We start from the raw sequence: 72,089 nt of genomic DNA on the forward strand, positions 1-72,089 counted from the left end.
CACCAATTTATTGGCCATAAAAGGAGTTATATGAGTTGATAGGTTTGATAGCGATAACTTTTATTAGGGTAACCTGTTATATCACGTCGAGAAGTCTCTTTGGCATTGATCCCATTTTTTGAGCAACCCTCTTCGATATTATGGCACTATTACATATTACAATTTAATTTACAAATGTATTTCCATTTTTAATCAAAGGTTTTCCAAAAATCTTTTACCTGTCCTTTATTTTATTTTCATACCCCAGTTACATACTGCGTGTGCCAATAATTTCGTGACCCAAATACTGAACGAAGAATAGTTTCAATTCTTTTCTAATAGTTTTCTAAGTCCATAGTCTAAATATTATAGTTCCTAAGCAAGAAACGTAGCAAAATCCCTTATCATTTCTTTCATAGTCCACATCCTTGTTACTTCCTGTATCCACTAAGAATTTTGCGCCTCACTGTACGAGGCCTCGCATAAAATGAAGTGCTTCAGCCCCGGCGATCTCGATCCGAGGGAAATCAACCAAGCAGAGAGGCCACCTCTTTTCTAGAGAAACATTCGGAATACATTAAACCTAATGAAAAAGTCCGTATGATAGACGTGATATCTCTTACTGTGTGAAACTCGAAGCCAAGCCACCTAAACAGCGCAGAGTGAACGGTCGCTACGAGAAAACGAATCGAAAACCGTGGAAGAATTTGAAATATCCTGCGAGTTGTTTAGCGCGCGCACCGAGAAAATGGAAATTCGGGGGCTATAAATTAGTTTTTGCGGGGAAACAAGCGAACCGTGGTCTCCACCGGCGCCAGACAGCGCAGGGGATCGATATTGTAAAGCAACTCGAGCTACCTACACGTGCATTCGCAATAGGTTCATGTTAATTAAAAAAAAAAAGAAGTCCTTAGAATAGTTCGCCTAAAATACGAAATTAAAGTTTGTCAATCTAGGAAAATTTAGGGGGATCTCTTTGCCACCAAATATGCTACTTCTTTGCTTCAATCTTCCATTTGGCTATTATTCAAATTTAGGAAGGAATCCTTCCGTTTTTTTTTTGATCGATTAATTTTATTTAACTTTGCTAAGCGCTGAAGAATTAATTTTTAACGCATACAATTCTTTTAGTTCATTAAACGTCAATCGTGAGATTCCTAATGTATTTTACATTTATTTTTGAACAAACATACATGACAACCTCGATTGTACATATTTGTTAAAAAATGTTATCGAACGAAAGCGTTTTGTACTTTTAATACAGTTTGAAAACTACCGAACAAGATCCTTCGATATCGGTAAATTAATACCAATGCAGCACGGTATTAATTAACGATCCAGGAAACGAGTGGACGCTGAGCAACAAAAACAAGGCTCCATGGACAATGAAAAAATAAAAGCTAGTTTCCATAAACAAGAACGTTGAATTCTTTTGGGTGCCAGAGGAATGAAAATCAATTTCGGGAATGGCACATTCAATTAACACATTAGCGCACCATGTAGGTCATCCGCGGCAACTAAAGTCCTTTTTGAATATCAATAAAAAAAAAAAAAAAGAGGGATATACTTTTGCATGAAATGTTAAACAAACGGCACGAGAAAATGAAAATATGAATAATTTAATACGGGAAACAGTTGCGCGTAATTAACCTTGCGCAGACACAACCCCGCGGAGAAACAAAATATTATTCTGGAACAATATTGCACCCGCGTGCATTTGCATATTGCGTTTAATTATATGGGTTCTTCGAGTAATACCGCGTGTATGGAGAATAGCTGTTCTACTTGCTCTCATTAAGAATTCATCAGACTATCTGGGAAGTGATAGTGTTACTGGCAAAAAGTGTGTTAGAGAAACGAGTACAGAGATAACTTTTTAAGTTTCTACACTAGAATGCTCAAAATAATTGGATGGTCACATATTGAGATGAAACAACAGGTATGTGAACAAGTATTGCGCATTTCTAGTGCAAGGTGAGTTACACTTTTATTACAAATTAAGACAGAGACCACTGTCAGACTCCTCTCGAAATAATTAGGAGATTGTGTACTCGAAGATAACTAGTATTTTCTAGTATTAGTTACATGCAAAAATGAGACAAGTTTTATCTGTCTGTTCTTATTAATTCAATGAAGAATATACAAAAATGGGCCTTAAAACAGTAATGCCCAAAATAATTATTCAAAAATGATTCTAAAACACTGTCATACCCAAAGATAACTCCTTTCTGTCTGCTCAGAGTTACCCAACAAACAATACACCTCATAAATGACCTCAAAATAAATCGTTCGACCATACCATGAGTCCCAAATTCAACCCAACGAAAATTCGAAAAAAAAAACCGATTACTCCTCATATTCGTCAAAAATTACTCCTTACTCCTCGAAAATTAGATTGCACTTTCACCTCGTGATCTCTCCTAATTATTTCGAGAGTCGCAGTTTGAAGGAGTCAAGAACCAAGCAGCTCCCACGGCACTGAACCGGCGTCGAGGGTCAGAATAATTTGCGCACACGTACCGTCAACGGGAAAGGAACGGAAGGCCCGGCTCGCTCGGGAGTGTACACGTATCTGGCATCGGGTGAATCAGGCCCGCGGAAAAGGCCCGGACCCCGGTCAGTCGACGACTGAACTCGACTTTGCTCGGCTGCGAGCACGGACCCTCGCCGATGTGGGAGTAGGTCATTAGAACGAGGCATTCGCTCGTATTCGCGGCACGACTCGACGCGCCGAGACGATACGGCTCGACACGCGTGGCCCACACCTTTCGGTGAAAAGCTGGCATCAGAATGAGTTTCCAATCGCTTCCTTGGTGGGTGTGGGTATATGGAAATCTTGATCAGAGGCTTTTCAACGCGGTGGAATTTTATTGTCGAGCAGGATCAACGTAGGGGGACTGTAAAGGCTGGAGACACTCGGAGTGACACTTAGAGAGACAGGTTTACTGAGTTGTCTAGTACGGTGGGTGGGGATCTAACATTGGTTCCAACAAAGGTCTAACAATGTTCTTCGATGCACTGGACTTGTATTTTTTTTAAATAGGGAACAACGCTTAGATAATTGGTAACAGGGAAATATTGGATGAAGTCAAATATTTCAAAGGAGCTTTTAGATCAAGGCTATCCTTAGAACGAGTTTCTAATTGCTTCCTAGGTGGGTGTGGATGTGTGGCAACCTTGACAAGCTGTTTTTCAACGTAATGGAATTTTATTATAGAGAAGTATGCACATAGAGGTACTGCGAACGTTAGAAATACAATTATTAAGACACTTATAAAGATACTTGTGATGAGCAACTAAGTCATTGTTTAAATGCAATATATATTATAAAGTATATATGAATTTAGTTAACAAAAGTATGAAGTTTAATTCATTCATTTGATACAATTCATTTAATTCAAAAACTGTCCAATTTCGTCGTCACTATTATAATTAGAATAAACACTATTTTTTTAATATCTCGATGGAGTCCTTTTCCAACGAATAATTCCCTTTAAACGTTGAAGCACATTGCAGATAATTTTTTTTGTTGCTTATTACTCCAATGTTCATGTCTTGGATCGCATTGTTCCAATAAAACCTAAACCTACGACGAGTCTACGTGGTCCATCTCGGTGTTAAGAATCCCCGGCGTAACGCGTCGCGACGAATTGCGATGATCGATGGCTGTATCATCGGCAAATCGAGCGGATCCGCCTCGGCGATTAGAAATTCGCGAGAAATCGGGAGGACAGGGCCAGCCTCCGAGACGTTTTGCAATTTCCTTTTCATAGAGCTCGCGCTGCGCTCAAGAGCAAGGTACTTTCCGCTCAATTTCCGCAGCGTGTCGCGTGAAAGTGCAGCCTCGTGGAACAGAATGACGACGAACTGCTTGACTTTAGTCATCCTGGCGCGAGGAGTGAACGATCTCGCGTCGACGGAGCTGGGGCTGTTAAGCGTTTATGCAAGGCTGACTAATTCGCGGAAAGTTTTCTTTCGAGATCAACATCAGACGGCGTTCGTCAATTGTCAGTTTGTTTTTGCTATTCCGTATGTTTATTGTACGAAAATTGAATAGAGGTACAAGAACAGGTAACACAGGTACACAGTATATTAGAGAATGTATTAGGTTGTCCCAAAAGTTTCTTTCGTGAGTTGCATTCAATTATTTTCTGTGGCAGCGTTTATATTAGGTTGTCCCGAAAGTTTCTTTCGCGAGTTGCACTCAATTATTTTTTGTGGTCGTGTTTACATAAATAGACAATCTAATTACATAGACATTCATGTTGTAACAGTAATCGAGCAAAATGAATCGTGCACGATTCAGTAATACAACATAAAACATAAACTATTGTGCATGTATTACTTATTAATAAAGCGAAAGAAACTTTTCGGACCACCTAGTATAAATAGACAATCTAATTTCTTAGACATTGATGCTGTAACAGTAATGGAGCGAAATGAATTGTACACAATTTTGTAACGTAACATAAAACATAAAATATTGTGTATGAATTAATTATTAATAAAACGAAAGAAACTTTTCGGACAACCTAATATTTTTAATATTGTTATCTCGAAAGAATAAATTTTCCTGGTAAATGTTTACACAGGTAATGTACAGGTCCGCCACCCTCAATTATTTTCACCTTTTTAATATGGACCAGCAAAACATTAATTCGAATATTAAAATAAAGAGAGCTCCCGCGCGAATACGATTATTTAAGCAATATATAAACGTATTCTGTGTTTTTAATTCCATTGGCTGTTCGTGGAAATGCAAGAGAACATTTTATTTTCTCTAAAGGAGTTCTCCCTCGGTGAACAGTATTTGAAATGTACGAATATGAAAACATAGAATGCGGTGAAAGTATTGAAATGTATTACCTACTTTCCGCAAAACACATGCTGAAACAGTCTCCATTCGCCTTCGTGCGTATACTTGTAATATATCCACGACAAGTTTTACCATCCTCGAGAGTCTCGTTAGCAATGATTCTTATTTTCTCCGCAAATGTATCTCATCATTAATCTTCATTATCGAGTACAGTATTCAAGATCGAAATGGAAAAATTTTTAAATTCAAGAATTTAATCAATAACATGATCTTAATAAATATTTCTTACAGAGTCTTGTTATATTAAATGAAAATATAAATACATAATTACTACGTAATTCTACTGAAATATTTGACCAAATGTATTCGGTACATTGCAGACTATTTATGGGTATTTATGTTTGTTAGAAGAACCATTACTTTTATTGTTTCATCCTCAACTATTTATACTAGACGATCAACGATCTAGTCTCGACTCAAGTGTCGGTCTAATGTCGGTGTTGTTAAGTATGTATAAGCTGTATATTCACTCTACATTCATCCTCCTCTATAATATAATTCTAGCACGTTGAAAAACCTCTCGTCAAGGTGGCTGCATATTCACAGCTACCTGGGAAGCATAAGAAACGCGATCCAAGGATAGATATCATCTAAGAGCTGTATAGAAATGTTTAGCCAAGTCCGTTCAAAATTTTCCTATTATCTGTAAGCATTGTTCCGTGTTAAAATATAAATCCGATCCATCGAAGAACCTTCATTCCTAATTGTTACATGCACACCCATCTTATACTAAACAACCCAGTAATAGTATCTCTACAAGTATCTTTAATATTTACAGTCTTCCCACACGTTGCATTCAAGCAACGAGTCTAGCTAAAAAAATGATAAAACAATATATTACAAAACCTCGACTACTTCAATTTTCGTCTCAGGCAAAAATATAAAGCAAAAAGTTGTTCAGATATTAAAGTTACTCCCTGTATATTCTATTTGATGAAATTCTGACTGAAAAGAAATCGCAAGAGTCTTACCAACGAAGCGAATTCGTCGAGCACCACGAAACAGTGCGGCTTCGGACTTTTCCTTTTAACCAGACCGAATGATTCAACCGGATGACCGGTTCGGGAGGTTCGCCACGATGGTACGTCCGCAACCATAAACGCTGCCACTCGGCCAACACCCTCGAGGCAAAGACCGAGCGATCGATTCTGTGCGCGGAAACCTCACTTTCCTCAGCTTCGTGCATCCACTCTTGCATCTCGTCTGCGTCATTTCCGGGCCAGCTAACGCTTTGATTCCGACTCGGAAAATACGAATACCGCATTTTCAGATCTATTTGCTTTTTTCTTCACAACTAGAAAATGATCCAGGGCGGAATCAAAAAAATGACTTGAAAATTCCCTGATGAAATATAAGCCACATTGTGCGCTATCGTTTCGTTCTTCCGTATTTCGCGATATTGGAAACGAGAAGGCTTATTCGATGGATCGTTCGATGTAGTGGAAATGAAAAAATCCCCTCTTTAATCCGCCGCGAAGTCTTCATCGCGAATTACCTAGTTTCCGTCGACAAATCCCTCGTCGCACGACCTACAAACTTAAAACTCTAAAGCTTTCGTGGAAACGGCGGGTTTTCGATCCAGTGAAACGCTCGCGGCGATGCCAATCCCGCAATATCAGGCTCGCTTGTAAATACAGACCGATGACCGATGCGAATTTTCCGATGGCGCGACGCGAAGCTAATAAAATTTATCGATACCGACATCCTTCCGTCATTGTTGCAGAAATTGTGTTAAGAACTCCAGATGTGCAATAAAAAAAAAAAAAAAAAGACGTGTCTTTGATAAATAAATACTTACAAATATGTTTCATCAAGAACGTTTCTTCATTCGAGTATTATGAGTAATTAGTGATGTTCGGTTTTTAAATTTTAGATTACTTTAACAGAATGAACAGAATTGAACAGAAAACATTTAGAATCAATGGAGCCTCTAATACTTATTCAGATCTTCTTCAGTAATTTTAATAATGCTCCCAATAATTCTAACAATTAATCAAAATTGGCAGTAGTTTATTTTCTGTTCAAGATCCAAGATTGTTAAATAGTTGAAGAGTTTGCCTGTGTAAGATATATGTTGTGTACTTATAGTTCGACAGGTAAATATCGCGTGATTGCAAAGATTTTTCATCAAGGAAATGGGGGTGGCTTTTCTCGGGAACGGTCAGGTACCAATCAAAGGCCTTAAAGGCTGCCGCGCTCAGGGCGATGGTAAGAGGAAATGAGTAATTGATTAGGCTATTTCATGGTTCATCTGACCTCGTACCTGGCATTTAAATCGCGGTTTTTTAGCCACAAAAGAACTAACCTTGGGTGTCTTTCAGGAAAATAGAAATGAAAGTATGATGATTTATCGCTGTCTCGATGACTACTTTATTAACAAACATCCTTGATACAGGATATATTATAGTATACGTAGAAATTAATTGAAAGGCACTACCATGATGTAACTATTACTATAAAATTTATTTATGTAAATTTCATAGTGTATGTAACAAGAATGACAATTGTAAAAATTGTAAAACCCCTTCCTCAAAATAAAAACAAGAACGAAATCATTTTCCCTGAATGATCATTATTAAACGTTATCCCTTTATTTCCACAAATATAGTTGAATTAAAGATTGGAAAAGTAGTAAAAGAGTACAAATTATACGAAATAATACAAATTTAATTACTGTAGTTAGTTTTTGCATTAAACTGGGTAGACTAAGCATTTATGGCAGAGGCAATTTGAAGTAATGAAGATATTCCTTAGTAAGGTATGATTCATAATCTGAACATTCAAGAGCGAACAGCTCATAGACACGTATTCCGTCTGAGAATCTTTCCTGTTTAACCGTTACGATAATAAAATAAAATACAAAAGCATGAATTTGCATTCGAGAATTGTAAAAACAATTTTTATGGAAATTTTAAAGTAACTATTAAAAGTAATAAGATAATATATTTGAAATGTTTTAATACACACAATAATTGAATATCATTTCATAACGTATGTACATAATTATTCTTAATTACGTATTTAACTGATGATAATTTCTATACAGAAAAAGAAGTCAAGCAAATAAATTACGTTAAAAGTAAAACGGATGATGTATCAGGGACAAAAATAACATCTCGTCAATGATTTGCTACAGAGTTAACAATTTATTACATAATAGTGTGATAAATATCTAAAAAGATACAATTTTCTTGTTGTGTCGTAATTTTGTACAATATACATCGAAGTATTTTGAGCAATCGTGTATAATACAATGTTTGAACGATCAATAAATTTTTAACGCTCGATTTGAACATCGTATCGCGTAATTCCAGTATGAAAATTTCAATAGAACTCATCATCCTTAGGAAATACGAGCATTTAACACGTTTGTTGTTCCGCTATCAAAATTAGTTTGCAACTATTGACGAGCAAACAATGGAAAATTACAATAAATTTTATACAAATCGAAAATTAAATTACGCAATTATATTTCACTTATTTCAGACTGGAAATTATTCAATGTTATAATAAACAATGAAAAATTTATACAAAATAACAGTCGATTATGCCTATTATTTTATCAAAGCGTGCACCATGCATTAAAGTTCGATTCGTTAACAATCGTAAAAACACGTAAGTGTGCAAGGGCTTTGATTAAAAACGACACTGGTCGTTCGAAAATTCTTTTTCGTTCAATTATGAATCGAGCTCGTAAAAATGATAAAAAGTTGGAAAATAGTTTACTACTTGGATAATGAGTATTGCGTACAGTTATCATCGAGATAAAATTTGAATTACTTTTGCATGAAGTACATTAAACATCTACAAATAAACGTACTACTAATTTGTAATTGTTGAAGATAAATAAAATATCATATATTACATAACGACGGTGCCGTTTTTAAAGTTTCCATTAAAGTACTCCTTGCACAGTGACAAAATTTGTTCGAACAAACGATCAGTGAGTACTTTCAGAAAGTATCGTGTGTAAAAAGTGAAATAGACCATCGAAAAACGTGGAAATGTGATATGTAGATTATACAGAAAAGCGAATGTTCAAAAAACCGTGTTCGACAAACCAAACGGTACGTTATACTAATTGACCAATGTTTTTTTGGCACGTTTCGAATGTGTTCCAGACCATTTTTCTCTTAACTTACGATCTACGTCTATTCTAAAAAAAAAAAAAAGTTTTAACGAGCACTAAATTGTCGATCGTCTAATCACAGTCACGTCGTTAAAAAATTATATAAATTGTTCGAACAACATGGTCGTTAAATTTTGTACAAATACTCGTTCGTTCGCACTTTCGTGGCTCGATAAACATATAAACTCCAAAGTGATACGCTTTCGTGTTTCAATCAAAAACAAAAGAAAAAAAAATTGCGTGACCGTGACTGGCGTCACCACAAAACTTATACGTATTAGATACAGTTTTGTATAGACCAGATCTAATTGCTTAGGTAAAGGCTAGAGGTCAATCTAGGGGCTGATTTACATTTTCAGTTAGCAAACTTCGCACGATGTTCCCTTTATTGGAGTTTAATGAGACGTCGCTGATTAACTGAAATATAAATTAGCCCCGATAAACGTGCGAGTCACTGAGTATCACAAATATTTTTTTTTTTCCTTTCCTGAATTATTAGTATTGACTTAGAGGAGTTTCTCAAAGAGAGTGGCTACATTTAATAGGTAATCGATTTTAAGAGGATAGCTAACAGTTTCACGATTATGAAACTCAGTTACTCCATTCAAGAAAACGTCACACGAACACACATGTATTTTCCCTGTTCTTATTTAAGCGTTAAAAAAAAAAAAGTAAACAAGCGATGAAGTAATGGAAGAGTAATGTAAGGAATAAATATTTCTTCAAACACTTTCTTTTTTACATTTGGATTCAATTTAAGTTCCAAATTGAATCATTATTTTTCCCAATTTTTAATACAGACAGCGCAAATTTTAAACTAGTATACGAACGAACCAATTTTATCTCGCGAACACCAATTATTAAATTACTTGAAAGGCAATAATTATTTTCACCTTATTAAATAAATACTTTCCTGAAACGCACATAGTTAATCAATCGACATGTTTGAAAATACATTACTCTTTGCATTATTCAGTAACAGACTTTTGTGACTTACGTGTATCGTAATAGCGTGCACCTAATAAGGGGATATTCTAGTCTGGCTACAAAAAAAAATTGGGACATTTTATGAATTAATTTTCATTCAAAAATACAGAATAGTTTAAAGATACTGCTGAGCAATCACCAGTTAATCTATATGAGTATAGCTGCACTGTACAATCTAATTTCAACAAAACTTCAGAAGATACATTTAAGTCCTCGAACTCTAAGAAAGTACTCCAATCGATTTTTCCACAATGCTAGACTAGAATACACCCTTAACTTCAACATAGTTTACACAGCTCGTTGAATGCACACCTGTATCGTAAGGCAATATTATTCTTCATATCCTAATGTATGCAACCCTTGGCTTTCCACATATTTGTCATTACCATCATGTTGTAAAATAACACTCACCATTTCTACTATACTATACATGTACATACATACAGTGAATTTAATCTATTTTAAACAGAATCTTAAAAATCATAACAAGTATTACATGTTTGTACATGTAAAACATTTTTTTTGTTAAATATTACAATTCAAAAGTTTTGTTTGCTGATTATAAAGTATTATTTTTAGTCGTATATACTCGAGTATACGTTATGCAAGAAATCTTGCAACTGTTGTTAGAGAGGAAACAGTTTCATACTGATGTATCCTAACTACATACAGGGTGAGTGGTGTGAATATGATTACGTATTACTTGCTACGTAAAAAGAATGTCTTTGATGTAGCTAAATGCTACTAGAAATTCATATTATAGTGATTCAATTACTTGATACAATTTGATTGTTTAAAATATATAAATAAAAATATTGATACTAATGAATTGCAAGGACATCAATAGGAATTATATATTGTATGTTCTTTAAAGTTCGTTATAATTCAATTTGATTAAAAATTTTGTAACACAGATATTATCATGCTGTCACTCAGTATATAAGTATTACAGATATATATGCAGCTCTCAAGTACTACATTATATAATAGGTCAAACAAATTATTATATTACATTTGGCATTAGAATTATGGAGTCTACATAAATCGAGTTATAAAACATATTTAGATGTAAAAAGATATCCTCAAATTTGAATGGCAATAAATTGAGAACCATTTTAAAAATGATTCCTAGAGATTATTCAAATATTAAAATTATTTTAAACTATACTAATTTTCTAATAAACTCTATGCAATATATAATTTATCAATAACAATTATAACTGATACATTTGGTATGAATACTTGGTATCAATTGAAAATTGATACATCAAAATGTGTACAAATTATTTGTGCATAAAATAAAAATTAACATTTTTAAATCTTACTGGTTCTCCTATTCTGTGTGGACATACAAGCATATAGATTGGCCCCAATATCGCACTTACAGAGGAAGTCAAATAAATTATTTGTCAATAATACCTGTTGATCCCATACTATTTATTTAAAATAAAGAATAAGATCTACGCATAAATCATGATATTAAATCCATGGAAATTATATTTTTGCACAACTAACACCTACCAACTATAGGGTATAAAGATATCAAAATAATTTGAACAATTACTTTAATATATTTTGCAACCTATTAATTATCAAATTTATACTCTTAGATGTGAATAAAAACTGGAAGATGTAGTAACATTAGCTGCCTTTAAACTAAAAGAAATCCTATATGCAGAAGTAGATAATGAATTTTTTAATGTTACTTTTCTTTTAAATGTATTATAAAATAAATCAAAATATTGCATATGGAAGAATTACCTTTTGAAATTAAAAGTTAAAAAGCTATTAATATAGTTAATAAAGCAATTTGTCCCCTTTCATAGATATAATAATTATTTCTTCTTTCATTGCTAATAATTTATGCTATCAACTCTTCCATAGTAACACATTAAAACAAGGACGAACTTTCCATATAAATTGTAACTATATACTATTGTATTAATTGTTGATAGCATTATGCACTTCTTTTAAAATATTTGAAAAGAATTTGTGTGAACAAATCAAATGTATTTGCAGAAATAGTAAAACAAAATATTACTAAATGTTCCAATCTTATTTTAACTGTGGATTTTTATGTTGTCCTACAATCTTATTACGTAGCAAATTAAAATGCCCAACAACCTGGGACAATTGAGCTTTGAGAGAATCTGAAAGTTGCTTTTGTAACTGTTGAACCTCCAATATCTCTCGGTGAAGGTTTTCATAATCTTTTGTAACTTGATGAACAGACCGTAATAGACGAAGCACAGAGATCTGTTAAAAGCACAAAACAAACAGCAACTTAAAAATGGAAATTCAATTGTTTATCTTAATGACTGTCAAAAGGATCTACTCCATTAGACTTTTTTTCCATCAATTGACCAGTCAACAGTAGAAAACATGTAAATGATTCCGCTGACTACGATTTTTTATTTCAGAAATCTGACTCTAAAGCACCAAGCATGGAAGAAGTGTAAGTTGCGTTTTATTTCCGAGCATTGTGTCAATCAAAACATACCTCGCTGTCTGGATCTTCAAATTCTTTCTCAAAGGCGTCAATTTGCCACGCGATCATATCTAATTTGCCGTCAGCTTTTTGAACCTGTCGTGACAGAAAATTTACGAAAACACTGAATAAATGTTAGCCAGGGAGTGACAATTAACCATTGAAAATTGACCAATTTCGAAAGTTTCCGTCAACGTGAAACGTGGAAGATATACGAAACGTGCAAGTCGAAAATGATTAAGAATTGCACTTACACTTTGTTCGAGATGTACGATAGCAGATTCCATGGTGGACTGTCAAAAATAACAGATTATTTTATACGAAAAAACGTAACTAACAGGACGCTCGTACACAACCGACGGTTACTTTATCACGCTAGAATCGATATGCGCTCACGGGCACGTTTGAAAAGCGGCGAATAGCGGTTACAACCCTTTATTTACATATCCCAACGCATGGTGGCAGCATCGTCTACATTTTTCAAGCGCAGGCGTGCGTTTTCAATCAGACGGTGTACTTACCTATACTGATACACGATAGGTCCGCCTTTATTTGGAGAATATTGAAAACTAATCATTTTTCAGATATTTTACAACTTTCCATTTCATAAGCCAACTTTTGTTAAGCAGTACATACATGTGTATACACTCTTGTTGCAGTGTACAGATGACGTGATACTCCATATGCATTCAGAATCAGGATCTGAAAAACATCTAAGTTTCGTCTATATAAGACTACCATATGAATTGATATGAATTATGTGATAAGCTGAACCACAGACAAGGTGAGAAATAGATCAGTTACTCATTGTGAATTTCAAACTGAATTACCGATCTCGTAAATAATAATTAGTGGAATTGAAACGCACTCTTCAATGACGGTGACTCGGCGAACCACATTTAACCAAGATACCAAAGTCGATAACCCTACCAATCTAGTTTTCTGTTATCGATGAAAGAAAGCACAATATCATTTGAATAAATAAACTTTCACATGTGAATGGAACATTTAGATGAAAGCTGTCCTGACTAAGAATTTTAATTACAATGAATTTACTAAATCGTATAGAGTTTACTGTCTTCGTTTTCACCTGAAACACCATTGACCGTGTGTATAGATTATGTTTACAAGGGGAGACTAATGACGATGGATCGTCAATTATTTTACGGATAAGTGATGAGACTTATCGAAATAGTGTATCGTACTGCGAGTGTCACGTACCGATTGTAAAGTACGTGCCTTTTATCTGTCGACGGTAATCGCTTCTAATCACTATTGTTTATATTCCATTAATGTTTTCATTTTGAATTCAATCATTATGATGATGTTCTATGCAGTTCTATTTTAAGATATCTATTGGGTTGTATATATCTGTATATATCAGAGTGGATGAAAACAAATAAAATGTGTACATTCCTTAACAGGTGGAAAGGTTGTGGAACAAAATGGTACACATATAATTCAATAAATACACATCAAAATTTAAATATGTTTTTGAATTTTTTTTTAAAAATGAACTTTCCAGACAGCCCAATATCTATTTATCCTGTGCCTCTCTAAAATAAATAACAATCCCTGCAAATTATTTCGAGCCCAATTCTTATTTAATTATAATGTAGCTTTCTGTCAACATATGTAAATATTATCGTCTCATGGACGCCATGATTGTGACGTTCAATTCAAACGAAATTTCACGATGACCGGTAAAGCTACGGATTTCTGTTTATTGTACTTTGAAAACTAAACATGATCAACAGTCGTGTTTTGCTCCAGAACGTTACTGTAAACAATTTCAAAAGCAACTTACACCCTTTGAAAATTCGATATTGGTATGAGAAAATAAATTATGCAAACACATGGACGCATCTGTATAAAAATGCGTCTATGCAATATTTCCAAATAATCTATTCATTATCAATCTTATCAAAAACATGTGTATACTTTGATAACTTTTAGCCCACAATCAGGCATGCTTTTCATTTTATCGTTGTACGTGTACGATAATTTCACATACCTCACGCACCTAGCACAGTATATCATAATAGTATTAATATTGGACTTACCAATCGTAAATCATAATTATGGCAAGTCATACAAAAATTAGGACTTTTGGCCATATGTAATCTTAAATTTGTTACGTTTCCTAACCGACGATACATTTTTATGTAATACAGGCAAATTATAAAGGGACCAGCTCCGAAGGAAAGGAACTGCGTGCATATCGTGCTAACGAGTTTCGGTTCGGCGTGTTTGTATTTTTCCGGTGATCTAGTCTCATAAATTACATATAAAGAGCTATACGGCAGAGAAAGGCACGCAGGAAGAAATCGAACTAGGTCTGCTCTGCCATCTGTTTTCATCTAAAAACACAGAGAAGAGGAACCAGGCTGGCTGTAAAAGTAAAATCTATTTTCATTCGCAATGAATTTGCCAACGGACACGTTTACGATCTAGTACTGCGTTCTGGAATTTCGCGCAGGAATTCGCTTTACTTAGAAACACGTATTTCACAATTTTGTATCGGTTGTGGCACTAATTACTATTTACGTAAACTATTCTCCACAAATAGGAAAGCACTTGTACTTACAACTTTATTTTGCTTAACAACCTATTATAAAACCTTATAATTGTTATGGAAAATGTGAGATCTAACTTAGACTAGATACCTTTATTGTTTCAGGAAACAACGAAGGTGGCTTTAACAATTATTATGAAAAATATTAATTTAAATAGAGAGCAAAGAGCTATAATTCCACTATCAGTATTACTTACAGTCATCATCATTATGGAAAATGTGAGATCTAACTTAGACTAAATACCTTTATTGTTTCAGGAAACAACGAAGGTGGCCTCAACAATTATTATGAAAAATATTAATTTAAATAGAGACCAAAGAGCTATAATTCCACTATCAGTATTACTTACAGTCATCATATCATTATTATGATTGCATGTATCAGCGCACGCGGGAATGCAAGGCTATCGATCATTCGTAACGGATATTTACGTGTAAATAATAGAAGAGAGGCCTAAGCGGTTGATTGGATCTAGTGGTTCGATATATCTCATCAATTATCGAATGAGGGAGGGGGATAATGAATCCCTGAAAGATAAACGAGTGGGACACGGACCACGATCCGAGAGACTAGGAACGAAAGGTCTCTATAAATGGGTGCATGCGTACACATTATATCCAGTCGGTGGGAGGTCAGCCTTTCGGCGACAACGACACGCATCGCGTATACGGGACGTTTTTTCCACTCCTCCTTCCTTTCATTCCCTCCTCCAGCTCTTCCTATCTCCTTGTTATCCCCCAAACTCGTGCAGTGTATTTGTGGTATGTTAGGCCTACGCTCTGGTTACTTTGCACTCGTGTATTTACGACTTCCAAGAGATAATTGGTCCCCTCTAATCGGAACTGGTGTTTACAGGGCGATAAAATTCGTTCGATGAATAGAACGATGTTACATAAAACGGACGAGAATGCGGGATTAGTTGTAACGCCACTACGAGGATTAAAGGATTAAGAGATTTGAGAATTAAAAGAAACGCCGCGTAGGGGAACCTTTGGAGTATATCCGCGGATATTCGATGGAGAAAGGAACATCCTACTGGGAAGAACTGCGTTCCTGCGATTTATTGGTCGAAGAGTAATAGAAAGTTTACGATGAATTATAAGTATCCGCGTGAATGTGTTTTGAAACTTTCTCGACACGATTCTCGATGAAGGATTAATTCCTAACTATCATCAAGTACTATTTTCACACTCACTTCGATCTTTTGTGAACCAAATTGTTGGGAAAGTCCTTGGCAAATACTTTATGTAAATGCGATACAACTTTACACGAAAGTGCAAATTAGTGAGTGAAACGTTAAACGTTTGAAAATGAAACGCCGACTCGATAAATGTCACGATTTAGGAGTGATTAACCGAGAAGTGTTAATTGGTCGTTTAGCGGCCGAACGGTGAAATTAGCGACCTAATAATCACGTGCGATCGAGATGTCGGTGGACGCGTAAACACGCGAGAAGTGCACGTGACAAGCATCGTTCGCATTTCACTGGGAGACGCGAGGGAATGTAAACGCGATACTCATGAGTAGCGATGGGATCAAGTTCAATGGGTACTCGCGAATTCGAGTCAAGTCTAGTAAAGTTTACTAAGTAAACAAGGTTTCGGGGTTGGACTACTACTACTATACAAATCAGTAGCGGACATCAGTGTGGCCAGATAACTTGATATAAACATTCACTTGACTCTACTTGATTTCTTTCAAGCACTTCTTTCTAATACTCTACAATATCAATAAATGATAATATCTTACTTCATAGGTCTGAATATTATTCTTTTTTTAAACAAAAAGCATAGAAAAATCTTTTCGTGACTTGTCATCGTTTGTACCACAACAATCGTGCGCATTAGTAGACGCCGCGAAGCCTTTAGTACCCGCGAGCGTGGACTAAAGCAACAAATGTCCCTCGACAAATACGATTGGACAATTCCACAGGTGGAGGGGCTTATGGCACTTTTCTCGCGCGCGTATAATACTTGTAAGGTGCTTGATCCGATCGCTACTCGTGAGTCAGTCGCTCGTACAGAGCAGGTGCACTTACATCTAAAAGCAATTCCAAGGATTCGATGGAAACACCGAACTGCGTAATTTGAGCCGCGGCTTCCATAAAGTATTCGTTTGTTTAACAAACCGCCGTCGACCATAGAGGCGATAACATTGAACCGATATCCGGTGCGCGGTTTCAGTTTGGCGTGCGGGCAGGACGTGGCTTACCATGCATAAACATTAACATTCGACGCCGTAGACAATTTCGTATTCGTATAAATAAATTGTATATGCGACACGGGGGTTTGCGTTGCTCGAAATGTGGAGTGTGTTGAGAGGATTTCTGGAACAGTTCCTCTTGCTGGGACTGTTCCTGGTGATTTTGTACTGCTTCTTTACCTCGACCTTCGACTTCTGGGAGAGTCGCGGTGTGCCGTTTCGAAAACCGATCCCGTTCTTCGGCAATTTTGCGCCTATGCTGTTGTTTCGAAAATCTCTGCCAGAGGGCATCCAGGAGATGTACGAATGGTTCAAGGACGAAAGGTTCTTTGGAGCGTACCGCGTCAGATCGCCCTTGCTCATCCTGCGGGACCCAGACCTGATCAAGAATATCTGCGTGAAGAATTTCGCCTGCTTCGCGAATCGTGGTATACCGGTAAATTCTCAGGTAATGGATCCGACTGATGAAAATAAAATTAGATTAATAGAATCGAACATATATGAATTAAACGTGAAGTAACTAACATTGCTCAAGAAGAATTAAATCAATGTCTGTCGACGTGAGATAAAAGAGAATGCGGCTGACCAATTTATGTGACAATTTCAATATTATCCAGAGACGTGACGTTTAATGGCAGACTCATTAGGAACAGCTTTCCAGTCGATGACGAAATCCGGGACGCAGCACTTAAGTTAGATAAACATTCCAGCGGGAGTACGTGAGGGAGTACATGTTCGGGTTTTCAAAAAACCTCACTGTCCCTGTCTCTGTTTACATAGGACCCCAGAATGGTATACCATTGTATATCAATGTATTGCATATACCATATATGTGTTAGCACATACAGCAGGTACATGCAGGTGACCATAAATGGTATGCGCGAATGCAACCATAAAATATCCCATATATGCAGATGGCACCTAATACCTACATTGTAAAATCATAAAGAGTGAACATGTAATCTTTATCTTTCATCAGGATCCCCTGTTGGCTCACCTGTTCAACCTGGAAGGGAAGAAATGGAAGAGCCTCAGGTCCAAGCTGACCCCAGCCTTCTCTTCAGGCAAACTGAAGAGGATGTTCTACCTTCTGGCGGAGTGCAGCGAGGAGTTTCAGAAACTAATCGACGCCTCCGCCAAAGGCGATAGCCCGTACGAGGTTCGCGAGTTGGCGACGAAATTTACAATAGACGTCATCGGTAGCTGTGCGTTCGGCATACAAATAAATGCTGTCACCGACGAGGACTCCGAGTTCCACAGGGCAGCGAAGAAGCTCTCGAAACCGAGCTACACGACCACGCTCTGGAGGATGCTCAGAACCGCCATGCCTAGATTGTACAAGCTTTTGGGTGTCCAGGTGATCGATCCAGGGGTGACGACATTCTTCAAGGATGTCGTGTCACAGATGATCAGGCAACGGGAAAAGAGCGACGTCAAGAGGCACGACTTTATGGACTTGTTGATCGAGCTCAAAAATAAGGGCACGCTGGAAGGTGACACGGGGAACGGGCAAATCTGTAATGAAGAAGACGCAGAGGTGGCCGAGGAAATAGGTACAATTTAAAAGAATATAAAAATAAATGTTTAGAAATAACTTAACTATTGTTAAAGCAACAAATATGAAAGTACTGTAACGTAAAAATGTAAATGAATACCATTCATCTCAGTTATGCAAATTCAACAAATTTTTCGGAGTGTCACGATAGCAGATTAGCAAGTTTCGATTCTTATGCAATTGAACATGACACTGCAACTAATTATCAAGCATATCCCTCAGTGTTGAAATTAGCAAGACCTTTACTATCTATGCCTAAACGAAAATTTGGGAAGAAGCGCCAGGAAAATATTAAATTCTTAACATGCGCTGTAATAATCCATCTTTCGCTGTGTTGAATGTTTAAAAAGATATGACAGTCATCTACAATGTCTTAAATAAACCATCTAATCTTACGCTCAAAATGAATGATCGGTATTTTAACATCACGAATTGCCACTTTGTAATTATCAAGTGTTTTCTATAAATCGCTACCAATGGCTTCGAAATATACTGCATCGTACATCAAGTATGGAAACGAACAAACAGCCAAGACAAACGAACATAAACACTTCCACGTTTGGCTTCTGTAATGGCTTGTATCATTGCTGGTCAACTCAATTATGCCAATCGGAGAACATTACGTAATTGATAACTCTCTTCAGTCAATATACGACTTGTTCGTGCTCAGAGTAGCTACAATGTGCAGTCGTAAATGATACAGTTCTGTTACAAATTAATCAAGATAAAATTGACAGTAAGCACTTCATTCATAGCTATCCAAGAACCGCGTGGCCGCGATGGAACCATGCTTTACATTAACGAACCGTTTCGTTAACTTCCCACAAAGAAGGACTGTACGTTTCCCGACTTGAACTCCAAATTCATATTTTTAACATTTGCTTATCTATGAGGTATACGAAAAGGTGTACTGCTAATCTTATACCTGATTTATATCACTTCCTGATGAATGAATCAGAGATTAATAATGAAACAGAAAGTACACAGATTGGAGTACTATAAATCTATAACTACTTCGTTAATTCTGAATGTAAATACTTATTTTAATTCAAATTTCTGAGGCTTATTCGTTGTATAGGCGAACGATAAAGAAAGGAATAACTCCTATTGAATGACTTTATAGCTTATACCTTGGACGATAGAAGAAAAAATAACTCCTATTGAATGACTTTATAGCTTATACCTTGGACGATAGAAGAAAAAATAACTCCTATTGAATGACTTTATCACATAAGCATCGTTATTTATAGAAATGGACGAGAACAGTATTGCCGCGCAAGCGTTTGTTTTCTTCGCCGCTGGTTATGAAACTTCGTCGAACACCATTGCGTTTTGCCTTCACGAGTTAGCGCTGAATGCTGAAATTCAAGAAAAAACAAGACGGGATATTCACGACGCCATCGACAACAGAGACGGCAAACTAACTTACGATGCTGTCCAGGACATGAAGTACCTCGACATGGTGATTGCAGGTAATAGTCAACATAAATTAGATGTACCTCTTATATTTTCTGCCAAGATTCTGTAAACTTCATTTTTCAACATTCGTTCCAGAAACGCTTAGGAAGTATCCACCAGCTTCACTCCTCTCCCGAAGATGCGAGTATCAGTACCAAATACCAAATACTAAGGTCGAGTTACCAGCAGGTATGCGGGTTATCATACCAATTTACGGCCTTCACCATGATCCAGACTATTATCCAAATCCCTCAAGCTTCGATCCTGAGAGATTCACGGAAGAGAACAAAAGAACGAGGCATCCATACACATACCTCCCATTTGGGGAGGGACCTCGAAATTGCATAGGTAATATGCAATGTATTAGGTTGTCCAGAAAGTTCGTACCAATTTTTAAGAAAACTTCAAAGGCACATTTGAATTGTAACATATATTTATTGAATAACATAGGTATTATTTTGTTCCATAAACTTTCCACCTTTTAAGGGATGTACATATACATATGTATATGTTATTTGTTTTCAGCCATTTCGACATATTCAGACCTGCACTACCTATCAAAAATCGGCATGGACTTTCCAGACAACTCAATAGTTTGAATAATAGATAACGAATAAAAATTATTCATTGACATATTTAACAATTATTTTTTATTATTCTAGGAATGCGATTCGCGCTCTTGCAAATCAAGATAGGAATAATTTCGTTTTTAAGAAAACATCGAGTGGAGATCTGCGATAAGACGATTACGCCGTTGAAGTTCAGTAGACGCAGCCTTGTTACTACGAGCGAGAACGGATTCTGGCTCAAGATCATACAGTCTTCTTAAATCTGCAAATTGTATTTTACGGGGCACATTGGGACGCTTCGAAATTTAATTCCGTTTTTTTTTTACGCAACCCTGTATATGTACAAGACGAGAGGACGACTTTAAAAATAAAACCTGAACAATAGGTTTATTGCGTACTTAATACTAGTACGACCAGTGATTAAGCTTCAATATAGACGTTATTTTATTTTGTACTTGTAAAAATAACTTTCAAATATTGTTATATAAATAAAACATTTATATTTTTGTAAACATTTTATATATCTTACAGCAGGACTTACAATGTATTTGATGAAATATACAATGTACAGATAAAAGATATGTGGTACGAACTATTTAATAAATTTGTAGTGTGTAGTTCTAATGTTTCGTGTTAACTTTATTTATACGTCATTCGTGCAAATCAATAAATAATATAAATATGTTATGTGATACACTTTAACCCAGATGCTTTTTACAATTATTACTGCAGCATATTGCGAGCCAAAAAATGATTAATTTAACCGACACCTTCCTTCAATCAAATTATTATAATATCTCAAATGCCGTTATAATAAACATCCTGTACACGCCTATTACCTCGCGCTGCTAACACAAGAATGGTATTCCTAACTGTAAGCATTCCTACGCATTGCATGTATTAAATCACCTCTACTCAAATAAGGATCGACGTTCAAGCTGAACACATTAACAGCTGATCGAACGTCACACGGAAAAAGAGTTAACGTCCAAATCGTGTAGAATGATCCTCGCGTCATTGTCGATTTTTCGTTACATCGTATTGTTGTATTGATTACAAGCTCGCAGACAAGGCATCTGGTGCTTCTGCTTGTGCATTGTCTATTGGTGGCAGCAGCTTCAAGTCCAGTGCACTCTATGTTCATAGAATGATTTGTATGTAGGTATATACTCACTACGTGTACAAACATACGCACGCACGGTAAGGTCGTTTATACGCGACGGCCAATATTAAGATCGAAAATGTCATATCCTTGATTAGGTGACAGTGCTTTTTTGGAAACCGTGTCGTCTCTCTGCTTGGAAATTTTTGTCAGTGAAACATTCCGCTGAAAATAATGCTACGGTGAGCCGTGAATCTGTTTACGTAGAAATGTAACACTTCCGTCTCTTTAAATTGATAACGCGGGTTTTTAAACGATAAATTCTATAGCAATAGTACAATTTCCTTCCATTCACGCAAACAGATATTGCGATTTGTGATCAGTGTAAACACAACTCTTACATGAAGACAGTTTTTACTTCACTTATAACAGTGACAATTTCAAGAACTCGTCACTAATACAGGATTAACTCGTGCCATTTGATATTTATAGGAATTTCAGTTATGCGTTTATTATAATTATTGCTTTATAGTTCTGTTAATTGGATATGTTAGTATTTTTGCATGCACACGTCAAATATAGGTTAGAATGATAGTGTGTCTATGGAAATAAGTTTTCTTCTTTCTTTTTTTTATATTACATTTCTCTGAAGTGACTCTTTTGTATACGTGTATCATAATTCATATCGTAATTTATTAATATATTTATAAGTTCTAATTGTACATAAGCCTTGAATTTGTATTTACATCTGTATGCTTCTGTCATCCTTTAACAAGCTAACTGTTATTTAATTTAATTATAGATGTCACACTCCAATAGAAATACAGGTGCTCAAAGATCTGCGGTGATTGATTATGAACGTCAATTCCAAGAAGATCTGGAACATGCGCAAGCATTGAGTTTGGAAAGTCTTGCCTTGGAAAAATTTAAATTGCAAAAGCAACGTTCTGAATTTAGTAATATCCAACAAACATGTATTCCACACAATGATGTGGACAGAAGAAATAATATAATACATAGCAATGTGTCAGAAGCAGATAGTATACAGCAAGTTGAAACGTAAATGATATTGTTTAAACATTTGTAATATTATTGCATTATTGTTTCATTTATTATGTAATTATTGTGCAAGTAAACTACAGCAGAACTTTTTGATTTATATAAGTTATTGTATAATTCTAAAATATAATAAAAATTCTAAAATATGAAAGTATAGATTTCAGTGTAGAAGTCGACCAAGGCCTGGTACATTTAATACCAATCAATCTAAAAATGCTGTGATATTAGCACCACCACCAGTTCCATCTAGGAGAAATTCTACATCAGCTACAACAAGTCAAGAACAATCTATTGATTTGATCAATTTTACAAGTCCAGTGAAGCAAGATAATCTAACTGGTTACTGTTCACCTCCACCTCCACTACCGTAAGATTTTAATTATAAGATGTTTACAAGAGTATTGTTTATTTAAATTATTAATAAAAAATAATATTGGTTGCATAGCAGGAAATTATTGGTAGAACCAAAATGGGAAACACATCCCTCTCTACTAAAGAAGCAGGCAAGAATATCACGTAGCAGTAGTTCTGCAAGTTATCGCTCTCGAGACTTTCGATATCACTCACTCTCTCCTGGTCCTGGATCTTCCACTGCACCCTGTACACCTGGGACTCCAAAAATTAGTCCTATCATGTCAAGATCCAGTAGTATTAACAGTAATGTACCTGATACAACACCACAAGTAAGAATATGTGTTATTATACTTTTAATAATATTTGTTATTATTTAAATGTGTATATATTTTGTTTTTTATTCAAATAATATTTTTATGAATAAATTTTATTACAGCCTGCATGGAATTCTTGTGATTTAAAAAATTATTTTCTTATGCAGGTATATTGTGTTATAAATGTTTTAATGTGATTATCAGTTTAAACATATTAATTTCATGTTCATTTATACTTCCCTTCCATTAATAGAACTTCAAACTTTACATAAAATATAATAGTATCTTTTTTTTTAATTTTGTTTGTAGATACCTCCGTTACCTATGAATTACAGACCAAGTATTACTCATTCTGGATGTGGTGTTCAAAAGCCAGCATTTGGTACTGATGATGAGCAGCTAAGTGTATTAAAAGTAATAGAGAAAAAGCCAAATAATAATCTTATAGATTTGAGTTCTTTCGATCATATAGAGGATAAAACGAACGTTCGAGTTAGTGTACTCGAAGCATTTGATCCATTACTTGTTAAGACTGATGATCAGGTTGATATCGCACAAAGACAAAAAGATGGTAATGTTACATTGAAAATTTACATAAATATAAAATTTATTGAAGTGTTACCATGCATCTTACGGCAATATGTTATGTTTAAACAGAGGCACAATCACAAATTAATGGATCAATGTATGATCCCTTTGATCCATTTGATTACATGTACAGCACAAATGAAAGCGTTAATTCAGATCCAGTCTATGTTGCTGTAGAAAAGTCGGCTAAATCTCCAGCTGTATCCCCAGCCGCACCACCACCGCTACCTCCTAGAAATTCGTCTGCTTGGAACACCATTGAAAGAAGAAGAACTTCGTTAGATCGAAGAGTAATTACACTAAAAATTTTAATACGAAAGCAAACGAATAATAATTTTAATTCTAATCATATCGATTTTTACAGCAGAAGCGAAAGACACGCTTATATGAAAACGTAACAGTGAGAAAAACTAGATCATCGCTTCACGATTGTGATTTAAAAGCTTTTCACGAAATGATGAAGTCCGTACGAAGTTAGTAAAATAAATAAAATTTAATCTACTATGCTTTGCAACATCTAATCTTTGCGTTAATGCGTATGTACAGGTGATTTTCCATTTAACGATCCTAGTACAAATATTGGACACGTGATCAGTCCAATGATGGAGAATTTATATCCCAATGGCACAAGTATAAAATTGGTTGTACATCCGCAATTAATAGATTCTGATGATAATACTCCGTCCATTTCATTTACTTGTGACGGTAAAATTTTATATATTTACGAAGTGTGTTAAATCATTTTTAATAATGTAATTTATAATATAAATATTTTTTTTTACAGTAAATTGTAGCGTTGAACATGTCATTCTTAATGTTGCTTGTTCCTTAGAAGATGAAGATACAGTAAATATAGAAAAATATTGTTTGAGAGTGTGGGGGTTGGCAGAATATTTTGCACCTAACACGACTTTAGCTCAATACGAATATATACATCAGTGTATTAAATTAGAAAAAGACATTGAATTAGCTATTCAGACTAAAGCACAAATAAAAAGATGTATAGCTCGAACGGTAAGTACTTATTTGTAAGTAAAAATATTTGAATCAACTATCATTTGTGTCACGTATCTAACTTTTTCAATAGCTTCAGGATGATAATCGTGATCAATGTCTTAAATTGGAAGATATTCTTCCAAATGAACCTTTACAACCTATTTCGTACGAAACGCTGCTTATATTGCTAGGTATGAAGTAGGAAAATTCGTATCATTATATTGCCGTACAAAAATTGATAAAATATTAATTGAATAATTGCATATGTTTTTATAAAAATTACAGAGACCGTGGAAAATGAAATGGAACGTGTTGAAACTGCTGCAATACAATTGGCAACTACCGATCATAGTTCTAGTCTCTTACCGCAACTACAACCCCGCGGTGTTGTTCAAGCGGTAAAAGCAGTCTGTGCTTTAATGGGAAACATAGAAACATTTGAAATTACAGAAGCGGTCGATAATTTCGTGAATGCATGTTGTAAGTTCTTACCACAAGTTCACACGACGAATATAGAGTGCAAGAAACCTGAAATTCTGCATGAAGACGGTGACTATTCCGTTGTCACGTTACGAACGAAATTCCCCGACGTGATAACTTCTCATTGTCGCAAGATACGCGATGCGATTCAGGATCTCGTAGAAACTTACTGTCGTGCCTTCAAAGTTGATTTTGAATTGAAGAGCAAGGGAGAATTTCCGTCAAGTAAGAAGAACATTAAATATTGTTTTGTTAAATAATATGTCGTGAGAAAGTTTGACTGATCCATACTTTTATATAATAGATACATTAATTTCATCTGAAGAATTGGACACTGTATTAGTTCGCGTTGGCGCATTACATAGATTGCCAGGATCGTGGAAGCACGATGATTATATTGTAGCAGCTCAAATATTTCATGGAACTAGACCTGTTGGGAATCCAGTTTTATCCGAACCTATGGCCGTCAGTTCCAATTTTTATCCTAGAATTTTATTTAATTCATGGTAATGATTTTGATGCTAACTATTTCGGAGTTATAATCTATTTTGCGGGTCTAAATTATGGTTTATATTAAAGGTTGGAATTTCATGGAATAAGTGTATGTCAGGTTCCAAGGGAAGCTAGATTAGTGTTAGTTTTATACGGCCGCACATTACAACCTACTGAACACGAATCAAATTCATCCGAAGAGAATACTATGCACAAAGAAGAATTAGGTTGGGGATCAATACAATTTTTTGATTGTGAAGGGTAATTAACTATTTCATAGAAACAGGATATACCTTGTAATATGTTTTTTTATATATTTATTTTTCGTCATTGCAGTGTTATGAGTCAAGGAAGTTTCTTCTTATCTCTTTGGCCAGCAATCGCTGACAAAAGATTAGGTCCAGCTCCAGCGCCCGGAATTCATCCTCATGGGGATACACAACCTATTATTGGGTTAGAATTACCTGATTATGGAGGAAGGGTACTATTTCCTACAGAATTAAGAGATTATGATGTTCAATCTCTCGACTTTAATTCATTGGATCAAAATACGCAACAATTATTGATAGACATCACACAACAGCATACATTTTCAAGGTATCTTTACATAACCTCAAATAATCAGAATGTCTTTAAATACATGATTAATATTTATTTTTTCTATCGATAGACCACTTATCGAAGAAAGAGAAATTTTATGGGAGAAACGTCATTATCTACATGACAGGCCTGAAGCGTTGCCTAAAGTTCTTTTAGCTGCCCATAGTTGGGATTGGGCATGCTTGCCTGATCTCCATGCATCCCTTAGAGTTTGGAGTCCTTTGCCTCCGGTTCAAGCGTTACAATTACTATTACCTTGGTAATTATCTCTTAAGAATCTTTACATACATGTTAATAACCTCAATAATCATAGATATTTTATAGCTTTCCGGACATGAAAGTTAGAGAAATGGCAGTTGGTTGGATTCGGGAGCTGAGTAACGATGAACTTGTAGATTATTTACCGCAATTATTGCAAGCATTGAAACACGAAACGTACGAATCGTCTCCTCTTTCGAGATTTTTATTGGAAAGAGCGTTACTTTCATCGCGGGTGGCTCATCACATTTACTGGTTGTTAACGCAAACATTACCTGGACAGAGTCCTCAGGTACAAATGAAACGATAGTTATGAATAATATAATTTAAAAGCCGAGTAATTGTTTTAATGTATGTTTATTTTTCAGAATTTTGCTGAAGTTACGCCAGAAGATGACAAAAATATTAGCCACGCGCGCTACCATAGGAGATTACAGTTGATGTTACGAGCGTTACTTGCCGTTATCGGTGATGCATTAAGAAACAGCTTCCTTACACAGCAATTGCTTGTTAAGGTGTAATACATTATTCTTACATTGTATCATTAAGTGGATTTACTAATCGTAACAGTATAATTCATGTTCCTGCAGAATTTACATGAAGTAGCAGAAAATATCAAACTAACGAAAGACTCGATGCGGATGGATGCACTTAAAGTTGGTTTACAAAATATACACTGTCAGTTAATGGAGGATGATGGCACATGCTTACCGCTATCTCCTAGTAAACAAGTGTTTGGAATAAATGTACAAAGCTGTTCATATTTTCCTTCATATACGCTTCCGTTGAAAATCAACTTCATTAGTAGCGATGACGTAATTTGTCCTGCGATTTTTAAGGTATGTTTATCAGACGAATATCCGATACCTAGTTTATCCTAAGATTTTATTTTGGATCAAAATGATGTTAAAGGTCGGGGATGATTTGCAACAAGATATGCTAACCCTTCAAATGGTTCGTATTATGGATAAACTTTGGTTGAAAGAAGGTCTTGATCTGAAAATGGTAACATTTGCCTGTGTGCCTACTGGTCATAAGCGTGGAATGCTAGAAATGGTTACGAATGCAGAAACATTAAGAAAAATACAAGTTGAATTCGGCCTAACCGGTTCGTTCAAAGATCGACCGATTGCCGAGTGGTTGGCAAAGCATAATCCTTCGGAACTCGAATATGAAAGGGCCGTAGAAAATTTCACCGCGTCTTGTGCAGGCTATAGCGTCGCTACTTACATTTTAGGAATTTGTGATAGACATAATGACAATATTATGTTAAAAACGTCGGGTCATCTGTTCCATATTGACTTCGGGAAATTCTTGGGTGATGCGCAAATGTTTGGAAATTTTAAAAGGTAATAATACTGTGTGTATGGTTCGAAGTACTTTGCCGAAAAATGAATATACAATGAATATATAATCAGTGAATACAGTGATTATTCGTACCATTTTTTTTTTTAAATTAGGGATAGGACACCGTTTGTATTAACATCTGACATGGCATACGTTATAAATGGTGGTGATAAACCTTCAGCCAAGTTTCATCACTTCGTAGATTTATGTTGTCAAGCATTTAATGTAGTGCGAAAACACGGGAACCTTATCCTTCATCTTTTTGGTTTGGTATGTCCACTGTTAATTATATTGTTGGAGTTGGGAATATAACACTATTATAGAATAATATCATTCCTTTTATTTTAATATAATCACATATTTATTTGTTGTGTTGTACAATTATTCTATTAAAGACGCGGTTTATTTTTAACTCGATAATATGATAATGCGAGCCGTTATTCTTTTATGAAAACATCAAAACCGCAACGGAAGGACTTTATCAAAAAGTGGTCCGCTATCACGCTAAACTGTATGCGATGTATTGTTAATTAGTGTTTATCGTCCGAGCTCTCGTAATATCGTAATGTGTAGCAGTTTGAATCAATTAAGAGAAAAGTTAAAAGCGTTCGAGAACTAATAAACAACGACTATAATAATGGATACATCATGTAAAGTTATCTAAACACACTCGATTTAGACCCACAATATAAAAGAAAGCATAAAGATGGATAATTTATTATGCCAAAAGAATCATGTGTATAAACTGAATATCATACAACAAAAACTTAGTGATATACAAATAAAGGAATTAGTGAACATGTCTAACATGAATAACTACACGAATTCGCAGATGACTTCTTCTGGTATACCTGGTGTAACCGTGGATGCAGTCAGTTATGTACAAAAAGCTCTTCTTCCTGAACAAACAAATCCTGAAGCAGCTGCCACGTTTGCCCGAATGATAGAAAGTTCACTGAAAAGTTGGTTTACACAGTTCAACTTTTTCTTACATAATTTAGCGCAACTACGATTTTCGGGGGATCATAATGATGGAGCATTGTTATCTTTCATTCCGCGAACGTATACGTAAGTTTACCACAGTATTTCGTAAAATTGTTTATGATATTGAAAGCGAATATATTTGTGTGATTGTTGCAGAATGCAACAAGAAGGCCAGTTGACGAGTGTTCAAGTACACGGGTATCAAAAACGATATGACCCGGAAAAATATTACATGTATATTTTGCGTATACAGCGAAAAGGTCACGCAGACCCCACTTATTTATTCCGGTCATATAAGGAATTTTGTGAATTTTATCAGAAGCTGTGCATCCATTTTCCGCTTGCAAAAGTTGCTAGGTAAGTAAACATAACTTCACTTCATTTATTGACGGAGTTCATTTTTCTCTTTCTTCTTCTTCTTTTTTTTATGTATGTCTTCATTCGTGTAATTTGCTTCATTTTTTGTATAAATTATTTACCAACTTGTTCGTTCAGGTAATAATAATTTTTACTGACTGAATTTATATATAATCTATTGCTATTATTGTCCTCTACTTGTTGATAATTATGTTGAGGTATTTAAATGTTTAATATTAAAATTGTAAATTGACTTCCTCAATTTCTCATGTTCGTCATCATGTATAGTAGAGTCAGTTTGCGTAATTTTTCGGTAATATTCTGGTGTAAAGGGTTCCTTGTTTGATTTTTTTGTCATCGATATTTGGGCACGAAAGTGTTTAAGACCCATATCTGATACTTTAATGTCTTCCTCTGAAAATCACATGAAATTTAACGGTAAATATTTATTCCATATACTAAAAATATTCTAATTGTACATACCTGTAGAAATAACTTCTTTTTTAAAAAGATAATCCTAACACAGTTCGAACGTACAGTCGGTGTTCAACAATTATAAATGAAGAATGAAAATATATTGTATCATTATTTTTAATTGAAAAGTACTTCATACCTTAGTATCAGAGCTTAATTATGTTATCTTTTCCGATATTATCTAATCAGACCAAAGACCCGATATAAAAGAAATTGTTTTCGAAATAAAGTCCGAAAAGATAAATTACATTATTTTTGTTTCTAATGTTTATATTTTAAAAATGTATGAAATGGTATAATTAAATTAGTATAAATGGTAATATATTTTATGTAGCCTACCTAGTGGAATGAGCGTTGGAAGGTCTAATATAAAACAAGTCGCTGATAAACGTCGCGCGGATATTGAAAAGTTCCTCGTGAGTTTATTCAAAATGGCAACAGAAATTTCACAAAGCGATTTAGTATATACTTTCTTTCATCCTTTATTGCGCGATCAACAAAATGCCGATATTCATTTACGTAAAGTAAAAGGTACAGTGAAACTTGCGAAATACGATGTGTATCATGTAAAAATATATGCTGTAAATACAATTTTATTTTATTTCGATTAGTTGGCAATTGGTGGGCTGAGAAAATAGTCAGAGACGATGTACAAAGTGGACAAATTAAAATGTCTCTTCACTATACTCGTGGAACATTTTATGTAATGGTTCATCACGCAAGGGGTTTGCCCAAAGTAGCGAACGGACAAGAACCAAATACATACGTTAAAGTTTATCTTAAACCTGACCCAACAAAGAAAACGAAACGTAAAACGAAAGTCGTAAAAAAGAATTGTCATCCTTCGTTTATGGAAATGGTGAGAAATTTGGATAAATTAATTAATTTCATATTTTTCATCCTCAATCAAATATATGCTTTATATATAATATACTCCCTTGTTATAGTTGGAATATAGAATGTCTCTAGATGTTATCAAAGAAAGAACCCTTGAAGCAACAATATGGAACCATGACACTTTACAAGAAAATGAATTTCTTGGTGGAATACGCTTACCACTCGGACGTCTCGACTTGACAACGGAAACAATCGAATGGTTTTCATTAGGAAGTATTCGATGAAGGAGTATTCATAAGCTTAAGATGTCGTAATATTTATGGATATTAGATCTACAAAAATGGAAACCACAATTTCATCGCACAATATTAACGATAGCATTTCTATATCATGCACATAACAGTGCAATAAAACGAGTTGTGTCTGTAAAGGAACAACACCGACGCATGCCTTCACATTCAGAACACACGCTTCTTAAAACAAGTTAGTTAATGTCATAAAGTCTATTATAAAACTACATATATTTAACTTATGTAATGATAGGAAACGAGGCATATTTCATAAAGTTATTCTGCCTTTCCAAGAACTGCCAAAACGTTAAAAGTAAATTTTTGTTAATTAATAAACGAGCGTGAACTTTGCGTAGGGCATAATATTTGGCAAGAAGCGCTAGTAAATATACAATAATTTTGATTTATAATGGTAATTCTATTAGTCGAAGTTTATAAAAATGTTTATTTATATTACTTGTACCGAGAACTATTCTCTATCGATTGTAAATAGATTTAAAGTACGCTACACTATTTAATTGTAGCAGATTGAATACAATGTTTCCTAAATAGGTATGAGTTTTAGAATATGGACTTATACACGTATATATTATAAATTTTACTCAGATATAAGTTATTTGCCTGTTATAATAAGTAAATCAGGTGACAAATGACATTTTTTACTTTCGTAAGGAAATTTGGAATTATATATAAGAATAATCAAAATATCTTTCTACATACAGTAGTAAAATTAATATAGAGAGAAATTACGAGTCAGTGTGTATTATGAAATTTTTATTTTTATTCAACAAAGGAGAATGAAATTATGTAAATATGCTTTTAAACTTATCGATACGTTCATAATCATTTTATATATCTATTGTGAATATTTTAACACTACTTTATTAGGTAAACAGATATGAAATTATTATATCAAAAACGGAGGTTCGCGTTAATACATTACCTACAGGTGTGATTGTTAAGATATCGATTTGAGTTTACATGTACCTTGTCGTAATATTTTTGTAGCATCTTTACTACACAAAGTTTATATTTTTTGATATACTTGCATTACAAGGTGAATAGTTTTATGATCATAGTTCTTAATAGAAACGATGGTAATATAAAATATAAAATAACATGTCTGCTTCAGTCTCCAGTAGTTAGTGTATTAATGTTAATAATTTTAACCTAACCTTTTGTTATAAACATCAAATGCAGTGAAATAATTTAACAGTACAAGCTTGCATTCTTTCCTAATAATTCTACGGAATCTGATAATGTAGCTATATAATAATATTATAACTGTATGTGTATAAGCCTTCTGCTTCTGCATTCATTTTACGAAATAATTATTGATCAGAATGCTTTTGCATGTGCTTTCTGGTTTCTTTCAGTGGCAATATAAAATTATATAAATTTTAATAAATTATTTATAAATCGGATTGGATATTATCCAAGAAAATGTTAATTTGTGATTTGTCAAATTATTCTATCTAGAAGGTGACACAAATTGTCGTGATAATTTTACGACATTTCGATATGTTTATCTGTGCTAATTACTAGGTATTTTGACTCGTATACACGAATAATTTTGTATACAAAAATTGTATCGTTTCGAACATGTGTATTACGTCTTAATTTGTACTAGAACATTAAAAAACTGCATAACAAATTCTATTTTATGATTTTTTATGTTGGAGCCCTATGTTGATTATTCTGCAGAAATGTTGAGGGATCTAACAGGATCGATTAAAGGATTCGATTCATTCGTGTAATTTATGAGTAGTACATATAATAGTTCGTTTATACAACAGTTCAAATAAATATAATCTAGGAACAGAAGTCTTAGACCATTTTAGACATTAACAAATGTGCTAATTATGAATAAGTACAATGTACAAGTTCATCTTTATTCAAAAGATCAATTTGAATATATTTTAGTCGAGTGGCAAGTGGAAGCTTTCGAATATAATAAATTGTAGACTAACTTGGTAATATAAATTTCTTGGTTGTTGTTTTCTGCAGATAAACAAACTGAACAGTCTTTAATAGCATTCGAATAGTAAGTAATTATAAACTCTTGTTAATTAACCAATGCAGGTCCAAAGACTTTTTTAATTAATAATAAAAAATGAGTTAGTTTCTAATCTGAACGCTAGATAGCAGCACTTATAAATTAGTGCTGCCATCTATGGCAAAACGTCCAAGTTTGTCGTGATAAACTACAAATGTCGATAAATAAAATGATGATGGCGCTACTTAACACTATGGATAAAAACTAATTTTACTTCAAGCTTGGGCGTATCGCCGTAGATGGCGCCACAAATTTCTAATAGTCGCCATCTAGCGTTAGAATTAGAAACTAATTTCACGACAAGCTTGGGCGTTTTGCCGTAGATAGCGCCATTTATTTATTTTTATTATAAAACAATTAAAAAAACGATCGAAAACACTTGCAGGCCGTTTTAAATAAAAAATGACATTCTGAAAATCTAAAACTCTATTCATATTCCACAAAAAATTTATATTCACACCCCTCAAGCATAATGGATACAATACATTTTTGCTTTACGACGTGAATAATGTATTGCAATCAATGCACTTGCAATCTGTTTCACAGATAAGAGTGGAAAATAAATCTCCCAGCTCATTTAAGTCCTCAAGCGATACTTGTAACGAATAATTCAACTTTCAGTTAAAGATACTAAACACAAAAATGTAATATTGGTTTTTTTTAAATTGCTTCAAAAGAAGTTATAGTAAATTGTACTCCCATGACAATTTCATTCCAAGTAATGGACTACCCTTGCAAACTCAATGTATGTCCACATAGTTCCACACACTTCCACGTGTCTCGTGCATCTGGTATAAGTTACATGCTATCGATGAATCCGAACTCTCGGTGTGAGTCATTATTTTGAAAAGTTCTTTACTAGGAAGCCTCGAGAAGGGTGCCGTTGCAGAAGTTTCGTAGAAGTTGGACAGCGCATCGCGTCTCTTTCACAGGAAACTCGAGTAAGGGTCTCGTGCACCGGAACCATGGTCCAAGACTCCATCGAGACGTGAGTCAACTACATTTATGGAAACTTATTGCCCTTAGGCTGTGCCACACTTTTTCATCGAACGATAAACTAACAAAAAGTACTAGAGGGGTAAATGTAGGTGGTTAAGTTATTCATTCAATTTTTAAGATTACAGTTTCCTTAATTTAAGTTTCTTCTACTTTTATTTGATTTTCATTTAACTTCATTATTAATACAGATGCATTCTTTTCTTATTAAAAATGACTTTAAGGGAGAGGGATGTTTTGTTACACTGAGACGACTCATACGAGTCTAAGTTGCTTTCTCAATTTTTAGAGTTTTATTGTTTTCCTCAATTTAAGTATCTCCTACATTCATTCGAATTTAATTCAACTGCTGTATTAACATAGATGTATTTTTCTGTTTTCGAAGACGACTCAAAAATACAGTAAAAATTGTTATTCGATTCAACGTAATTATTAGACTGCATAAAATTATTCTATAATATAAAATAATATGGTAAACACGTACTAAACATAACCAAAAGGTGCGTGCACTTACACGAAATGAAATAACAATATTATTATATTAATTGTAGAATATATTCAACATACATTATGTATATTTCTTGTATGTTTGTAATATCCCTATGAATTACTCTCAATCTTACAAATTTATATTGAACCTACTTGCAGGAAATTATTTTTATCATTAATTAAGTTTCACTGAAGTAAACTAATCAAAAAATCTTTCTTTTGGTAAAAGTCAACTGTTTAATTCCCATTTCAGGATAATATTGCTACGACCAGTAGCAAGAGGGAAATTGCAGGGTATGAAATTAAATGTTGCTTTCAAAGGGACAATCGCAACGTTTTTTTGAAAAAAGAAAGCTTGGCAAGGTTTCAAGGCGGCGGCGAGGCTACGGTTTAATTTGGCACGACGTAGTCTTGGAATAACGCATAGTCCTTAGAATCTCTTAGGGTTGTAGGCTTCTCTGAAGATCGACCTTGGCCTTGGGTGACCTACTTCATTTTTATCGAGAATTTCCTTGGCATTATGCTCGGAAACGAACAGCCGACAGCGGCTCAAAGCCTTTGCCGGCATGAGTTTCTATACATATAATTCATTCTTAGGACAAATAAAATTAGTAAGAGATTTCTATTCTTAACAATGACGGTGTACATCGACGCAGAAGTTCATCCTTGGCCCTACTCGAGGAATAAAGGGCTGTTTACACTGCTCGTGACTCTTTTTATTTTCTAAAAGAAGCTTGGTGTATGTTCCCTTAACACGTTGCTCTTGACGTCACCCAGAAATGGGTGACAGCACTTTTCATTAAGAAAGTAAAGTAATTTCAAAGGTACGAAGAAGTGAATATAAATACGGTGAGGGATTCGTGAATTTGGCGAGGTCAAAAAAGTGTTGTAGATTTTTTGCTACAACTATTTCTATTCAAAATATTTTGTCAAAATTATGCAACAAATTTTTCTTTTCAAATTCAATTCTACACCATTTAATCCACCAAACCATATTTTCAAATGTTTATCTAGAAAATTACTGATTCCCACACGAGTAACTCCTTATTCCGTTACGAAGCTAACCCTAAAGGGAACAACCTCGTTAGAGGACCAAATATTATGAGTTTTTCAGGATTTTCTTTACGGAGAATTTATTTAATTTTTTGTTAACTGTCAGAATATTTTAGGAATATTTGGTGATACTTTCCAATTCATTAATTAAACTTTGCAAACATACCTCAAGGTTCTCACTGAAATTTTAAATCTCGCGAAGCTTATTATTTGTAAATTAAGTAAAAATTATAGAAAATATTTACTCCCTTAAGAAATCACAATCTGTGCAACGTTTGAAATTTTACAAACGCTTCGAAATTTAGAATGAATCCTCCTAATGGAAGACCCTCTGTTACCTCAAGTGCTTCGTAGGGCTTCTAAAGTGTTGATACCTTCTTAGCACGAACCTACGAACGGCGAAAGTGTGTGTTTTGATAAGCAACGTCTCGTAAACGCCTAACCAGCGTAACAATTACCCTCTCGGAGTTGTATGTACGAGGCGCGAGAGCAGGCATCTCCGTTCAGTGGAACTGGCGCGTTCTAAGGCTGACGCAAAGCGGATTAATGCATTCGCTAATGTCGCATCAACACGCGGAGTCTTCCCGAAACTCCTGACACTCGAGGCGACGCAGTCACCTCCCCTGTATCGGGACGAAGCAATTACTTTTGCTCGCGAAAATATTTTCCCCGTTTCCGACACTGCGCGCTTACAGAGCACGCTTCCAACGAAGTGATCCTCTTTGCTTCGTCCTTGCCTATTTAGATACTCTGGAAGGGAAGATGGGAACGGTGTGAACTGTCGTCTCGAATACTGGATTGTTGCTCCAACTCGGTGCTTTTCCACCTTTTTGGTCTGAAATCACTTTATTAGATGTGATTGTTAATTCGTCTTCTTTAATTATTGGGGCTTTAAATAGAATGATGAATTTTAAATGTAATAGTGGTTAGGTTTAGGTTAGGCATTCTGCAATCTTCTAAATTTCCTTTTAATTTTTAAGACCTTAAAATTGAACGATAATCTCCAATATAATATTGGTTAAGTTTAGAATAGGCGAAACTAAAGAAAAATGATATTTGTATTGACAGACAAAATATGAGATATCTACATGAAAATAAAATATTTTCTATAATTTTTACTTAATTTACAAATAATAAGCTTCGTGAGATTTAAAATTTCAGTGAGAACCTTTAGGTATGTTTGCAAAGTTTAATAATGAATTTAATAGTGAAAAGTATTAGGTGGTCCCAAAAGTTTCTTTCGCTTTATTAACAAGTAATACATGCACAATAGTTTAGGGTTTATGTTACATTACTGAATCGTGCACGATTCATTTTGCTCCATTACTGTTACAACATGAATATCTATGAAATTAGATTGTCTATTTATAGAAACACGATCACATAAAATAATTGAGTGCAACTCGCGAATGAAACTTTCGGGACAACCTAATATTACCAAATATTCCTAAAATATTCTCACAGTTAACAAAAAATTAAATAAATTCTTCGTGAAAAACTCATACTGAAAAACTCATAATATCTGGTGCTCTAACGAGGTTGTTCCTTTTAGGGTTTAGCTTCGAAACGGAATAAGGAGTTCAGTTGAGTTACCAACGGAATAAATACCAGCATCGGCATCCCTCGAGACCTCTAATCACGAGTCTCGAACGCATCTGTTTGGAAATACCGAAGAATCCTCAACGGGCGTTAAACTGTCGAAGTTCCGTTGCAGGGAGCACCGCGGTACTTTATCCAGCTTTTTATCCCCCCCCCCACTCCCCGTCGTATTTTATAAACACTCTTTTAAGTAGATCTAAAAGCGCCATTAGCCCTAAAAGGCTCGTAGACGGGGAATGTGGGTCAGTGTCTTCGTCTTTCGGCTCGATACGTTCACCAGGGAAGTTTCTCCATAAGAATGGCGAGCAGTGAGGGGTGGGTAGCGAACGCCTCGAACAACCAACCATAGATAAAAGGCCCCGAGGGGTGCGAGGTGTCATTCGTGCTAAGTTAACACATAGTTAGCACGTGTTCGCGGACCTTTTAATGGCCGACGTGATTTATGCAACGGTACTTTTAATCCTTCGAATGATGGAGCTCCGTGGCGGATGATTTATTATCAATTATGATTTATCGCCGAGTCATGAATTGTTCGCGTGAGCTTGTCGTATCATTTTGTCGCTGGCGTGCGTCTGGTAATTCTTCGAGCCTGAAAATTCTACTGCGCTGATGTTTTCCTAACGAAGCTTTGTATATTTTTCTTCTGTTTGCTTTTTTTACTGTCGTTGAATATAACGAAGGAGGGAAGTATCGCTACCACGTCAGAATGCGATCCTCTCCAATTTTTGCTCGCGTTTCTTTATGGTTTTTGGCACATAGGCGAAAAGCAGGAAATACAAACGCCAAGAGTTATAAAGTAAGTAGAAACAGGCAGTAATGGTCAGACACGTGGACCAAGATTTACTCCACGAATATTAAAATTCAATTGTCACAAAATGGACTGAAAAAATATGCAATATTTGAATTCCACACTTGCAATCACACTCCTATATGTTTGATAGCCCTTAAAGATGTACAGAAACGAAGTAAAGCGAATGAAAAATGCAGCACTTTGAAAATTCATTCAACAGACATGGGTGAATAAACTGGATTAAAAATTGATTTCATATATTCTTCAATACGTATATATTAACTATAACATGCAATTAACTGATCTACTTGCGTTGCTTACTCAAAAAAACTCTCGTCTATTTTCAAACCATTACTATGACGTGCTCCCTTAATCGAGCAACGTTCAAGAAAAATTGCGAAGGTCTTCGAACGAAGAAACGTACGCGTGCTGTGCCAGCATTCGGCTGCTATACCATTCCCCCTTCCCCTAACTTGTAACAAGTATTGATTCCATTTAACCCATCGACACCACCTTCCTCGCGACTTTTGCTGATTGCAACACCTTTCCGATTATTTATCATCCCCCCCTCCCCGTTCCGCTCCCGGGCGCGAATCGCTGAAGTAGACCTTTAACGACATTTGTCATCCCTCCCCTACCCTCTCGATATACCCTTTTACTCTTATTTAATGTCACTTTAATTCCCTGCCACCGAATCCACTCTATCCGCAACCTAGAGACACCGGAGGGTCGTTACACTTTGCGTGCAGATAACGCGCTCGACTAACCGAAGCAGTTGTATTAAACTTGCATGAATTACCCAACTGGGAGACGTCTGGGGGTAGAAGTCCCTGGGAAAGTATTGATGGGATGAAACGTTATGATTTTTCTTTCGAAACTTTGATCGTTTCGAATCGAATTAGGTAATTAGTTGTCCTAGTTAAGATGTGTATATAATAATAATAATAATAATAATAATAATAATAATAATAATATAAATAATTTTTATTTACCTCAGCTTTTTAGCCAGGAATCTACTTCCATTCTTTTCCTCTTTCACACATTTCGCATTTTCATAATGCAGGTCACAGATAATTTAATTTATTTATAATTGGGAGACACATTATAATAATTGATAACTCATGAAGGTACAAAAGGAAATATGATTTGTTGCATACACTACTGGAAATTATATACTAGGTCGGTTTAAACAATTTAAACCTGTTTAATTTACACAAAACGATAGAACTGTGCTCGAGCTGTGCTTCTCGAACCCTTAAATATTGATACCAAAGAAAGGGAATTGTTTTATAGTACTTTCTGCGTGAACTCTAGAACCAGTGGCCAATAAATTCCGCTAGACACAATAGGGATCGGACTGAGAGAGATACATTAGCGCTAAGAGCATATAATTTTCCTCCCCCGGAATTTTAAATTCCCCGGGATACACTATTTCCCCGTTTGATCTCAAGCATGGATGCAACTGGAAAATTAATATTTATTCCTCGTGCTCTTGAACCTTCGGAGAATGTTAGAGATTCCCACCGCTCTCATTCGTCGAGGCCGAAGGGCATTAATCAAAGGCCACTTTACTTTGTAGGTAGTTTAAACGTCGCGAATAAATTTCTAGAAATATCACCGTATCCCGCGTGCGGAGGTGCAAAGGTTATACTTTAGATAGTAAATTAGGCGAAGAAATTAATTCTCTGCCTTCAGATTCAATTATTTATTCGTAACCTTTAGTGTAATAAGATATATCTAACTACCATTTGTTTATTATATTATTGTATGCGCATTTTTGAAATACTTATGGCTCAGGGAAAATTATTAGCTGGATTCTTTGTATATTTCTTTGTATATTTCCGTACACTTTTTTTATAAATGCTTAAATATGCACTGTTTGGTGATTATATATTTTGTACAACACTAAATGGCTCCAGCATTGCCATTATATTATAAAAACTTAAATAAAAATTAATTTATTGTTATTCAATCTATATATAACAAACGCCAGGAAACTGATCTTCCATTGAATAAATTGTTTCTGTAAAAAACAATTCTGTACAAAATTCTTGAATATAGCTACGATTTTCTTAAAGGCACGTTTCGTATATTAATTTGAATAGGAATAAGTGTTTTTTTTTTTCAACGTTTCTTCAACGTTGACCATCGATCCTGCAGTGCTCGTCCCGACCTGTGTTTTACGAGGTGTTCCATGGGGTTCTCGATCCACGTGTTGAGGATGAATGACGTTTCAGGGCTCGCTTGGGGCGCCTGGAGTTGAACGGAAGGCAAAGGGGCTGGTTAGCGGCGGTTTCGAAAGCCACCGACACGTCGGTGTCGAGAACATCCTTCTTCTAATTGAGGACATCGTCTATCCCAAGGATAACGATTTAAACGTCGCATCCTGGGCTCTGTTGAGTCTTTCGTTGACAGATTCGTTCTCTGATGAAACCCCTCGTTTCGGGGAGTCTTTATGGCCTAACTGGTGATTTCGATAGCGCTTTCAGACAGGGTTGTATTTTATTCTAGACGATTTGCATGGTTCACGATAATTGTATACGAGCTATTCTCGGTGGAATAACAATGCTGTAGTTTAGATATTACTATTGGGATAGTAATTGATAGAATTAGTAATAAAAAGTAAGGAGGCTAATAAGTCTACTATTTTATATATTTATTTATATTAAAGTGATTTAATTGAAAACTAAATCCAAGTATTCATACTGTACAGAATTTTTTGTCGCCTACTCGACAAACCTTCCATAAATTCAATTTTCATGCCTGTGTCCCGTTTTTTCAGTTGAAAATAGACTAAACTCATTCTACGATAAATCATCATCAATTTTGCATCCAGCATTTATTTTTCGTGTCGTTTACTCTAAATTTCATCGTGTTTAACTGTTCTCGAATATCTTGTTCCTCGTGTTGCTTATGTCGCATTTAAAATTAGATTTAAAATTGTACATCCGATTGCACAGGTCTGCGAGGTTTGGAAATAAACGTGGACGCAATGCTAACTGCGCTAAGCAACCTGCACGTAACTCGCATTTCTCTGTACGTGACTTCTAATCCGCAACGTCGAAGCATATGCCGAGGAATATGCTTTTTAAAGCCGTTCACTGGCTAACGAATTTTCTAACAAATTAATAGAAACGTTGCTGTGTTTCTTGCTGCATTTGAATAGTTTATTTATATTTGTATCTTTTTATGGATACTTTCCAATACTTCCCCTGAAAGCGTGCAAATAAATCTAATCAGTAACGTTAACGAAGATGTATGTTACTGAAAAAAAAAATAAACGATTAAATAACGAAATACATTATTAATTTTCACAAAAATTAAATTGCTTGCAATGATTGGAATGTTAAAAGGGTGGAAGGATGCTTTCAATTAGTTTCCTTGAGAACAAGCAAATAAATCTAATCAGTACCAAGGAAACCTGGGGATACACCACTTTAAAATTCATCAAAGGTATCGTTGATAATCCCAGGAATTCTTCCGCTCTTCAATTTAATACCTTTCAAAGTTACGACAGATTCTTCGTCATTGAGTCCCCTTCTTCGGCTACCGTCGGGAAGGCAGAGGACTCAAAACGAGAGGGACACATCATTGGAAGTTTCTCCGCAACGGGGGTGGGGGGGGGGGGGGGGGAGAGAAGATCCCATGAAGTTTAACCGATAAAAAGACGAAGTTCCCGCGAGAGAGTTTGCCGCCCCGAGGAAGAAAACGTGATTTCGTTATGCTCGGCGACGAGCTTCTATTGCAGCCGTAACTTTTCAGCCTGGATTTATGCTGATGATCCCGACTTTAAAACGGCATCTGTAGGTCCCTATTCCTCGTCAGAATTTAACAATACGGGAACAATGATCGCCTCTTGTATTATACACGAAAGTCCTAAATTTATTAACCGAGTATACTCGTCGTGACACGAAATACTGTCACTTCTCCATGACGAGTATACTCGTTAAACGCTACTGATCGGGTACAAAGTAGCGTTCCAAAAAGTCCGTACAATAAATAAAGGTTAGACTAAGATTATAAGGAGGAATTGTTCTGTGTATTTTACACAAAAGTCAAATACATGTTAAAAATACATATAAGATATAATACAAAATAAAATTCATGTTGAAATGTTTAGAAGACAAGACATACTTTCGTTTAAATCACAAGTCTTCATCCGAATCTATAACTATTACATAGGCACCAGTAGTTAAGGGGGGAGAGTCAAGTAAACAACCGATTTTTCGCGAATTATTTTTGAAGAGTGCGTAATATATATTTATTTACAACTAATTACTTGATATTTTGTGGAATCTAGATAATCTATATAATTTTTTTTATGTAAAAATATTCATAAATGAACGAACAGCAGCTGTTTGAAGTTGGCTTCTCGAAAATGCGCCGTGATCACTCTAATTATTTGAAATAAAAAATCCACCAATTTTTCGTTAAAATATAGTAATCCGCTTTGCATCAACCTAGATTAAAAGAAAAAAATTTGCAATTTAAAATTTCACGCCACGTTAAAAAAATCTTGTTATAAAAAAATTGATTAAAAACATTGTTTATTTCAGTTTTTCTAAAAACCTTTAGATTGATCCAAAGGAGAATAGTTTAAGGAATATTTTGTGGCAAGTTTCATAGCAATCGGCTGAGAAACCTCTAAGCTACATTGCACGGCACGCGAAATTTTGTGTTTTGAGAAAAATGCGTTTAAAGTTTCCGGATCTAAAAATAGTCCTTCGTGTACCGTTCGGAGCGCATCACTTTAATGACTTTGTAGGTACACTTAGACTTCAAAGTTTTAGCTGAAATAGTCGGAGCACATTCTCCAGATGGTAAACTAATTTTCTAAACAAAAAAAAAGAACAGGTCAAAATTTTGAATTTTACTCGACCCTCTCCCCTTAAGTTATTGAAAAAGAAAATTCTAAAGCACCGATTCGAAAATTCTTGATTTCAAAGCTATGCATCTAAGCGAAATTCTCCATTCTGCAGGAACTCGATCAAGTGCTCTGGAGACTCGTTGAATTTCTGCGAATTTCTCAGAGTCATCGAAAAAGAGAATTGTCGGCCTGCCAAATTCGGTTCACCCGTCTAATTCATGGTCCACTGCCTTGTCCTCTTCCAGGTCATCCTATTTCTCCGTTCGTTAACTAGGGATTGCCACTCTCCCGGCTTTCTTTCCCGTCAGCAACGAGTGCCGATGCAAGCAAGTTGTTAATAAACGACCCAATTGAGGACGAGATCGTGGAACCGTTGGCATAGCAAACGGAAAACTCGAGTAGCGAAAACGACGTTCAATGATTCGCTTGGAGAACGCAAATTGCTGGAACGGTATGACGATGTAATTAATCCATTACAGTTAATGGATGAACTTGCAGATACTTTTTTTCCTTAATCTGAAAAATAACGTGTGCTTCGAATTGCGCGGAGTTCGGTAAAGAAGTCTCTTGGAAGCTGAATCGATCGACTACAGTTTTCATCTTGATATTAGACAATTTTTAAGAAACAATTTCGAAATTTTTCGAATAGAAATTCTATGAAACATTTTTAACATCGAACACCGTGAAAAGATTCACAGGCTGCGTCTAGATATGAATAATGTTTGTAGAAATCAGCGTAGGAAGCATTTGTATTCCACTGACATTTCAAAGGCAACCGTGACTGCAAAGAGAAACGTACGAAGATTCGCACCACATCCCCTAGGAGATTGAGTCCGAAGCCCTAAGAACGCTCCTCCTTACCTTTCCATAAATATGTTTCGCGGATTCGACAAAATGAAAAATATTGAACAGACAAAGGGAACGTCGTACCAGCTCCCTTCGGCTTGCTTCTTATTTCATCTTCATTGTTTCGCCCTCCTGTACGTGTTTAAACGCGAAACACATCCATGGGAACGTGCGCGCGCGAGCGGTTGCCGAGTTTACGTTGGAGTAGCGTGGTGTTTTCACAGCAAGCCGTTTTTCGACGAGTAATTCCCGAGCAGATAGGCCTCGAGGGAAACTTACCCCGCGCAATTGATGTCTTCGTTCACTTTTTTTTCTATACCTTCTACATTTTTCACTTCTACTTGACCTGGAGAGAATGGGAATATGAAAAGTCGTTATGTTGCCTGTGAAATAAAGCATGATACAGATTAATACATCATGATATAGGATATTACAGCAAAATACAGCGCGATACTTGATAATACAGAATATTACGGCAAAATACAGCATAATGCAGCGCAATACTTGATAATACAGAATATTATGGCATTATACAACATAATGTAGCACAATACTTGATAATACAGAATATTATCGCAAAATACAGCGTGATACATGGTATTACATAACAATGCAACATGATACAATATATAAAAATACAAAATAGCACAGCATAATGAGCAAAATACAGCACAATACTCGATAATACAGAATATTACTGTAAAATACAGCATAATGCAGCACAATACTTGATAATACAGAATATTATTGCAAAATACAGCGTAATACATGGTATTACATCATAATGGTAGCATGATACAATATATAAAAACACAAAATAGCACAGCATAATAAGCAAAATACAGCACAATACTCGATAATACAGAATATTACTGCAAAATACAGCGTAATACATGGTATTACATCATAATGGCAGCATGATACAACATATAAAAACACAAAATAGCACAGCATAAAAGCAAAATACAGCACAATACTCGATAATACAGAATATTACTGCAAAATACAGCATAATACATGGTATTACATCATAATGGCAGCATGATACAACATATAAAAACACAGAATAGGACAGCATAATACTGAAAAATACGCCATATAACAATGCAGCGGAGCACAGCAGAAATTGTAAAAACGAATGTTCCAGTCCTGAAAGATGAACGAAGCTTCTCGAGAATTGAACGCATGGCCGATTCGATGATCGTAGGCAACATAGATCCTCGACAAGCGTTATGGAAACCTAGCAGGGACATGGAGCACAGCCCAGGTGATACAATTTTCCAGGTCCATTGTTCGGGTGGACCGAGGCCTGAAGCTTCAAGATACTAATAACGTGGATCGTATACCATCGCACGGTTTCCTATAACTCCTCACGGCGTCAAGGATAACTCAGCCCCGGGTATTGGCTGTTTCTCGAAACGGGATCGTATAAACGAAAACGACCGAGGAAAATAAAAGGTTGTCGGGTGCTGTTTAAATATAGCCAGGTCTGGTAAATTTATGTGCGCAGTTTCAAACGGTTCAGTTCGGTCTTTTCGTTCCACAGTTTCTCAACCAGCAAACGTAATCTCGATAATCGCGCAACGATGCAACGATTTTTAGCAATTTCTTTGTTTCTCCTTCTTCGAAAAATCGATTTATCGGAATAAAAGCTGGTTTCTCGGTGATATCGATAAAGTTATACAAAAATATACATATATAATTTATAGTTGTATACACCAATATCTGTCTAAATAATATATTAAAATATGTATATTATTATAAAATACAAATAAAAAAAAAAAATTACCATTCTATAGTTATCAACATTAAAAATCCTAAAGCTTCGCTTGAAAAACCTTGTACGATCAGTGAACAGAACTGAACGTATGCACAGTGGTCGTGGAAAATTCAGTTGCACCGAAGTTTTTCTTTTCTTTCTCTTTTTTTATATTTTTCTTTATTTCCTCGACGGTCATACGAATCGTTAGGTTGCAGCTTGCGGCTGGATTGCGTGCGCCAGTGGAAAAAGGGGAGGAAAAGCGACGACTGTTATTTGATTTACAATTTGTCGACTGTTATCGATGGCTAGGTTATCGATACGAATGCAGTACGCAGAGCGAAAGAGTAAATTTTTTCGCGTTCCGTTGAAAGGGAGAGATATTATTATTGCTTCCTTTGCGAGCAATTGTGTGGCTATTGCTTTCTAATAGTAGTTGCATTGGAATTGTTAAAACGCTTATCAGAAATGTTGTTTCGAAAGGCTTCCAACGTTATCGGTGCGCAGCTGGGACTTTTCGCGAGAGTGAATATATATCACACATTTTCACGGATAGTTGTAGATGAATATTTTATTGGGTTGTCCGGAAAGTTCATGCCAATTTTTAAGAAAAATTCAAAGGCATAAATGTACACATGTTATTTGTTTTCAGCTATTCTGATATATTCAGATCCTGTGCCGTCTACTAAAAATCGGCATGGACTTTCCAGACAGCCCAATACTTTATAAATATAACTGGAAACTGTTTATTAAGGATGTAAAATCTCCTTTAATAAGGGAATTACTTAATATAAATAATTTCCTACTATTTGACTCAAATTTTGTTTATATTATTCACTAGAATATGGGATAAATATAAATATAGAAACAAAATTAACAGTCTCACATGGATCACTTTGGAATTTAAAACTATTCTAAAACTCTAATGTTTATGAAGAATATAATTAAAGAAAATTGCTTGGAATTATTATCCAACTGTAATAATCTTACATTCCCAGTCAATGGCATGTTAAAAATAATAAATACCTGATGTGCTCAACCTATTGCATGGAATTTTACACCATTTCGTCCTATCGGTTGTAACTAGTGTTCAAGGAAATGTTGAAATTCGTACAAGTTCGTCGTAATTTCGATGTAAATTTCATATCGTTGACCACTGTAATTAGTCGTGGAGTCGGTGGATTAACGAGTTCTCACGAAAATCAGTTGTTAATCCGGCAGACATGCGTTTCGAAAGTTTCACGGACTAACTACGAACAGAGAGGAGTTGTTCGAGCGTTCCCGTTTTATCCAGGGTATCCATTTACGTGATTTTCGCATAACGTATTCCTGTTTCCAACGCGATTGTACCACTTTACCGTTCGAAATAACGAGCGAAACTAAACGCTATACGACGAGTCCGACGTTCCTAAGAACTTTTTCTTATTCGCGTTAAACTGATCCTGGAACAGAATTATAGGGAAACGCGAAGCAGTGCGAGGAATGCGGATCCTGTTTTTTGGGGAACGAGACAAACGACTTGGTAGTCGTTGTACTACGAATTGGGTTGCTTGATATTGCACCGTGTGAAAGATATTGCGAACCATTTCACTTAAATAATTCTGTTGAACGAAATTGAATATGCATCATTAAATAACACACATTTTTGCATTTGAATTTTATACAATTTACTGGAAAATAATATTTTTACAGAATATTATCGTTGTCTAAAAAAGGTACTGGTAAAATTTACTCGTTTCTGACATTTTCCCTTCAGAGAGAAATTATTAAAATATTGCATAGTATTCAAAAGCAACGATGAAAATTAGAAAAAATTCTCTCTTCCTTTATACCTACAAAATAAATATTTTATAAAGCGATGAATTCTTTAATGGATTCCGTAACAGAACGCTACAAAGACTCAGTCAAAGGTAACAAGTTTCTAGACGAATTAATTTCATGAGAATGTCTAATTTCAAGTCTCTACAAAACGCCCAAAACATACAAAAAATGTCATCTTTACCACGCAATAAAAACAATTTTTCTCAGTCCTTAGGATACACCAAAACTTCTTTCATGAAATTACCTAATAAAGACTCAATATATCTAATTCGACAAATGGGAAACCTTTCGACTTCTCTTCGAACATTCGCGCGAGAAATTGGCAAATTCGAAACGTCTCTTCGATCCCCAGGCAAAAGTCAGCAGCCATAATCCCCTATTTCACGAAGTATTTGCATGTATTTACCGTCGTCGGCGTAAAAGCTAAACTTTATTCAAAAGTTCCGTGTAGTTGCACACACGCGCGCGGACGTATTACGGCTTCAAAATTCCTTAAGTGCATCGAATGGATTCAGCGAGCGTACTTTAAGGGACTTACTTTTCCTCGTGAAAAGAAATGGGAGCCAGAAGTTTCGGGGAAGCATCGGCGTTGCATAATTAATCAGCGAAAGTCGCGGGCGCAACTTCGTCGCGGGATGACGGTTGGACCGTCCTCTTCTTGCGCATCTTTCGCGTTACCGGATACGGAGCCCGCGACCGTCATACTTCGTCGCGCTCCTCTGTAATTTTTACGGAATCAGCTCAACTGAGGTAAGAAAAAGTTTTTACAGGTGTTGGTCCATTCTTGACTTAGTAGGTGAAGTTACACTTTTTTATCGGGCTGTTCTTATCCATTCTTACGTTACTAATACTACTTTATCAGCTGGGAGAGTGGAAACTACCTTTAAGTCTTTTTCGTGGCTTAATTCTGAGGAAAGGATTGCATGATAGGACTTTTTCGATTAAGAAATATGTTCTTTAGTTGCATATGTATGTATTAAATATGGCGTTACACTTGGTTAATTAAAGGCTTTGTGAATTTTTAGATTTCTTGGTGGTTTGCCAATTATTTGAAATTTATAAATAAAGGCAGAGAAAGCATGGATGAATCGTTCATTAAATTGTAAAATGTAAGCAAAAAAATTCAGTCGAAGAGTATAGAACTGTTTAAATTAGATAAAAATTCCATTTCAAAGGGAACATTATATTTATTTATAAAATTCGACAAACATTCAAAGGGAATTTGACGTATGAAATAAACAGGTTTCAGTTATATTTCTATAGGACACCATTTATTTCAAAAATTCAAATTCAATCATAGTGTAGACACAAATATTAGAATATTTACCATTTTTGTATTCTGTATAGAAAATATTATTTTCCAATAAATTGTGCAAAATTCACCTGGAAAAAATACGCAGCGTTTAATAATGCATATTTAATTTCATTCACGTACATCAGTATCCGTGCACATAATCGGCATCGGACCAACTTGACCCACATTTACTTAAGCGTGGGGTAGATCTACTAATTCCGCGAGGGGATTAAACGACCGACACGTTTCAGGGATCGATTTTTGCTCGCGAGTAGCGCACGTCGATGGAAACCAACGGGATTTTATAAACGACGAGCTCTTCTGCGTCGATGTAGTAAATAATCCAAGCTCATTGCGATTCAGAGTTCGTGGTCACCGCAACACGATTCGAACCGTGGCTTCTTGGTAGTTGTTGCTTTTTCTTCTCGTTTAGTAAATAATCCTCGGAGAGAGGAAACTTCGCTGCTGATTACTATATTCGTCAACATCGAGGTTCGGAAGTATTGAAAATTTTAATTCGGTCATTTCTTCGAGCAAGTAACTGTTGTCATTTAACAAAATTTTTGGTGACTGAAACAGTCAATAATTGTTAGAATAAGGATGGAAAACGAACTTTCTTCTTCAAATTTTATTTACACTATTTATACTTCCAAATCAAACCCAATTTCATGTTTCCAAATCAATTTTCCATTATACGTGAATATACTTCACACATGTATTCATTTGAAAACGACAAATTTCCTTAATAAATATAGAGGGTACGAATACTTATGGGACTGACTGTGTATATATGTGTGTATACCTTGTTTCATCATTTTTTTCCCCTGTTTCTTTCTTCCTTGTAAAATTTCTTAAAGTATAGAATTGTAAGAATTTCAGAGGAGCTCAGAATGAAGCTCAAAACCTTTCTCAACGAGCAACAAAAGTTGCTCGGATTATTTTCTAAAATGAATGAATGTGTCATACTTCGACTTCTTTCTTCTCGGTGCGTTTGTTTAATTAATTCGAGCGCTTTCTTCCACGAACGTTTATTTATCAAAATACTTTACCATCTGGGTTTATGGAACTGGCTGTCCGTGAAAGCCGAGGGTTACAACGTTTTTTACAACCTTGTCGTCTTCTCTCCGAGGCACGTCGACCGACATCCTTTAACCACTTAGCGGCTGTGCTCGAATTACCTCGGACAACATAGTTGAACAAACGAAACAATGCTTAACGACTAAAATAATGAGGAAAATTTGAGGAGTAATACAAAACTTAAAGTAGAATTTTTAAATAATTTTTCCCAACAGCCTGTGAATATTTAAAATGAATGTTCAAATAACTGCATTGAAAGTAACAGTTTGAAATAAATTGTTGGAAACATTAAATAAACGTTATATACAATAGCTATTATTTCGATTGAATCGATGTTATTATTATTTACAAATCACTGTATCAAAAGTAACGATCAGAAATAAATCAAATAAAATAGACAGATTTCAATAGATTTCAAAAGGTCATTCGAAATAATCTTATAATCTTATAATGTAGGATTTATTGTTGGATTTATCGAGAAAATAATTCGTGAAACATTAATATCACAGCAAAATCATATTTCCCGTCATTGTTTAAATAATAAGTATTGCTAATAATTAATGTAACTATTGTTAGAAATTAATTATTAAAATTAATTTAATAAACTGCACTTAGTTAATTTTCTCTAAACTGTGCCACGAGTCAAAAAGTATCAACAATCATATTCTATAAACTACGATAGCTACTCGATATTTTACGTTGCGTTATTAAATCATCACGCAGTATGTTTCTCAGGTAGAGTATCTTCTCATAATGAAATCAGTAAAAGAGTTCGTTGTTCGCTGGAGTCGGTTCTCGCGGTGTACGATTGCAGTTATTCCAATGCGAGCAGATATAACGAAGAGAAAATGTAATTTTACTTCCCCGTGTCGTATCGAATGACCAGTGCCATTAAAATCGCGCGCTTGTTTTGTACGGGCGTAATTTTAGCGAAACATCCATCCAAAGAGGGGATACGAAACGTGTTCACGCGTGTGCATTTCGATTTACATAATATTTGCAATCCGTGGCTTGGCCCATTCCTTCACGATACCACTGTATTCTGATCTTCAATTTTTTATATCCTTTATGAGTCGCTTGTGAGTCTCTCCAAATAATCAGTAACAAGTTTGATTTCTTCTTATTTCAAAGGTCTTTTTAGTCACGATTTTCTGTGCGTAAGTCATGCGTGCCTTTTTGCATCACTATAGTCTACAAGTTCTCGTCACCAGTGACGTCGTATCTCTGATTTTAGTCTGTAGAGATGTCCTCATTACTGTCACATTAATTTTCTCTTTAAAATACGTCAGTTTTGATACCGCAGGCAGAAAGCTTTCGAATAAAGGATGGAATTAAATTCTATCCTGAAACCACGCGATACCATCGACCCACGCGAACCTTGGATTGAATTACGAACGTGGAAATTTAATTAAAAAATTGTATAAGTTAAAATATTCGAGAGGCAACATTACCGCGGATACTTTAGCAAAATGTACATTAAAGAGAAATCTCTCGTCGAATTGAGAAGAGCAATTATTTAAAACATAACATTCACAAATCAAAGATTCCTAGGGCTCTGAAATTCATTTCTTAAAACTTTCAATATTGGTCATAATAGTTTGAAATGTAATAAAATTTCTTTTCTAATTGCATCAAAACTAACATTAAGAATTGAGAAGAATACTATTATATAAAAATTAATATCGTCAAATCCAAGAATTCCAAGGCTTGAATTCTGCCTTCCTAGAACTTTGAATATTGGTCTGAATAGTTTGAAATGTAGTAAAATTTGTTTTCTAATTGCATCAAAACTAACATTAAAAATTGAGAAGAATACTATTATATAAAAATTAATATCGTCAAATCCAAGAATTCCAAGGCTTGAATTCTGCCTTCCCAGAACTTTGAATATTGGTCTGAATAGTTTGAAATGTAGTAAAATTTGTTTTCCAATCGCGCCAACACCAATATTAAGATTGACACCCATATTTTTTCTCGTTCGCTGCCACGTCCCTGAAAATAAAGAAAATACTCGATTCGTTTTGACGTCGATATGTTGTACACGAGTAGCGGAGTTGTAAAAATCATAGCTTTATGGAAATCGGCGTGCTCGTTCGACGTTCGGTAGTCAATTGGGACACAATCGGCCGTTAGTCGGGTTGATACAAGGATCGCGAGTGGGAAATTATAAAAGCCCGCTTCGCTTTCGAGAACCGGTGCTTGAAAAAGTCTCATTTATCGTCGCAGCGGCGAGAAATATCGCGGGGCAACCCCAGAGAGGAAACGACAAAATATTTCGACTGCCTCGCCTGGAAAACGGTACTTTCGCAAATATGAAAACGAGCACGGACACTTGGGTTCCGTTTCAAAAGCACCGGCCAAGGTAAAAAGTGGTTTGATCCGCGGTTGGTATTATGGGATACCGAGTCCACTAACGCGTATAACGCGGTGCACGTTCTGTAAGTGATTGTATGGAAACTTTACACCTGGACCAAACAAAATATTATATCGCGTGGGAACGACAGATTTATGTCTCGAAAGTTTTTAATCACGATCGTTTCTGTTACTGTGTCGAGAGCAAAGGGGAGTCGACGACGAGCAGTCTTGGGCTGTTATCGAGTCGTATGCTGTTGAATTAATTTATCGAATAATATTTCTGTCGTGGTGGCTTACGAATAATTATTCTGTGTGCATGAGAAGGTGGTAGGTTAAAGGAATACGAGTCTGGTTCGGTGCTTGAAACCTCACTTTTAAAGTAGCATTATGTTTTATGTCAAGTGTGCTATTGAAGTAATTTATTGAATAATTTTTGTGTAGTAGGAATTATTTTTATCTAATTTTTATATTCTGTTCACCGAGGATATTATGAAATTAAAAATTATTCGGCACAATTTCCCAACCCTGTCAACTGTTTAATAATCCCCAGTAATTTTTTTCTCGAAAGAGATACCTCAATGGAAATAAAAAAATGTTATTTCTCTAATTTTCTTCATCCCCTTCCTGTTTTATTCATTTTTCCACTGCATTTACCCCGAGCTCGCTACACAGTATCGTTTCTATCTTTCGACGGATCTCTTCGCCTTAGTTTCGCCTTTCCAGGTCTGCTCTTACATCGATGTTACGTAAATTGAGCTTAAGCGATGTCACACCGTAGAAACTCAAGCCAAATGGGTCAACTTCCCGGTCGTGATACGAGTGTGCCGCGACGGGATTTTCGCCAGAGGAGCTCAGACCGCCCACCATCTTTGGGAACGATCCATTGGCCAGACGTATCGTTTCGCTTCTTGCATTCGAGTGAAACAAACGCGAGACGCAGTTTCCTCTGGTTTAAACTCCATTTCGAATCGAAATCTTATCCTGTTGATCGCGAGAATGTTAATGGTGGCTCATTGCTGGGAACAGTCTGTGATTCTCAAGGAATTTATTCGAACCTGTTGTATTATTATTATTATCTTATTTTATTTGATGTATTGTTTTAGTATTAATTCGTTGTAACGTACGAAATATCAATTTTCCTGAAATTATATGATTTAAAATTCATATTGTTATCTGCGAAAATTCTCAAGCACTCTTGTATTTTATTGTAAATTATCATCAAAGCGTAGAGTTAATTAAATTCTCAATATCATGAGATTTCATTCCAGTCTTCCCTAATATTTCTAAATAATTCTATTTTCTTTGAGCGTCTAACCCTATTTATAATATAAAATATATATATTTAAACTTATTCAAATTCATGGATTGATTTAGTCAAATCAAAATTTTTATATTTTTTAATGACAACTTCGTCAAAGTGTCTCTATCCTCAGAAATATTTCGTTCACGGAACAAAAAGAAACCGCGTACGTTATTATTATTATTTGAACTACATCCTCGGAAAGTTTCAAATCATCCCCAATCCTCGCGTTGCCAAAGACGTGCATGCCACGTCGTATATCTGCCGCAATAAAAACGACACCATTTACAGAAATTTGCCTACTGGGAATCGTTCGAGTAAGCCATTCACGTCCGCGGATCGGAGACCATAAGTTCCTAGCGAGTAATAAAACTTTCCTCGCGCTCGGGATCTTGGAAACCGTGCATACTTTCGGTGAGTCTGCGGTTTTACTCCGCGCCAACCGTCGTTTAATCACCAAAGTTACGTCGCGTTTAACGCGATTCGTGCTTAGGCGAGTGATTAGGCGATCACGTGCAAATTCAACATCGGTTCAAGAACAAGTGAAAATAAAACTGTTGGTCGATCGGTAGTGGGAACATTATTCGTCGTAACTGCTGCCTTATTTATTACAAATTGTTAGATGATCAAATTCTGTCTGTTGGGGGTGCAAGTTTTTACTTTTTTATTTTGATATATACCTCGGGAATTCGTCTGATTAAATTATAATTTGTTCATGTCCTTATTGCACCCTTTTTGCAGTGCAATTTTTAATTCTTGTATTTTTACGTATACCTTAGGAATGCCTCTGACTACATCATAATTTGTAGCACTTAATTATGATTCATTAGGAATTATGATTCATGTCACTAAATTATAATTCATGTCCTTATTGCATCCTTTTGCAGTGGAATTTTTAATTCTTGTATTTTTACGTATACCTTAGGAATGCCTCTGACTACATTATAATTTGTAGCACTTAATTATGATTCATTAGGAATTATGATTCATGTCCCTAACTTATAATTCATGTCCTTATTGCGCCTTTTTGCAGTGGAATTTTTAAATCTTGTATTTTTATGCATACCTTAGGAATTCGTGTCTCTAAAGTATATAATATATTATAATTATATAAATATATACATGTATAAGCTTACTCATATACATATTTACAATAAAAAATTCATCTAGTAGTATCAAAACTTTCGTTTAATTTAGTGAAACGTCTTTAATAGACACAGAGGGTATATTTATTGGATTTACTGTATATGGGTTACCCTTATTATACGGTCCACGAATCGCGTCCAACCCTCCCCTAATTACGACCGGTCGACGAGGAATTCGTAGTTGAACGACACCCCCGAATCGCGTTCCATCAGCGTCCCCCGCAAACACAGTCTCGCGATTCAAGGCCGGCGCGAGGAAGGCAGATTAATCCTTTCGGCGTGCTGACACACGACCCTCTTCTGTTTGGCGCGCTAGATTCAGCCCTGTAGCTTGGCTTGCCTCGTGGGCACGGCTCGTTTAACCGCGACCAACCTCGTATTTCGTGCCACCGAAAGCCCGGTGTGCCGGTGAATGGCGGGGGTTTAGGCCAGGGGGGTCGAAAGGTTGGTATCTTCGGGCTTGCTCGAGGGGGCCACGGAGGCGGGACGGAGGTGGCGCGATTGAAAGCGACGCGGTTTTAGTGCTTGCGGAACGAGGGCAGGCCGCAACTAACCGGACGAGTTGCCGAGTCCACGGAGCCGACCTCGGTTGCCTGTAACGGACCTACTGTTTGCACAGATAAGAGTAATTAATGTCTCCTCGGCTCCGGGCTCCCGGGGGTGACAACCTCCCCCTTTTCGCTCTGACGGTCGACACACACACGGACCACGCGCACGACCGTGCACGGGAGCCGATGCAGAAAGCCACCCCCGCGCCGGCTGGCCTCTTTCTTCGTGGAAGCACGAGACCACGCATCCTCGGGAAAGTAACATGCGGCTGAACGACTCTATTAGAACGCCCAGCTATTCGCGCCACGGCGAGCGTGGTCGGCTCGACCGGTCCGGGGGATGCTTTAACCCTTCGGAATTTGTGAGCTTCGAGCGATATTTTCGGAGCTGGGGTAGTCGTTCCGAGACGAAAGCATGGCGTGCTTGGATGTTAAATGAATTAATTATCGGGGAATGGGGGTGGGGGTACCAGTTGGTTAAATCAGTCAGGTAGGGGATGTTTTAACACTTTATTTACCGGGAGCCTATTTTTAGGCTTTCTAATTGCAGTATTTAGCTATTCGAATTTATTTACTGTGTTGATGGTTGTCTACGAACAATGTTCAGTGTTTGGAAACAGACTTGGCTTTCGATGTACCCAGTAACAGTATGGAGAAATTATTGTCAGCCTAGATTGGCATATGATACTGTAGAAAATTCCTTCTTGAATTAAAGTCTGTTTCTAAATAGGCCGGTAGATAAAGTGTTAATAATACGGTTATGAAAAGATCTTGGACCATCCTAAGACGGGTAAAACACGCACTGGTTTTGGTTGGGCGAAAAAATTATTACGTTTATTTATTTATTAAATTTTATGAATCTGAAAGTGGTAAATTCATTCAGTAAAAATGATCATTTTTAATGGATTATGTTGGGTTGTTCGGAAAGTTCGTGCCTATTTTTAAGAAAAATTCAAAGGCATATTTGAATTTTGATGTATATTTATTGAATTATATACGTGCCATTTTGTTCCACAACTTTTTCACCTTTTAAAAAATGTACACATGTTATTTGTTTTCAGCCATTCCGACATGTTCAGACCTGTACCGTCCAGTAAAAATCGGCATGAACTTTCCAGACAGCCCAATAATTTGGGGACACGAGTTATAGTTCCTATTAAATTATAATTCAGTGTCGCAAATTGTAATTTCTAGTAAATTATAATTTAGTCGTACGAGTTCCTAAGGTGTACATCAAAAAACCAGAATTAAAAATTGAACCTTCATCCGTCTCGTCTGCAGCTCTGATTCTTTTAGTATAAACTACTAAAAGGCTTTCTGGACCTTTCATTAATCAAAAGAGGCAACAGGGTCGTAAAGAACTGCTATGGGAAATCTACGTGGTTTGGCAGGTTTATGAACTATTTTTCATCCAATCCACTCCACCAAAAGAAAGCCATAGTGTTGTGCTTCCTCCCAGGCAAAGCCATAAATCGAGCAGACCACACTTTCCACTCAGACATAAATTTTGTAAAACACACATTGATACTCAACGACTATCTAATAAACTGCGCTCTACCAATACACTGCACGTCAGATGGTTACTAACTTGATGTGGATTTCTACAAACGCGAAATCATGAATTTGCTCAAAGAACGAGGAAATACAAAACAAAATGGACGATATGTTATAGAGCAAATATTACAGAGTACAATCAATATGAATCAATATGTTACAGGTATAGAGTAAATATTATAGATTAAAATATATTTCTTCCTTTAAGAAAAAATCTGTTTATCTGTGCATGAAAATTCGAACTTCTTGGCCAACCGAAAAGTAATCTAACAATCCTTCCATGCGTTTGTTACATTTACATTAAACATAAACGTACAAGTATCCAGCGCTCTGATCATTCGCAGCCTCGTGTATAATTACGTGTTCGCAGAACAATCTGCCACGTTCGCCAAATGGCGGCTGCTAAGTGAATTAGTTAAACCTACCATTCTTCCTACGCGAGTGTAAATATAATAAATCCCGGGGCCGCGTTACGGGCGTAAAAATTCCGCTCGCGTATTAAACGCGCGTGCTAATTACTTGCACGAATTTTCACCAGCGACAAAGTGCGTCAGGAACACGTGTCCCGGTACTGCGGGTTGACGCATTCTTCTGCAATGCTGATCCGCAACCATGCTAAAATAACAGACTGGAGTAATCCTTAAATGCGGGAGCACGCAAAGCGGTTTGCTGGTAGAGCGAACGGCGAAAAAAGGAGGAAAAAGTTTCCGAAGTTTCAAAGCGTCGCTGTTAGGAGCTTGTGATCAGTTATGCGTCACAAAGTGCTCCGAGTGCTGTATCGAGTATGCGTAACCTTTGAGCATACGGGCACGTTTTAGCCTTGTGGGTAATTAGGCCACTTTTTCTGTGGATTCATTTAAGGGTCTGTTAATAACGTATTTAATTATTGTGAAGGAAACGAATTTATAAAGTGTTTTAATCGCTTTAGATTCTTTATAGGGTGCGGAGAGAGGGGAAAAGCTTTTTTTTGTAATCGTTTCAGCACAGAGACAGTACTAGTAGCGTCATCGGTATGCGAGCTCGCCGTGCGCTGAAACGATTATGATGTTCGGTTATGTTACAGTGTTTATATTGAACCAAACAATTATTATTTTGCTGTATTACGCCAGGAAGGGATGAAGCTACTTAAAAAATGTTTTTACAAAAGTTATTTAGTTCAAGGTAGAGAATGATTTTGTTATACATGAAGCGACGGAGGAAATTATGCAAACAAATTGATTTTTTTAAATCGAATACATAAACAGTAGGATTAGAAAGCCTGTAAATAGGCTCTTAATGAAACCAGCGTTAATAATGATTTAGAAATAATAAAATGCGAGTTTGTACAAGCTTCCGCTTTCTCGGCTCGTAAAATTTGTTTCCAAAACGAGCTGTTTCCTTTATTTCTCCGATCCGGGGACCAGTTGTCACTAATGTTCGAACAAAGGCCTGTGAAAGCGCGCACAATGCCTGTTGTACTGTACAATCATTATGACACGAGGGCAGCCCTCGAATGCCAACAATGCTACTCGAACGCTCCAGCCTGTCGGTGGTTTCTGTAAAGGATTAAACTTTGACTTCGTCCAACCATCCAACACTTGTTCCACCGGCCAGCAATTTCACGCGCCACTGCTGCCGATAAAACACAGATCCCAGGCAACATAGTAACGCAGTCAGAGCCGTGCAAAGTTTTACTTTCTTCGTGCTCGACCAACTGCGGGGGCGCGACAAAGTTCGTGGAAATAATTCGGAAGTGCAAAATAAATTTTAGTTATACAGGTGGAAAATTATAGCCAAAAAGGTCGACTAAATACGCTCCAGAATTGATAAGTGTATGGAATGTTGTTTATAGTATAATAAATTGTTCGAAGGGACAAATGTTTACAACAGAAAAGAAATTCTTCTCTAGGTTATCAGAGACTTTTAAAAGGAGCTTTAAATTTATTCACGAGCTAGCTTCTGTTTACGTTTCATTTTTAAATTAAGTAAAAATTACCTTAGAAATAAATGAAAAGTTTGTATACATGTTTAATGGAAATTTGCTCAACCCCGGTTGTCACTAAATACAGCAATTGATCCCATGAATAATTTGTGTTAGGAATATTGGTCATAAATTATCCTACAATAAAAATAAAGAGAAGCTATCGTCAGTTTTTATCACAGTACGAGTTGGATGAGAGGAATTAGCGTCACCTAGGCGAGTATTCAGAGCCACAGGGTCGTCTCTAACTGCCAACAACCATTACAGAGTACTGGAACCGTGGAGGACCCACCGCTGACCTTTCCATGATCCGTTCAAAGGATTAAACTTTAACATGTCTCTGGTAAGCGCTCCCTGGAACACCCAACGACGGTGTTTCTATTAACAAAGCCGTAAGCTGCACTTGCTTTGATCGCGTGATATTATCGCTGTTTACACCTCGATCCATTTTTCTCGTCTGCACTCTCGCGTGACTTTCTCACAGATTTTTCCAGGACGAGAAACTTCTATGGAATTAAACGTCCTCTGCATTCGCACGTGTACAATGGGTGTAAAGTTTGGAATTTCAATTGCTCAGTTGCAAAACTTGCATATTCATTTATCAGAGTTCGAAATTAGTCTGACTGATCACTGAGAGAATATTTTGATTAATTCTGATTTCACTTTTGGATATGGTCTTCGAGAGTTGCAAATCGAACGAAGACTTGACTTTGGCTATTGGTTGAATCAGTGACTTCTAAGCTGCGATACCAGAAGGATCACATAAGATATCGAAAATCGTCGTAGATTATCGTTATTGTAAATCGCTGTAATTGCTCTGCCATTTGACAGTTCATCTGTTTAACAGACGGAGGTCTCATTGTCGGTGGCTTCACTGTTTGATGTCTAGGTGGCTATGAGATGGTTTGACTGTTATTAATTGGGAGGTCTATCAGCCCTACGACTGACTACGTGAATTCAATGATTGATTGACTATTGGAGAACTGATTGCTCGTTCAATTGTTTGAGGGTAAGATGCTCTCGAGATCGAAATATCGTTATCGAGACATCGAACTAGCAAATTAGCCAAAGTTAACAAAATTTGGTATTCTCCTAGATTAACAATGCAAAAAGCAAATAGGTTCTCCAATTATTTACGAAAATACTTTGTGCAAAGAGGTTTCACCGAAATTTGTAATCCCAGGTTGCTAACAGAAATAAATGTTCATTTAATTTTGTTGTGGCTTCAAACGCGATCCTAATTCACGGATAGGGGTTCTAATCCAAATTAAGATTTATTTTCGATCGAAGAGAAGTTCCGAGGGGCTCATGTCGAATCCTAATTCGCGGAGAGGCTTTCCAGTGAAACTGAAGATTTATCGTCGGGATAGAGAGGAGTTCCTGAAAGTTTAAAACGAATCCCGTTTTACGCACTAGATCCTCTATACGGGCTAAAGTCTTGTTTAGAAATGTTAAACGTGGTTTAATTAACAACATTCTAGAAATTATAACAAATCCTCTCTCATTCGTTAAATACTCGTCACTATGTAACAAGATTTAATCATATCACATTTTCCGCTCCTAGTAGTCGTTGCTAATAACCATATGTATTATTATATTGATTTTACGAATAATATAAATATTTATTGAATTTAATTAGCATACTGAAACAAGAGAGTGTCTGCCTACTAGATATGATTTTTGATGAGCTTTTCATTTCCACTCTTTACCTTCTGGAATTTATTAACTGTGTTGTTGGTTGTTTATTTACAATATACACTTATTGGAAATGGACAAAGGTTTTGGTATACCTAATCGCAATATATAAAGTTCCCAAAATGTATTTATTTTTACATATTTCTAAATGCAAACAAAATCATTGCCTATAGACAATGATTTAGACATAGTCTAAACAAAATCTGTAATATTTTGATGGTGACACGAGGTCAGGCTGTGCATGCATCAAGAATGGCGTCGAAACGAAACGCGTCGCCGTCGGGACGCCCTGTGACACACGGCGTCGTGCGAGTGACTGCGGAAGAGGAACTGTGTGTACACACTGGCTTCATAAAGCAGCTTTATCTAGATCGCCCCCGGAGTTACGGGGCTGAAAGTACGGGCTATTAACTCGCGAAGCGGCGCGAGAGAACCGTGTCGAGGTGGGGTTGAGTCTGGCAACCCTCTGAGAAATGTTTATGCTCTTACCAGTCTATTAGCCGAGCCATGTTCACAGCTAATAATCATTCCAACGCTACCGATCGCCTGTGTTTACATTGCTGCGCAGCTGGTCCTTGGGCGTGACTTATACGTTCCTACGACGACGAAAATAATTTGCTGCCACTGTTTAGCTCGTTAGGGTTGTTAGAAGAAAGGAGGAAAATAAGGGATGAATTAGGAGAGTAAAAGGAAAGTGGAATTAATTTAATTGTCAAGGTAAGGGATGGAAGATACTTGTTTGTGTCATGGATTATAGGAAAGGCAAGTTTTTGAGTATGTAAATCTGTATTTTTGGGGTTTTCAAGGTTTAATCGTTGATTATGCATTGATGTGAAAGATAAGCTTAATAGAAGAAATTGATGGCGAGACGATTTATAGAATAAAATATAAATACTGACAAGACTCATGCAGCAACCCGATAATATTCTCGTAGGGTTCATTAAAAATTTTCGTTCTGGTTCCTTCACATTATCAACGAATATTGTATTAGCGTTATCAAGCCACTCGAAAGCGACCAAGAAAATCCCCGTGGAATACAATAATCATACAAAAATAAACTTTCTAAAATTACAAAACTTAAATATAATTAATCAGAACAAAATAATTCTCGAAACATTCCCAGTACTACAAACGCCAAACGTGTATTTTACCCCCATATTTATTTTCTACAGTTAGGTTAATGGCAACATACACCTGTGTCCCTTTATTAATTTCATTATTTATATTCTCTTGCAATGAATTTTGTATTTACTCCGTACACAAGCACGATAAAAACGTATCGTTATGATTTTCCACCCTGAACTGCTTACATTTTCCCTACGTTCGTTTATTTCTTCCTCCAAACGAAACCACGAAAAGGGGGAGTTATTCGGGCACGTTTCAAGTGATTTTCCAAAGCTGGAACACGTTACAAAATTAACTTTATCCGTTAAACGGTCGAACAAATATTAACCACCGGCGTTCGCAAATACGACTCGCGAGGCTTGATGAATCCCCCTTTGAACCTATTTTAAACCACTACAGGGAAGACACGCTAATATTGACGGCAATCGTCTTGCGGGAAATCGATGATGCACCAGGTGTCCAGTTCCAGCTCTATCGTCGGTCTTTCGGATGGTTAAGATAAACCATCCGTACGGTGTTGGCCGAGAGTAAACTTGGATTTACCACTGGCTACATTGGAATGCCGACGGCGCGATTCGAGCGTTGGTAAAGTCTTTAAACGACTATAAACGTGATATACATCATCGTACACGTGATATACATCATCGTACACGTGATCGATTTTGATTTGAGGAGGCACGAAAAGTAGTGACAGAAAAAAAGAGATGTTTTTGGAAATTGTTTACGAGGAAACTATAAGATGGGATGTTTTAAATGATTGCGCAAAATATTTCACATGATACTAAATTCAATAATACATCAATCATATATGAATTTTATTGGGCTGTCTGGAAAGTCCATGCCGATTTTTAGTAGGAGGTACAGGTCTGAATATATCGGAATGGCTGAAAACAAATAAAATGTGTACGTTCCTTAACAGGTGGAAAGGTTGTTGAACAAAATGGTACATATATAATTCAATAAATATACATAAAAATTCGAATATGCCTTTGAATTTTTCTTAAAAATAGGCATGAACTTTCCGGACAACCCAATATATTGTATATAAGTACCGTGTCCAAGAAATGGAGAACGGTAATTTGACCTGTCGTGGTAGGATTAGCAACACTTGCCCTATTTTATAAATTCGTAACCTCACCAAATTCACGAGTTCTACCCAGATTTATTTTCATTACCACCTTCGAAATTAATGTTTTTAGTTTCTTAATGAACAGTCTGGCCAACGTGGGGACCAATGTGTTATTTGAAGCAACACAGATACACCAACCCACCAACCACAATCCTAAACCTATAATACTGTTGCGACGGTATGAAGTCTCCAAGATTATCGTATTATTATCGTTAAATTGTTTAAAAGTTATAGTTTGTTAATAAACTTTATATTCAGTTAAAATGAATTCTTGTGCTTCAACCCGCCGGCGTAACAATACGATCAAAAACGAAAGTTTCCTCTTCTCCTCGACACTCGTCACCAACCAAAGGCGTCCAAACTCAAAGATCATAAAAGGTCGCCGTTCGTTTTGATAGCCATTCGAAAACGAGACGCCTCTCCTCCGCGAAACGGCTCAATTCGTGTGGTTTCGAGCAGTAAACTCGGTAAGTAGTACTCGCGGGAGGCCAAGGGATATGCCGAATCACGAGGACGTCTCATAAATTTCGCGAAGCTTTCACGGGTAACGGACGAGGGAGCCGGGGGCTCGTCGCGAGCGTCGAAACGAGTCGAGATACGAGACAAGAGGCACGCATAAACACTGCCAGACCGTGGATGAAACGGGAGAAAAAGGGGCCAGCTGGTTTTTTTGGAGGTGGAAGAGAGCTTTCGTCGAGAAAAGTGGCGTCGAAGGCACGCGAGAGGCTACGTGCGCCGCGTTTCCTGAAGTGTACGTGCTTTCGACTGGCGCGTGGAGGTTGACGCTAGGCGGCTGGGACATCGGAAAGTATCCTGAAATATTCAGTTAACGCTCCTGGCATCATAATAAGAGAGGACTTAAGATCCGAGAGCTCTTGTGTCAGACGACACGCTACATCGACGTCGTTCCTGGGATCCCCTTGATTCTGGGATACCCATCCGCGCTGTTCAAGCTGCGCCTGTCGTGTTTCGTTTGCCCCGTTTCGCCACTATTTTTGTTTTCCTGTTTTCGTTGGCTCTGCAGCCAGGCTCGTTTGTAAATCTCTTTCTTTCGTTGTTTCCCTTACCTTTTCTGCGACAGAAAAAACACGAATTGCCTCGACACTGGTAGAAATAAGTACCTTCTTAAATTGTTCCGAGGACAATCAGAGGGAAAATCGAAATGTATAATGTTGCAGCTGTGTAGATTGCGTGGAAATTCCATTGGGTGGGGGTTTCGTTGTTCGATTTTGAATTATTCATAGATTGGGGGAACAGCGACAATCTATTTACTATATACCGATTCAATCGGTTTAATGAATACCATTACTGGTCTATCGATAATTTGTATTAATTTTGGTCGGTAAATTTGCGTTTCGAGCTGAATCGGGTTACCTTTCTTGTCAAAGCTTTATTCTCGCGATTTATGTTCGGTAAAGGTTTATTTAATTAATCTTTCAATTAGTTCAGCAAATCAAGGGTTAGGAGAGTCAGAGGGTTATAGTATCTTATTATTATTGGAACTTATAAATTATAGTATCTTATTAATGACGTGGAATTTTAAACAATCTTTTTCCTGTTTAATAAGGTATTTTAGGATACGAGATCCATAACCATAAATCTTGAAGAACCAAAACTTTGTCACTCAATGAATTAAAATTATCCTAATTTTAATATAATCTAAACATTGAAGTAACGAACCTCGAAATACATTTTATCCTTTCGTAATCACCCTGTATTACCAGGAATTACATTGAGTTCAGGATAAATTTTGTCCTGGCGATCAGAATGTCTGAGAAGGTTCAGATGGTCTTTAGGTCGTATTCAAGCGATTCCCCGAGAAGAAGTCGTCTTAATTATGATCCATTAATGCTAGAGCAGCCTGTAGAATCTTGGATCATTAACTTCCTTGGCAAAACTTTCGACGGCAGTTTTACGGGAATTAATATCACGTAGTGGCGCTATGGGACCACTCAGAAAACTAGACAACCCTCGTTTTTCAATGTTCCAGGAATCTTCGGTTCACGGTTGGAAAACTTCCAGGAGGGGTTCGACTTTTAATTTCCATAATTAATTTATTTGAAAAGAGGTCAGGTAATCAATTGAAACGTATCGTTTAATTATTTCATGAATTGATAACACACACCTGCGTAAATAAATAAACTTTAATTTTTCTAGATCCTCGTGAATGGAATTGTATCTTGTTAGTTGAATAGTTGTAAACATTAACTAACAGTTATAAATATAATAGTTTCGTAGACTACGAGCTCCAGGACGGCGTCGTTGACTCGATTTTCTCATCCGCGGCAAGAAATCTTTTTTCTGGAATAAAGACTTCGGGGACTCGAGAGTCTTACATCCGGTTTCTCGTTTCCTGTCGCGGTATGCGACACGTGCTGCGGTGGAACGAGGCGTGGAATAGAAAGGTGAAAATATACCGAGTCTGGGAGCTTGGATAATGTATAAGGTCGATGCGAGGGCAATGGAATTCCATTAAAATACAAAATAGTGGATAAGGATAAACTCGAAAAAGTAGACACGAGGAATAGCCAATTCTTCGGTTCCATTTCGAGGCAAGAATCGAAAGGAACTATTGTTTCTCATTTTTCAACTTTTACTTTTTGTTTAAAAGAAGCTGTTCCTGATTTTATAAAGATTATTGTTGTTAGTACATACTTATGGAATTTTTTAAAATACTGTCCTTATGAAATAAACGTTTCATGAGTGATTTAAAAAAAGAATAATAAAGTCATGATTTTATGCTTAGTTATTATTCAGAGGTATATTATTAATAATGTATCCATATTGTTGTCCTGGAAGCCCTTTTGGAAATCTTTGTATCTCCCTTTGTATCAAGTTCGTGTCCAAATATTTATATACTGAACGATTACATTTTCTTTAAATGAAAAGTATTCAGTCATTGTATTTATTAATTAATTTCGACGACCAATTGACAACACTGTCTCTGATTAGTTTGTCAATAATTATTTCAAATCTGATAGCTATCTAACGTTCAAAATTTCCATTGACAAATGTGTATTTAGCTCTGAAAAATCAACTAGGTGATCACTAATTGAATCTAGCGAGCCTGTCAGTGAGTTCGAGGCGTCTCGGTTCAAATATTCATCCGCTTGAATATTCCAAACGTCAGGAAGTTTTGTTGCCGCGGAGCACAAATTCTCACCGAGTCGATGTATAAATTTCCTACCAACACGCTCGACACCCTCCCGAAATCTCAGCGGTCCTTTCTTTTCCCGTTTTTACGCAGTTCACGTAGCACCTTGCAAGGGAGATGAGATCGTTAAATGCGAAACACCTTCGGCGCGGAACATCGGGGGTGAAACGTTCGAACGTTCGGCCACCCTTCGTCGCGACATCTGTGTCGCTACGACGATCTCGAGGGGAATGCTAATCGCTCGAATTATGGAGGAATTGTCATAATTGATTCGTTAGTTTTACGATTTTCCTGAAAATATTGTGCTGCTTTGATCGTTTTCATTTCTGTTATTTCTTAACTATTTACTGGTCGTCTAATAAATTATTTAATGAACTATAAATATTCGATTCACGACGCGTTTTGCATTCCTGAGCTTGTCAAAGTGTTACTTTAACACATCGACTGCCAGACTAATACTCTTGAAAATTTCAACTGGGATTAAATTTTGTTTACAGACGTAACTCTTCATCTTACGAAAAAAAAAATTAAGGAAAACTAGTCTGGAACCTAACTAAACATTTTTCCTATCTTTATCGGGTACTCTATGAAAATTCGTCGTCGTTTCATGAGCGGCATCAGAAATCTGAATACAAGATCAACGAGGCCGCGTGTCCCTTGTCGAGGACGACGTTAATCGTTCCTGCAAACTGCTCGACGCCGTTGTTACAACCTGGACGGCGGTGGAGCGGCGAAGACGGCGATAATCTCGCTCAAAATTCGCCAACGTCGACGGCCATTAAGTACGTTCGAGTTTGCGCGCGGCCTCTTTTCCACGAGGAACCCCCCGGAACCGCGTGGAGACCGACGACGTTGAACTGGAGAGACTGAGGATAAGGGAGGTTGAAATAGTGGGTAGAGGGGTGACAGCAGCTGAGCTACACTGGCCCCTTGCCAAACAACCCTCTCGAAAGCCGCGAGACCCGAAAAAAAAAAACTGATCTGTCACGACCTTCGGCCTTCTCCTCCGAAAAATCGTCTCTGCCTCTTTGCCTCCGCTCGACACCGCTTAACGTTAAACTCGAAAATTATGCACTTTTTATGCTATCGAGAGGTTGAAATTGTCCGAATTGAAATTTAAATTGCTGGTGGGATTTGTGGCCGTCGTGGAAACGATCATGGGATTGTGGGAGGAGGCGAACGGGGACCTCGGAATTGGACGAGGACTACTGATTTGACAGATGTAATCACGAAGACATTGCGGTGGAGAAGCCTGATAAGTAGAATCTTGGGTATGAATGATCATGGACTTCTAGAGTTGGAATTCGGAATTTGTAGGATTCGTTTCAGAAGGGATTAGGTGCGTGTGATTCAGGAGTCAATTTATGGTTTGCTTTTTTTTTAAGATTCTAGAAAGTCTGGAATGATTAGTGTAGATTCATGCAGAATGCCAAAGTGAATTGAGTACTATCAATGACGGTTGAAGAAATTTGTCTAAATTGTATGATAGCTGTGATGTTTCCAAATAAATGTTGACACAGGCATAATTAGTTGATTAAAGAAAATGTTTCCATTTTATTAAAAATATACCCTGATATAATAAATGTTTCATTATATTAGGCTGTCCCAAAAGTTTCTTTCGTTTTATTAATAAGTAATACATGCACAATATTTTATGTTTTATGTGACAACCTAATAAAAATGTACAATAATAAATTATGCTTTGCTTGTTTAAACGTTCAATAAAACATACCGAAAACAACTCACGGTACAGTGCTGCGTCGTTCCGAGTCTTAAAACGAAGGATGTACGATGTACTGTCCTGCTCCGAGAAGATTGCCTCTGGCGACGCCCGAAAATGCATCACTCTTTTAAAATTGCGGGACAGGAGAACCGTTTCATCTCGTTAATCTTAAAAGGACTCTAATCTGAGACTACATAATGAGATGGAATGGCCTTTTAGTTTGAAATTTTAAAAGAGTGACGCATTTTATGGACGTCCCCAGGGGCAATCTTTTCCTTTCAGGACAGTACATGACACAAAAGTGATGTTTGAAACCAGGGGGTGAACTCAATTGTCTTGGGGTAACAGGGCTCGGATTTAGGACTGAAGTGTTACCTTTCACTTGTCTTGTATTTTCTTTTACAAGTTTCTGAAGTTCCCTAGACGATAAAGTCTCGTTCTAAGAATTTATGTAAGACGTTTTGCACTGTTATCTTTTGTTTTATTTAGGAAGCTTTCTGAGGAACTCAGATGATTTTGAGGAACTTTGCAAGAGCTGTGTGTAACAACGTTTGTAAATGTTACGAAACTTTCTCTTTATATAACAACATTTTATAGAAAATGCTATTGCAACTTTAATTCATCACTATTTGCATAGAAAATAAGTGTATGGATTCAATTATATAAAATTTCATGCAGAAGAGATTTTTGTTTCCTAATTCATTTCCTCTCTAATAATACATGAAACGTTACGTTCATAATTTATTTATTACTTTCAGATAAAATATAAAATGAACCGAACGCAGCAGTTTGAAACCGTTTGAACCTGGAACATTTAATTTTATTTCCCAACTTCTTCTCGGCACGAAAAAGGTAAATATACGTGTACATTCCGTGGAGCTACATCTTCGTTCAAATAATCCCCATGTTCATGGCAATATCTTGCTCAAAATGTATTCAGGCACGAAAGTTAGCACGTGGCCTGCCGCAGACAGTTTCATGCTCCAAGTTTAAAACACACTCAAAAGTTTGATGTTTTCCAACTTGTTACCATTCTCGATTTTCTTCGCTGTCTTGAACTCGAACTAAACAGAACGTGCCTCGCAGCAGCAGGTATTAGACGGCAAACAGTGCTCTAAAACTTACATTCTACCCACTTAATAGTGTCTCCCAGAGTTCCTACGGGAACTTCACGTTTACCTTTGCTAACGGAAACTTCTGCAACACTTCCAACGGTGTTCGTTTCAAAGTTCACACTTGCAGGAAAACGAAAGGATGTTCCGGGGGTCATTTGTCTTTGGCTCTGTATCGAAGGATCGTTTGCTGTCCCTTGTAGGAACACGCTCTTCTTTTATCTGCTTCCATGCACTGTTGGCTTTTCAAACGTCGAACTTTCGAGCCCTCTCGTTAGCGTTTCGTTTCCCAAGCTTTGTAAAGGGACTATTATCGCACGTGCAAAGTAAGAAAGTCCAAGAGTTTACATTTTAAGAATTCTGTTTAAGAGTTTACATTCTAAGAATTCTGTTTAAGAATTCACATTTTAAGAATTTTGTATAAGAATTTATATTTTAAGACATCTTTTTAAGAATGTTTATTTTATGTAAGAAATGATTGTGGAATGCTTCTGGACTCTTTCTATCTGCTTCCGTATTCTTTTCTCTTTTTTCTTGAACGTTGAACCGTTGAGCTTTCAACCCCTCCAGTTAGCGTTTCTTTTTACAAGGCTTACAAAGTCGCGCGACGGTTAGCTAACGTCATTCAAGTGCAATGGATTACAGTTGGCGCGAGTGGCGTAATCGATGCACTCCAAGTTTGCAATTTTTTGTCACCCTTATTTCCCAAGGGGTGGTTCTTTTTTCGCCCAGCGGCGCTATTATCGGCAATTACTTCAAAAGTGGATTCCGTGGATCAACGATGGCGTCCAACTTTCGAGATCTTCAACTCCTATGCCTTGTTCTTTTTTCTGCTTCTTCTTCGTCTCGCGTACCGCTCTGTAATGCGAGATTGGGAAATTGGCGACTCGTGGCACGATCGCGTTGGAATTGACGATTATGTGGTTTAGCGAGAAGCCTAATTTCCAGATGTACAGTATCTAATAAATAAAATGTTAATTTCTGCTAAACAGAGGGAATTTATTGGCGTTGTTTTAGCGAGTGTCGTTACGAAGCGAGAAATTACAAGAGAAATCGAGGGAACGTCGAAGCAAATATCGTGACGGAATCAACACAATTCTAGGATCGTTATTTTGTCTTGCAGCAGACCTTTCGAATGTGGAACAACGACACCAGCAGGAAGACGCAATACAATAACGTTTATTTTCCTGGTAGATATTGCGAATCCAAATAATCCGTGGATTTCATTTCCCTCAGATATCCAAGAGATATAGAAAATATTTACGCCATTCATTTCCAAAAGGAAATTTTTATTTATTCTTCGTCAGAGGGAAGCAGATTACAGATTTCAATCGAAAACTTCTCATTAATGAACTACTTCGACGAAATTATTATCTTTAGTAAATATAAATTTGAGTAAATATTTATTACTACCCCCACGAGTAGCTAATATTTTCCCCAGCCATCGAAATAAAATCACTCGCATAATTCTGAACAGATGAAATTAGGCCCAGGAAAATATTCAAGAAACAAACAAGGGATCACGAATAATATTGTCATTGAAATGTAGCGCGCTGTAACAAGAAGCGAAGGACTAAGACGATGCACGATCCCCCGTGGCTTCGCTGTATTTCTACCCTCCAACTTAGAACAATGGCAGAGATACGCGGACTCGCATCATGAATATTTAGCGTGCGAAGCAAAATGGCTGCAGTTCAACTCGGTCACTCGCGAGATCTTATGAGCTCGTCCAGGAAGGGCACGATCTCGTTGAATTCGTCCTACCGTTGCATAAGCCATGCTCAACTACTAATGCCTGCTACCGTTGACGGTTATGGTGGATCGAGCTCATGTGTACATAATGACTATGCTCCGTTTCAGGGAGTATTCAAAGGAAAATGTCTCGATCCACACATTTCTTGACAACTGAAACCTTGAATCATAATAGAATTGGATTAGAGAATAATGAAATTAATTTTTTTGTAATTGAATCCTTTATTTATTCAGAAAATATCGATGTCTTTTAACAGAATAATTTGTTTGGTTTGTTTCAAATGAGCTGTAGCTAATACGATGCTGCATGGTGGACATTTCTAAATATATCTTAACAGAAAAATTTATATCTTAATTTTATTATTTGTGCTGTGAAATCACGTTTTGTTTTGAATTGATGTTTGCATTTAAACCTTGGAAAATATTCTTGAATTTTGACCATGACTTAAAGCAAACATTTTTAACAGTTGCTTCCCTCCTAACCAAAACTTTCCATATGTATAGTCCATATGTCAAGTACCTGTATCTTGGCCATTTTTAAATATATCTTAACAGAAAAATTGATACATCATCTTCAATATTTTTACATTAAAATCACCCTTTGCTTTCGATCGAACTATATATTTAAATCTTCAAAAATATTCTTGAATTTTGAGCCTGGCTCAAAGCAAGCCTTTCTACCCCTAACATGCTCTTCCTTCCTAACAAAAGCTTTTCCATAGATATAGTTATCAGTCGTTATCATCGCAGGCGCCGTTTTGTGATCCACGTTCGCGTGAAGCTGACAAGCTTTCATAATCGATTACCTAACCGCATAGTTGTTTACATTTCCGCGCGCTCTACAGAGGCGAGTATCCATACAAACGTGCACTCGTCGCCTGTGTAGCAATTTACTTCGACAATGTCGCTTCACTATCAAACCAATTACTTTTCGTTTCTTAACAATTACTGGGAGCTTGACGAACGATAATTTCATTCGTTGCTCGATAACGCGTGAACGCGAATCGGACGTGAGAGTTTAACAGCAAAGAGTCAAACGTGGCCGACGGCGATCCGACTTCTACCTGCTCCTATCGTACGGCGCCTATCCTCGTATTTATTGTAACAACTATTTCACGAAGCCACTGTGCTCGTTCGCCCTTTCGACAATGCTGCTTATTTCGAGTATAAACAGCCATTGTTTCCTCTGCGTGTTGATGTTTGTACGTCAAGTTTGATTTCACGACGCATCCCCATGCACTCTTTTAGAAATTCTATACCGTACGTGTTTGCGTGTTACATGCACGTTTATAATTTCTATTTAGTATGATTTCAGTAATTATACGGAATTAGTTTGATCATTTTGGTGGTTGTTTAGGAGCATTGCAAGAATTGAGGGGGAGTACCAAAGTTTCCACTGTTAATCACCATAGAAAAGAAGCTGTAGGATTTTCTTTTTCAATAATACAATACAATTGACAGCGTAGTCGTACTGAAAATATTATGCAAATTGAATACATTCCATTAGATTTGATTTGATTAAAAAAATAAATTCTGAAA

General features: G+C 36.4%; 3 protein-coding genes and 1 long non-coding RNA gene across 10 annotated transcripts in view; 3 read left to right on the top strand and 1 right to left on the bottom strand.

Moving 5' to 3' along the window:
* The window catches only part of LOC128890482 (uncharacterized), a 4,338-nt gene extending 3,453 nt beyond the window's left edge, over positions 1-885 (top strand). Inside the window, exon 2 of the long non-coding RNA XR_008460628.1 lies at positions 1-885. This exon is cut by the window's left edge and continues 990 nt beyond it. This is a non-coding gene — a long non-coding RNA (uncharacterized LOC128890482).
* An 11,060-nt stretch (positions 886-11,945) lies between these two features.
* On the bottom strand, positions 11,946-12,879 carry LOC128890365 (uncharacterized). The gene is made up of 3 exons (XM_054148803.1): positions 12,714-12,879; positions 12,472-12,555; positions 11,946-12,227 (listed from the first exon to the last, which is right to left on the bottom strand). The coding sequence occupies exons 1-3, from the start codon at positions 12,744-12,746 to the stop codon at positions 12,027-12,029; spliced, it is 318 nt and encodes a 105-aa protein (XP_054004778.1). The 5' UTR covers positions 12,747-12,879; the 3' UTR covers positions 11,946-12,026.
* A 2,773-nt stretch (positions 12,880-15,652) lies between these two features.
* Positions 15,653-21,443, top strand: LOC128890450 (cytochrome P450 6a2-like). Of its 2 annotated transcripts, XM_054148930.1 has the most exons (6): positions 15,653-16,109; positions 17,093-17,685; positions 18,217-18,790; positions 20,043-20,264; positions 20,347-20,598; positions 20,913-21,443. In XM_054148930.1, the coding sequence occupies exons 2-6, from the start codon at positions 17,338-17,340 to the stop codon at positions 21,077-21,079; spliced, it is 1,563 nt and encodes a 520-aa protein (XP_054004905.1). In that variant the 5' UTR covers positions 15,653-16,109; positions 17,093-17,337; the 3' UTR covers positions 21,080-21,443. The 2 variants fall into 2 exon arrangements, with proteins under 2 accessions (XP_054004905.1, XP_054004904.1); XM_054148929.1 differs by lacking the exon at positions 15,653-16,109 and having other exon boundaries at positions 16,340-17,685.
* A 137-nt stretch (positions 21,444-21,580) lies between these two features.
* On the top strand, positions 21,581-32,482 carry LOC128890449 (phosphatidylinositol 4-phosphate 3-kinase C2 domain-containing subunit beta). 6 transcript variants are annotated; one of them, XM_054148922.1, is made up of 26 exons: positions 21,581-22,163; positions 22,724-22,980; positions 23,138-23,347; positions 23,426-23,663; positions 23,771-23,815; positions 23,958-24,219; positions 24,306-24,526; positions 24,601-24,709; positions 24,783-24,941; positions 25,021-25,250; positions 25,324-25,423; positions 25,518-25,937; positions 26,017-26,218; positions 26,292-26,465; positions 26,541-26,801; positions 26,875-27,063; positions 27,129-27,354; positions 27,431-27,577; positions 27,653-27,901; positions 27,975-28,411; positions 28,523-28,679; positions 29,242-29,477; positions 29,550-29,750; positions 30,559-30,755; positions 30,836-31,083; positions 31,172-32,482. In XM_054148922.1, exons 2-26 carry the CDS (start codon positions 22,724-22,726, stop codon positions 31,343-31,345), a joined length of 5,349 nt encoding a protein of 1,782 aa, XP_054004897.1. In that variant the 5' UTR covers positions 21,581-22,163; the 3' UTR covers positions 31,346-32,482. The 6 variants fall into 6 exon arrangements, with proteins under 6 accessions (XP_054004897.1, XP_054004900.1, XP_054004901.1 ...); XM_054148925.1 differs by having other exon boundaries at positions 24,604-24,709; XM_054148926.1 differs by having other exon boundaries at positions 23,429-23,663.
* The last annotated feature ends 39,607 nt before the right edge of the window (positions 32,483-72,089 follow it).

Source organism: Hylaeus anthracinus, unplaced genomic scaffold (assembly GCF_026225885.1).
Source record: "Hylaeus anthracinus isolate JK02 unplaced genomic scaffold, UHH_iyHylAnth1.0_haploid 12000, whole genome shotgun sequence".
In the NCBI taxonomy this organism is placed as follows: domain Eukaryota; kingdom Metazoa; phylum Arthropoda; class Insecta; order Hymenoptera; family Colletidae; genus Hylaeus; species Hylaeus anthracinus.

What these genes read in the sequence shown, in the direction of transcription:
- LOC128890449 (XM_054148922.1), top strand. Translation starts at nt 22,724, where the DNA reads ATGTCACACTCCAATAGAAATACAGGTGCTCAAAGATCTGCGGTGATT. An exon ending in ATGTTTGGAAATTTTAAAAG is followed by an intron (nt 28,412 to 28,522) that starts GTAATAATACTG and finishes TTTTTAAATTAG; the next exon opens with GGATAGGACACCGTTTGTAT. An exon ending in TTCATTCCGCGAACGTATAC is followed by an intron (nt 29,478 to 29,549) that starts GTAAGTTTACCA and finishes TGATTGTTGCAG; the next exon opens with AATGCAACAAGAAGGCCAGT.
- LOC128890450 (XM_054148930.1), top strand. Translation starts at nt 17,338, where the DNA reads ATGTGGAGTGTGTTGAGAGGATTTCTGGAACAGTTCCTCTTGCTGGGA. An exon ending in GTATACCGGTAAATTCTCAG is followed by an intron (nt 17,686 to 18,216) that starts GTAATGGATCCG and finishes ATCTTTCATCAG; the next exon opens with GATCCCCTGTTGGCTCACCT. An exon ending in CCTCGACATGGTGATTGCAG is followed by an intron (nt 20,265 to 20,346) that starts GTAATAGTCAAC and finishes CATTCGTTCCAG; the next exon opens with AAACGCTTAGGAAGTATCCA.
- LOC128890365 (XM_054148803.1), bottom strand. Translation starts at nt 12,746, where the DNA reads ATGGAATCTGCTATCGTACATCTCGAACAAAGT. An exon ending in TCGTACATCTCGAACAAAGT is followed by an intron (nt 12,556 to 12,713) that starts GTAAGTGCAATT and finishes CTGTCACGACAG; the next exon opens with GTTCAAAAAGCTGACGGCAA. An exon ending in TTGAAGATCCAGACAGCGAG is followed by an intron (nt 12,228 to 12,471) that starts GTATGTTTTGAT and finishes TGCTTTTAACAG; the next exon opens with ATCTCTGTGCTTCGTCTATT.